General features: G+C 55.3%; 1 protein-coding gene across 4 annotated transcripts; it reads right to left on the reverse strand.

Moving 5' to 3' along the window:
• Window positions 1–1,734: 1,734 nt before the first annotated feature.
• LIMD2 (LIM domain containing 2) lies at window positions 1,735–57,641 on the reverse strand. 4 transcript variants are annotated; one of them, XM_075580404.1, is made up of 6 exons: window positions 57,351–57,641; window positions 50,157–50,246; window positions 15,506–15,593; window positions 9,715–9,759; window positions 9,477–9,616; window positions 1,735–2,702 (listed from the first exon to the last, which is right to left on the reverse strand). In XM_075580404.1, the coding sequence occupies exons 3-6, from the start codon at window positions 15,545–15,547 to the stop codon at window positions 2,540–2,542; spliced, it is 390 nt and encodes a 129-aa protein (XP_075436519.1). In that variant the 5' UTR covers window positions 15,548–15,593; window positions 50,157–50,246; window positions 57,351–57,641; the 3' UTR covers window positions 1,735–2,539. The 4 variants fall into 4 exon arrangements, with proteins under 4 accessions (XP_075436519.1, XP_075436518.1, XP_075436521.1 ...); XM_075580403.1 differs by lacking the exon at window positions 50,157–50,246 and having other exon boundaries at window positions 57,351–57,638; XM_075580406.1 differs by lacking the exons at window positions 50,157–50,246; window positions 57,351–57,641 and adding an exon at window positions 49,915–49,933.
• Between the last annotated feature and the right edge of the window lie 13,915 nt (window positions 57,642–71,556).

Here is a 71,556-nt window from a genome sequence, read left to right on the forward strand (position 1 = left end):
GGGACCCCCAAAATGAGCAAGTGAAACGTGTGTGTATGAGATACTGATATGAGGCTGATGGGTCTACTGCCCCGCCCCGCCCCCCCCCTCTACATTGCAGATATTGGGGAGCCCCACTGTGTAACCTGTCTCTAACGAGCGCCTATGGCCCTTTGTGCAGAGCCTTCTGTGGATGCACTTAGTCCAGGTGACCACTAGAGGGCAGCGCTGCTCTGCGACGTTCTGGTTCCGCGGAACGCGTCGGGGGCCGGGTCTGCATGCTGGCCCCAATGCATTCTGGGTGTCGTTTCATTTATTTTGTTTTAGCCCCTATGAGGGAGACCCCCCTCACCCCTGATTATTTATTTTAGCAGTTAAGCTTTGCCCTTTTCTGCTCCCCCCCCCCCCCCGGTCCCTAATAATACTCCCCTTTGCGCCACCCGCTGCCGGGTTTTTGGATGGGCGGGCGAGAAGTCTACGAGTACCAGAATGCATTGCGTCAGCGACGGGCACCACCTGGTAACAAGGATGGAATAGAAACGAGGGGGGCTTCCACTCCCACCCGGCACGAAACGACGGGTCCCCAGAGAGGCGCGTCTCCAATGAGATCGGATTGAAAAGGTGAGTATGTGGGGGGCACGACGCCCTCCTCCCTCAGTGCAGAGTAAGTTTGTTAGGAATGTAATAACCCCCCCCCCCCTGTCTCCCCGGCAGAGAGAGGGTGAGGTTTTTGTTTGGGGGGAGGGGGATGGGCTGGACAGAAGGTAACGCGTAGGGTCATCGGGCGAAGAGTACTTGGGATCCTGATCGATCCGGGGCTGGGGCGTCCCAAGACCAAAGGGTATAATTCAGGGGTGGTATTCCAGATTTTATTGCCGCTGACCGTCTCCGTGTAAAACCCCGACGAGCGTTTCCTCCGGGGCGATCGGGCGCCAGGGAGAAGGTTGGGTCCTACGGGGAAGGCCTGAGCCAGTTCTTCTTTCATTGCACCCGTAAGATGCTCCGGGGAGGAGAGAAGCCTGGACCAGCTCGTCCCCTGTAATCAAAGGGTCACACTGCCCCTGTCTGTTAGGGGTGACAAGGTCACACTGCCAGCGTCCGTCAGGGGTGACAAGGTGCCACCGTCCGTCAGGGGTGATAAGGTCACGGTGCCACCGTCCGTCAGGGGTAATAAGGTCACACTGCTAGCGTACGTTAGGGGTGAGGGGGTCACACTGCCACCGTCTGTTAGGGGTGACAAGGTCGCACTGCCATTGTCCGTTAGGGGTGACAAGGTCGCACTGCCACCGTCCATTAGGGGTGACAAGGTCGCACTGCCACCGTCCATTAGGGGGGACAAGGTCACACTGCCCCTGTCTGTTAGGGGGGACAAGGTCACACTGCCACCGTCCGTTAGGGGGGACAAGGTCACACTGCCCCTGTCTGTTAGGGGGGACAAGGTCACACTGCCACCGTCCGTTACGGGTGAGAAGGTCACACTGTCCCCGTCTGTCAGGGGTGACAGGGTCACACTGCCAGTGTACGTTAGGAGTAATAAGGTCACACTGTCCCTGTCCGTCAGGGGTGACACGGTCACAATGCCACTGTCCGTTAGGGGTGATAAGGTCACACTGCCACTGACTTTGAAAGATCACATTGTCCTCGTCACTGCCCTTTATGGAGGGCCCGGTGACCCTTCCACTGTCCTATCAGCATCTCACGCCGGAGCCCCCTCCCCCCCGCCCAACCCCTGTCCCCCTCCGCCCCCAACCCCTGTCCCCCTCCCTGTAACTCCCGTATGAAACTCCCATCAGCCGCCCTGAGATTTGTAAAAAGGCCGCAGGAGGTGAGTGACCGTCAAAACTGCCCATCAGCCTCCCTCCCTGATAACCCAACCCCTGCAGCAACAGCCAGTGCCATTACAGTCACATAGGACACCCCAACATCCCTATTACACAGGATCGCCACCCCTCCCCTGCCTGGAGCGGGCGAGTCCCATATATATCTATATAGTATTCAGGGGATTCTCATATAAATATAGGATCGTCTGGATCCCATCTAAATATAGTAATCGGCTAAATCCCATATAGATATAGTATTCGGCTGGATCCCATATAGAGGATGGGGCTGGATCCCATATAAAGGAGCGTCTGGATCCCATATAAATATAGTAATCGGCTAAATCCCATATAGATATAGTATTCGGCTGGATCCCATATAAATATAGTATTTGGCTGGATCCCTTATAAAGGATCTGCTGGATCCCATCTAAATCTCGTAATCGGCTGGATCCCAGATAAAGGATCAGCTGGATCCCATATAAAGGATGGTCTTCGATACCATATATAGTACAATCGGTTGGATCCCATATATAGTAATCGGCTGGATCCCAGATAAAGGATCGGCTGGATCCCAGATAAAAGATCAGCTGGACCTATTGGGGTATTCTGGGCCCAGGTGGCTCCTGTCCCTGAACCCTATATCCCTGCCGACGCCCCCCCCTAAAAGTGCCTCCACCTGCATCACACCCTGCGCATGACGGCACATCCCACCCCAGATGCATGATGGGTGAGGGCCCCCCTCAGTGCGCTGTGCTCCCGGGGGCCTCGTCCTCCTTGTGGGCCCACAGTTCCTTGTGCGGCCGGCGGCCGAAGCCCTCGTCGTAGTTCCCTTTGCTCTTGAACAGCTGCTGGAAGTGAGGCTTGCAGTAAAACTCTCCGTGCAGCGCGGCGTAGGAGCCCAGGCTGGGGGGGGAGGGGGAGAGGGGGGGGGGAGAAGGGAGGGGAGTGGGGAGAGAGGGGGAGGGGAGTTGGGAGAGGAGGAAAGGGGTGAGAAGGGAGGATGAGGGAAGGGAGGAGGGGGAGGGAAGGGAGAAGGGGGAGGGAAGGGGGAGGGAAGGGAGAAGGGGGAGGGGGTGAAGGGAGGAGAAGGGAGGGGAGTGGGGAGAGGAGGAAAGGGTGAGAAGGGAGGGAGGAGATGAGGGAAGGAGGGAGCAGAGAAGGAAGGGTGAGGAGGGGGGATGAGAGGTGTTAGAGGGGGGAGAAGGCAAGTGAAGGGGAGAAGGGGGAGAAGTGAGTTAGGTGGAGGGGGAGAAGGGGAGAGGAAAAAGAGAATGGGGGAAAAGGGAGGAAGTGGTGGAAGAAGTTAGAGTTGGGGGGGGAGAGAGAATGGGGGGGAGAGGGAATGTGGAGGGGGGAGAGAGAATGGGGGGGGGGGAGAATTACAGTACAATAAATCTGAATATTAGAAAACGTCGGGATTAGATGTCGGCTCTGGGGTCACTTTCTATGTTTCTGCTGTAAAGGACAAAGCCTTCTACCCTCCTCCTGACCCCGGTGCTGACCCCCTTCTACCCTCCTGACCCCGGCACTGACCCCTTCTACCCCCTCCTGACCCCGGCACTGACCCCTACCCCCCTCCTGACCCCGGCGCTGACCTCTACCCTCCTCCTGACCCCGGCACTGACCCCTTCTACCCTCCTCCTGACCCCGGCGCTGACCCCTTCTACTCTCCTCCTGACCCCGGCGCTGACCCCTTCTACCCTCCTCCTGACCCCGGCGCTGACCCCTTCTACCCTCCTCCTGACCCCGGCGCTGACTCCTTCTACCCTCCTCCTGACCCCGGCACTGACCCCTTCTACCCTCCTCCTGACCACGGCACTGACCCCTTCTACCCTCCTGACCCCGGCACTGATCCCTTCTACCATCCTCCTCACCCCGGCACTGACCCCATCTACCCTCCTCCTGAACCTGGCTCTGACCCATTCTACCCTCCTCCTGACCCCGGCACTGACCCCTTCTACCCTCCTCCTGAGCCTGGCGCTGACCCCTTCTACCCTCCTCCTGACCCCGGCGCTGACCCATTCTACCCTCCTCCTGACCCCGGCACTGACACCTTCTACCCTCCTCCTGACCCCGGCACTGACCCCTTCTACCCTCCTCCTGACCCCGGCACTGACCCCTTCTACCCTCCTCCTGAACCCGGCACTGACCCCGGCACTGACCCCTTCTACCCTCCTCCTGACCCTGGCACTGACCCCTTCTACCCTCCTCCTGACCCCGGCACTGACCCCTTCTACCCTCCTCCTGACCCCGGCACTGACCCCTTCTACCCTCCTCCTGAACCTGGCTCTGACCCCTTCTACCCTTCTCCTGAACCTGGCTCTGACCCCTTCTACCCACCTGGGCCTGGCATTGACGACTGGTACTCTGCTCATCCTGGCACTACAGAGACCCACCCTCGTCTGGCACTGGTACCCACCCTCGCCTGGCACTGGTACCCACCCTCGCCTGGCACTGATACCCACCCTCGCCTGGCACTGCACAGCTGGTACCCACCCTCGCCTGGCACTGGTACCCACTCTCGCCTGGCACTGCACAGCTGGTACCCACCCTCGCCTGGCACTGGTACCCACCCTCGCCTGGCACTGGTACCCACCCTCGCCTGGCACTGCACAGCTGGTACCCACCCTCGCCTGGCACTGGTACCCACCCTCGCCTGGCACTGCACAGCTGGTACCCACCCTCGCCTGGCACTGGTACCCACTCTCGCCTGGCACTGCACAGCTGGTACCCACCCTCGCCTGGCACTGGTACCCACCCTCGCCTGGCACTGGTACCCACCCTCGCCTGGCACTGCACAGCTGGTACCCACCCTCGCCTGGCACTGGTACCCACTCTCGCCTGGCACTGCACAGCTGGTACCCACCCTCGCCTGGCACTAGTACCCACCCTCGCCTGGCACTGCACAGCTGGTACCCACCCTCGCCTGGCACTGGTACCCACCCTCGCCTGGCACTGCACAGCTGGTACCCACCCTCGCCTGGCACTGGTACCCACCTGAGCTTGGCACTGCACAGCTGGTACCCACCCTCGTCTGGCACTGGTACCCACCCTCGCCTGGCACTGGTACCCACCCTCGCCTGGCACTGCACAGCTGGTACCCACCCTCGCCTGGCACTGGTACCCACCCTCGCCTGGCCCTGGTACCCACCCTCGCCTGGCACTGGTACCCACCTGAGCTTGGCACTGCACAGCTGGTACCCACCCTCGCCTGGCCCTGGTACCCACCTGAGCTTGGCGCTGCACAGCTGGTACCCACCCTCGCCTGGCACTGGTACCCACCCTCGCCTGGCACTGGTACCCACCTGAGCTTGGCACTGCACAGCTGGTACCCACCCTCGCCTGGCCCCGGTACCCACCTGAGCTTGGCACTGGTACCCACCCTCGCCTGGCCCTGGTACCCACCCTCGCCTGGCACTGGTACCCACCTGAGCTTGGCACTGGTACCCACCCTCGCCTGGCCCTGGTACCCACCCTCGCCTGGCCCCGGTACCCACCCTCGCCTGGCACTGGTACCCACCCTCGCCTGGCGCTGGCACCCACCCTCGCCTGGCACTGGCACCCACCCTCGCCTGGCACTGGTACCCACCCTCGCCTGGCACTGGTACCCACCCTCGCCTGGCACTGGTACCCACCCTCGCCTGGCACTGGTACCCACCCTCGCCTGGCCCCGGTACCCACCCTCGCCTGGCGCTGGCACCCACCCTCGCCTGGCGCTGGCACCCACCCTCGCCTGGCCCTGGTACCCACCCTCGCCTGGCCCTGGTACCCACCCTCGCCTGGCCCTGGTACCCACCCTCGCCTGGCCCTGGTACCCACCCTCGCCTGGCCCTGGTACCCACCCTCGCCTGGCCCCGGTACCCACCTGAGCTTGGCACTGCACAGCTGGTACCCACCCTCGCCTGGCACTGGTACCCACCCTCGCCTGGCCCTGGTACCCACCCTCGCCTGGCCCCGGTACCCACCTGAGCTTGGCACTGCACAGCTGGTACCCACCCTCGCCTGGCACTGGTACCCACCCTCGCCTGGCGCTGGCACCCACCCTCGCCTGGCACTGGTACCCACCCTCGCCTGGCACTGGTACCCACCCTCGCCTGGCACTGGTACCCACCCTCGCCTGGCGCTGGCACCCACCCTCGCCTGGCACTGGTACCCACCCTCGCCTGGCACTGGTACCCACCCTCGCCTGGCGCTGGCACCCACCCTCGCCTGGCACTGGTACCCACCCTCGCCTGGCACTGGTACCCACCCTCGCCTGGCACTGGTACCCACCCTCGCCTGGCACTGGTACCCACCCTCGCCTGGCACTGGTACCCACCCTCGCCTGGCACTGGTACCCACCCTCGCCTGGCACTGGTACCCACCCTCGCCTGGCACTGGTACCCACCCTCGCCTGGCCCCGGTACCCACCCTCGCCTGGCGCCGGTACCCACCCTCGCCTGGCGCCGGCACCCACCCTCGCCTGGCGCCGGTACCCACCCTCGCCTGGCGCTGGCACCCACCCTCGCCTGGCACTGGTACCCACCCTCGCCTGGCACTGGTACCCACCCTCGCCTGGCACTGGTACCCACCCTCGCCTGGCACTGGTACCCACCCTCGCCTGGCCCCGGTACCCACCCTCGCCTGGCGCCGGCACCCACCCTCGCCTGGCCCTGGTACCCACCCTCGCCTGGCCCTGGTACCCACCCTCGCCTGGCCCTGGTACCCACCCTCGCCCTGGTACCCACCCTCGCCTGGCCCCGGTACCCACCCTCGCCTGGCCCTGGTACCCACCCTCGCCTGGCCCTGGTACCCACCCTCGCCTGGCCCTGGTACCCACCTGAGCTTGGCGCTGCACAGCTGGTACCCACCCTCGCCTGGCCCTGGTACCCACCCTCGCCTGGCCCCGGTACCCACCTGAGCTTGGCACTGCACAGCTGGTACCCACCCTCGCCTGGCACTGGTACCCACCCTCGCCTGGCGCTGGTACCCACCCTCGCCTGGCCCTGGTACCCACCCTCGCCTGGCCCCGGTACCCACCTGAGCTTGGCACTGCACAGCTGGTACCCACCCTCGCCTGGCACTGGTACCCACCCTCGCCTGGCGCTGGTACCCACCCTCGCCTGGCGCTGGCACCCACCCTCGCCTGGCACTGGCACCCACCCTCGCCTGGCACTGGTACCCACCCTCGCCTGGCGCTGGTACCCACCCTCGCCTGGCGCTGGCACCCACCCTCGCCTGGCACTGGTACCCACCCTCGCCTGGCACTGGTACCCACCCTCGCCTGGCACTGGTACCCACCCTCGCCTGGCACTGGTACCCACCCTCGCCTGGCACTGGTACCCACCCTCGCCTGGCACTGGCACCCACCCTCGCCTGGCACTGGCACCCACCCTCGCCTGGCACTGGTACCCACCCTCGCCTGGCACTGGTACCCACCCTCGCCTGGCCCTGGTACCCACCCTCGCCTGGCCCTGGTACCCACCCTCGCCTGGCCCCGGTACCCACCCTCGCCTGGCCCCGGTACCCACCCTCGCCTGGCACTGGTACCCACCTGAGCTTGGCACTGCACAGCTGGTACCCACCCTCGCCTGGCACTGGTACCCACCCTCGCCTGGCACTGGTACCCACCCTCGCCTGGCGCTGGCACCCACCCTCGCCTGGCGCTGGCACCCACCCTCGCCTGGCCCTGGTACCCACCCTCGCCTGGCGCTGGCACCCACCCTCGCCTGGCCCTGGTACCCACCCTCGCCTGGCCCTGGTACCCACCCTCGCCTGGCCCTGGTACCCACCCTCGCCTGGCCCTGGTACCCACCTGAGCTTGGCACTGGTACCCACCCTCGCCTGGCCCCGGTACCCACCTGAGCTTGGCACTGCACAGCTGGTACCCACCCTCGCCTGGCACTGGTACCCACCCTCGCCTGGCGCTGGCACCCACCCTCGCCTGGCACTGGTACCCACCCTCGCCTGGCACTGGTACCCACCCTCGCCTGGCGCTGGTACCCACCCTCGCCTGGCGCTGGTACCCACCCTCGCCTGGCACTGGTACCCACCCTCGCCTGGCGCTGGTACCCACCCTCGCCTGGCGCTGGTACCCACCCTCGCCTGGCCCTGGTACCCACCCTCGCCTGGCGCTGGTACCCACCCTCGCCTGGCGCTGGTACCCACCCTCGCCTGGCGCTGGCACCCACCCTCGCCTGGCGCTGGTACCCACCCTCGCCTGGCACTGGCACCCACCCTCGCCTGGCGCTGGTACCCACCCTCGCCTGGCCCTGGTACCCACCCTCGCCTGGCGCTGGCACCCACCCTCGCCTGGCCCTGGTACCCACCCTCGCCTGGCCCTGGTACCCACCCTCGCCTGGCCCTGGTACCCACCTGAGCTTGGCACTGGTACCCACCCTCGCCTGGCCCCGGTACCCACCTGAGCTTGGCACTGCACAGCTGGTACCCACCCTCGCCTGGCACTGGTACCCACCCTCGCCTGGCGCTGGCACCCACCCTCGCCTGGCACTGGTACCCACCCTCGCCTGGCACTGGTACCCACCCTCGCCTGGCGCTGGTACCCACCCTCGCCTGGCACTGGTACCCACCCTCGCCTGGCGCTGGTACCCACCCTCGCCTGGCGCTGGTACCCACCCTCGCCTGGCCCTGGTACCCACCCTCGCCTGGCGCTGGTACCCACCCTCGCCTGGCGCTGGTACCCACCCTCGCCTGGCGCTGGCACCCACCCTCGCCTGGCGCTGGTACCCACCCTCGCCTGGCACTGGTACCCACCCTCGCCTGGCACTGGTACCCACCCTCGCCTGGCCCTGGTACCCACCCTCGCCTGGCGCTGGCACCCACCCTCGCCTGGCGCTGGTACCCACCCTCGCCTGGCGCTGGTACCCACCCTCGCCTGGCGCTGGCACCCACCCTCGCCTGGCACTGGTACCCACCCTCGCCTGGCACTGGTACCCACCCTCGCCTGGCACTGGTACCCACCCTCGCCTGGCGCTGGCACCCACCCTCGCCTGGCGCTGGCACCCACCCTCGCCTGGCGCTGGCACCCACCCTCGCCTGGCACTGGCACCCACCCTCGCCTGGCACTGGCACCCACCCTCGCCTGGCCCTGGTACCCACCCTCGCCTGGCCCCGGTACCCACCCTCGCCTGGCCCCGGTACCCACCCTCGCCTGGCCCTGGTACCCACCCTCGCCTGGCACTGGTACCCACCTGAGCTTGGCGCTGCACAGCTGGTACCCACCCTCGCCTGGCCCTGGTACCCACCCTCGCCTGGCGCTGGCACCCACCCTCGCCTGGCACTGGTACCCACCCTCGCCTGGCACTGGTACCCACCCTCGCCTGGCGCTGGCACCCACCCTCGCCTGGCACTGGTACCCACCCTCGCCTGGCCCCGGTACCCACCCTCGCCTGGCGCTGGCACCCACCCTCGCCTGGCACTGGTACCCACCCTCGCCTGGCACTGGTACCCACCCTCGCCTGGCCCCGGTACCCACCCTCGCCTGGCGCCGGTACCCACCCTCGCCTGGCACTGGTACCCACCCTCGCCTGGCACTGGTACCCACCCTCGCCTGGCACTGGTACCCACCCTCGCCTGGCACTGGTACCCACCCTCGCCTGGCCCTGGTACCCACCCTCGCCTGGCCCTGGTACCCACCCTCGCCTGGCACTGGTACCCTCGCCTGGCCCCGGTACCCACCTGAGCTTGGCGCTGCAGTGCTTGCAGCAGAAGCAGCTGTTATGGAAGATGTGCTTGTCTGCGACCAGCCTCTCCATGGGGTACACGGTCTTCTGACACGAGGCGCACAGCTCCTTCACCGGCGGCTTCACGCTGAAAGACTGCGGCAAGGGGCAAAGCAAAACCCCGTTACCGCCCGCGCCCCAACCCTAACCGAAGACCCCACCCCCCCCCCCCCCCGGCTCGGGAGGACTCTTACCTTGGACCTCTGCACCACGTTCCCCGCAGGGCTGCACCCCGAATCCTACAAGAACAAACGGGACATCTGAGAAACCCCGTTACCAGCTGCGGGGTTCCCCCTGGCACGCACCCTATACCCGAAGGCCGATTAACGGGTGTTTGTTTTGGCTTTTACACGACAGCGTGATCGTGCTACAGAGTTACATAATAGTTACATATAGTTACATAGTTACATAGTAGTTACATAGTTACATAGTTACATATAGTTACATAGTTACATATAGTTACATAGTTACATATAGTTACATAGTTACATAGTAGATGAGGTTGAAAAAAGACATGCGTCCATCAAGTGCAACCTATGCTAAATGTAGACGACACATACTTTCTCCTATATCTATACTTACTTATTGATCCAGAGGAAGGCAAACACAAAACCCCCAGAGTCAGATCATCCAATGATATCTCATAAGGGGAAAAATAAATTCCTTCCTGACTCCAAGAATTGGCAAACAGATTTCTCCCTGGGTCACCGTCCTTCCCATGTTACTTATTAGGTATATCCCTGTATACCTTTCCTGTCTAACAAGGTGTCCAACCTTTCCTTACACATATCTCCTGTATCTGCCCTCACAGTCTCCATGGGGAATGAGTCCCACACTGTAACTGCCCTTACTGTAAAGATCCCTTTCCTTACACATATCTCCTGTATCTGCCCTCACAGTCTCCATGGGGAATGAATCCCGCACTGTAACTGCCCTTACTGTAAAGATCCCTTTCCTTACACATATCTCCTGTATCTGCCCTCATAGTCTCCATGGGGAATGAATCCCGCGCTGTAACTGCCCTTACTGTAAAGATCCCTTTCCTTACACATATCCCCTGTATCTGCCCTCAGTCTCCATGGGGAATGAATCCCGCATTGTAACTGCCCTTACTGTAAAGATCCCTTTCCTTACACATATCTCCTGTATCTGCCCTCACAGTCTCCATGAGGAATGAATCCCACACTGTAACTGCCCTTACTGTAAAGATCCCTTTCCTTACACATATCTCCTGTATCTGCCCTCACAGTCTCCATGGGGAGTGAATCCCGCACTGTAACTGTCCTTACTGTAAAGATCCATTTCCTTACACATATCCCTTGTATCTGCCCTCACAGTCTCCATGGGGAATGAATCCCGCACTGTAACTGCCCTTACTGTAAAGATCCCTTTCCTTACACATATCCCCTGTATCTGCCCTCAGTCTCCATGGGGAATGAATCCCGCATTGTAACTGCCCTTACTGTAAAGATCCCTTTCCTTACACATATCTCCTGTATCTGCCCTCACAGTCTCCATGAGGAATGAATCCCACACTGTAACTGCCCTTACTGTAAAGATCCCTTTCCTTACACATATCTCCTGGATCTGCCCTCACAGTCTCCATGGGGAGTGAATCCCGCACTGTAACTGTCCTTACTGTAAAGATCCATTTCCTTACACATATCCCTTGTATCTGCCCTCACAGTCTCCATGGGTAATGAATCCCACACTGTAACTGCCCTTACTGTAAAGAACCCTTTCCTTTGTTACTGGAGAAATCTCCTTTCCTCCAACCTTCAGGGGGACACGTTATTGGAAGTTATAGGGACTGGATGGGAGTAACACTAACACACACTTACCGTCACGTTATTGGGAGTTATAGGGACTGGATGGGAGTAACACTAAGACATACTTACCGTCACGTTATTGGGAGTTATAGGGCCTGGATGGGAGTAACACTAAGACATACTTACCATCACGTTATTGGGAGTTATAGGGACTGGATGGGAGTAACACTAAGACATACTTACCGTCACGTTATTGGGAGTTATAGGGACTGGATGGGAGTAACACTAAGACATACTTACCGTCACGTTATTGGGAGTTATAGGGCCTGGATGGGAGTAACACTAAGACATACTTACCATCACGTTATTGGGAGTTATAGGGACTGGATGGGAGTAACACTAAGACACACTTACCGTTACGTTATTGGGAGTTATAGGGCCTGGATGGGAGTAACACTAAGACACACTTACCGTCACGTTATTGGGAGTTATAGGGACTGGATGGTAGTAACACTAAGACATACTTACCGTCACGTTATTGGGAGTTATAGGGACTGGATGGGAGTAACACTAAGACACACTTACCGTCACGTTATTGGGAGTTATTGGGACTGGATGGGAGTAACACTAAGACACACTTACCGTCACGTTATTGGGAGTTATAGGGACTGGATGGGAGTAACACTAAAACATACTTACCGTCACGTTATTGGGAGTTATAGGGACTGGATGGGAGTAACACTAAGACATACTTACCGTCACGTTATTGGGAGTTATTGGGCCTGCATGGGAGTAACACTAAGACATACTTACCGTCACGTTATTGGGAGTTATAGGGCCTGCATGGAAGTAACACTAAGACATACTTACCGTCACGTTATTGGGAGTTATAGGGCCTGGATGGAAGTAACACTAAGACACACTTACCGTCACGTTATTGGGAGTTATTGGGTCTGGATGGGAGTAACACTAAGATATTCTTACCGTAACGTTATTGGGAGTTATAGGGACTGGATGGGAGTAACACTAAGACATACTTACCGTCACGTTATTGGGAGTTATAGGTACTGGATGGGAGTAACACTAAGACAGACTTACCGTCACGTTATTGGGAGTTATAGGGCCTGGATGGGAGTAACACTAAGACATACTTACCATCACGTTATTGGGAGTTATAGGGCCTGGATGGGAGTAACACTAAGACATACTTACCGTAACGTTATTGGGAGTTATAGGGACTGGATGGGAGTAACACTAAGACATACTTACCGTCACGTTATTGGGAGTTATAGGGACTGGATGGGAGTAACACTAAGACATACTTACCGTCACGTTATTGGGAGTTATAGGGCCTGGATGGGAGTAACACTAAGACACACTTACCGTCACGTTATTGGGAGTTATAGGGCCAGGATGGGAGTAACACTAAGACACACTTACCGTCACGTTATTGGGAGTTATAGGGACTGGATGGGAGTAACACTAAGACACACTTACCGTCACGTTATTGGGAGTTATAGGGCCTGGATGGGAGTAACACTAAGACACACTTACCGTCACGTTATTGGGAGTTATAGGGCCAGGATGGGAGTAACACTAAGACACACTTACCGTCACGTTATTGGGAGTTATAGGGACTGGATGGGAGTAACACTAAGACACACTTACCGTCACGGTATTGGGAGTTATAGGGTCTGGATGGGAGTAACACTAAGACATACTTACCGTCACGTTATTGGGAGTTATAGGGTCTGGATGGGAGTAACACTAAGACATACTTACCGTCACGTTATTGGGAGTTATAGGGACTGGGTGGGAGTAACACTGAGACATACTTACCGTCACGTTATTGGGAGTTATAGGGACTGGATGGGAGTAACACTAAGACATACTTACCGTCACGTTATTGGGAGTTATAGGGTCTGGATGGGAGTAACACTAAGACATACTTACCGTCACGTTATTGGGAGTTATAGGGCCTGGATGGGAGTAACACTAAGACATACTTACCGTCACGTTATTGGGAGTTATAGGGACTGGATGGGAGTAACACTAAGACATACTTACCGTCACGTTATTGGGAGTTATAGGGACTGGATGGGAGTAACACTAAGACATACTTACCGTCACGTTATTGGGAGTTATAGGGCCTGGATGGGAGTAACACTAAGACATACTTACCGTCACGTTATTGGGAGTTATAGGGTCTGGATGGGAGTAACACTAAGACATACTTACCGTCACGTTATTGGGAGTTATAGGGACTGGATGGGAGTAACAGTAAGACACACTTACCATCACGTTATTGGGAGTTATAGGGACTGGATGGGAGTAACACTAAGACACACTTACCGTCACGTTATTGGGAGTTATAGGGACTGGATGGGAGTAACACTAAGACACACTTACCGTCACGTTATTGGGAGTTATAGGGCCTGGATGGGAGTAACACTAAGACATACTTACCGTCACGTTATTGGGAGTTATAGGGTCTGGATGGGAGTAACACTAAGACACACTTACCGTCACGTTATTGGGAGTTATAGGGTCTGGATGGGAGTAACAGTAAGACACACTTACCGTCACGTTATTGGGAGTTATAGGGACTGGATGGGAGTAACACTAAGACACACTTACCGTCATGTTATTGGGAGTTATAGGGACTGGATGGGAGTAACACTAAGACACACTTACCGTCACGTTATTGGGAGTTATAGGGACTGGATGGGAGTAACACTAAGACACACTTACCGTCACGTTATTGGGAGTTATAGGGACTGGATGGGAGTAACACTAAGACACACTTACCGTCACGTTATTGGGAGTTATAGGGCCTGGATGGGAGTAACACTAAGACATACTTACCGTCACGTTATTGGGAGTTATAGGGTCTGGATGGGAGTAACACTAAGACACACTTACCGTCACGTTATTGGGAGTTATAGGGCCTGGATGGGAGTAACACTAAGACATACTTACCGTCACGTTATTGGGAGTTATAGGGCCTGGATGGGAGTAACACTAAGACTCACTTACCGTCACGTTATTGGGAGTTATAGGGACTGGATGGGAGTAACACTAAGACACACTTACCGTCACGTTATTGGGAGTTATAGGGACTGGATGGGAGTAACACTAAGACACACTTACCGTCACGTTATTGGGAGTTATAGGGACTGGATGGGAGTAACACTAAGACACACTTACCGTCACGTTATTGGGAGTTATAGGGACTGGATGGGAGTAACACTAAGACACACTTACCGTCACGTTATTGGGAGTTATAGGGCCCTGATGGGAGTAACACTAAGACATACTTACCGTCACGTTATTGGGAGTTATAGGGTCTGGATGGGAGTAACACTAAGACACACTTACCCTCACGTTATTGGGAGTTATAGGGACTGGATGGGAGTAACACTAAGACATACTTACCGTCACGTTATTGGGAGTTATAGGGCCTGGATGGGAGTAACACTAAGACTCACTTACCGTCACGTTATTGGGAGTTATAGGGACTGGATGGGAGTAACACTAAGACACACTTACCGTCACGTTATTGGGAGTTATAGGGACTGGATGGGAGTAACACTAAGACATACTTACCGTCACGTTATTGGGAGTTATAGGGTCTGGATGGGAGTAACACTAAGACACACTTACCCTCACGTTATTGGGAGTTATAGGGTCTGGATGGGAGTAACACTAAGACACACTTACCGTCACATTATTGGAAGGTGACACCACACGATGCTACAATAACGTGCCGGTGACCCTCTGCTAACGAGGACACGCGCTATTCTCAGGGCGCACAGCGCCTGCTCCTCTTGTAGTTGACGTCCCCTTATGAGCCTGAACGTAACGGAGCGTAGCTTATCTAGACATGGGGCGGCCAACTCCAGTGCTCAAGGGCCACCGACAAGTCCGGTTTCCAGGCTACCCCCTGCTTCAGCACAGGTGGCTCAATCAGTGGCTCAGTCAACGACTGAGCCACTGATTGATCCACCTGCGCTGAAGCAGGGATATCCCCAATACCGTGCCTCTCGGTGGCCCTTGAGGAGACCCATGATCTAGGTCTTGGTCGGCCCACACTCCCCCCATTGAAGACCCCTTTCTGTCGCCCTCTGCTGGGTGGTAGAAGGTCAAGAGCAGGAGTGGGCCCATGGTAAAGTCCAACACCCCCCCCTAGTGGCCCGGTGTATGGGAGGATACTCACGTGGCCTGTGGCTGGCGTGGAGGACATTTTAGCCTGGAACATTTTTCTCGGGGGTCTCCGGAACGCTTCAGGCCGGGCTCCTTCTCATCTGCGGGGGGACAGAGGCAAGGTGGGGGGTTATACAGAGGCGATGTGATACGCCCGTGGGGGCGGCCATATTATACAGGGAATGATATATATAATCAGTGTGGGGACACCTGATACAGTGTGGGACTCTCTGCCTCTGTATAACACGCACAGCTATCTCTCTGCCTCTGTATAACACGCACAGCTATCTCTCTGCCTCTGTATAACACGCACAGCTATCTCTCTGCCTCTGTATAACACGCACAGCTATCTCTCTGCCTCTGTATAACACGCACAGCTATCTCTCTGCCTCTGTATAACACGCACAGCTATCTCTCTGCCTCTGTATAACACGCACAGCTATCTCTCTGCCTCTGTATAACACGCACAGCTATCTCTCTGCCTCTGTATAACACGCACAGCTATCTCTCTGCCTCTGTATAACACGCACAGCTATCTCTCTGCCTCTGTATAACACGCACAGCTATCTCTCTGTCTCTGTATAACACGCACAGCCATCTCTCTGCCTCTGTATAGCACGCAAAGCTATATCTCTGCCTCTGTATAACACGTACAGCTATCTCTCTGCCTCTGTATAGCACGCACAGCTATATCTCTGCGTCTGTATAACACGTACAGCCATTTCTGCCTCTGTATAACACGCACAGCCATCTCTCTGCCTCTGAATAACACGCACAGCTATCTCTCTGCCTCTGTATAACATGCTCTCTGCCTCTGTATAACACGTACAGCTATCTCTCTGCCTCTGTATAACACATACAGCTATCTCTGCCTCTGTATAACACGTACAGCTATCTCTGCCTCTGTATAACACACAGCTATCTCTCTGCCTCTGTATAACACGTACAGTTATCTCTCTGCCTCTGTATAACACACAGCTATCTCTATTCCTCTGAATAACACGCAAAGCTATCTCTCTGCCTCTGTATAACACGCACAGCTATCTCTCTGTTTTGGTATAACACTCACCGCTGTCTCTCTGCCTCTGTATAACGCACACAGTTATCTCTGTGTCGCTGCAGGGTGGGGTGTGACAGGAAGGGTATGAAGGGGTTATTACGGTGAGCTTGTGTAAGTCGGTCCCTGTGTCACCCCTGTCACTTCCTGTCACCCTGCGGCTTCCGCTATTTCCTTTGAACATCTCTCTGTCACCCCCCCCCATCCCCACCTCTCCTCACCCCTCTCCCTCCCCTCACTCCCTATCCCAACCTCTCCTCACCCCACTCCCCACTCTCCCCTCACCCCTCGCCCCCCTATCCCCAACTCCTCTCACCCCTCTCCCCCCTATCCCCACCTCTCCTCACCTGTTTCCCCCCCTCACCCCTTGCCCCCCTAAGCCCACCTCCTCTCAACTCTCCCCCCTCACCCCCTTATCCCCACCTCCTCTCACCCCTCTCACCCCTCTCACCCTCACCCCCTATCCCCACCTCTCCTCACCCCACTCTCCCCTCGCCCCCCTATCCCCACCTCCCCTCCCCCCTCTCCCTCCCCTCACCCCCCTATCCCCAACCTCTCCTCACCCCACTCTCCCCTCACCCCTCGCCCCCTATCCCCACCTCTCACCCCTCTCCCCCCCTCACCCCTCGCCCCCCTATCCCCCTCCTCTCAACTCTCCCCCCTCACCCCTCGCCCCCCTATCCCCACCTCCCCTCACCCCTCTCCCCCCTCGCCCCACTATCCCCACCTCTCCTCACCCCACTCTCCCCTCGCCCCCCTATCCCCACCTCTCCTCACCCCACTCTCCCCTCACCCCCCTATCCCCACCTCCCCTCCCCCCTCTCCCCCCTCTCCCCACCTCTCCTCACCCGTCTCCCCCCTCGCCCCCCTATCCCCACCTCTCCTCACCCCTCTCCGCCCCCTTCCACCGCATCCTCTCACCCCTTCCCTCACTCCTCTACCCACCCCCCTCCTTCCCCTCACCCCTATCAACCCACCGTCTCGTCCCTCTCCCCCCCCCCCCCACCTACCCTCACCAACTTGGCCTCTTCTCTCCTCATAAGTTAGATTGTCCATCCCCTTTATTAATTTGGTGGCTCTTCTCTGCACTCTCTCTAAATCCATAATGTCTTTTCTTAGGATTGGTGTCCAAAATTGTACTCCATATTCAAGGTGTGGTCTTACTAGTGCTTTGTAAAGGGGCATAATTATGTTTACTTCCCTTCCATCCATTGCCCGTTTGATGCAAGATAAGATCTTGTTTGCCTTTGCAGCTACTGCATGACATTGGGCACTATTGCTAAGCCTGCTGTCTACAAGCACTCCTAAATCCTTCTCCATCAAGGATTCCCCCAATGTATCCCCATTTAATGTGTAAGTCGCCTGTTTATTCTTGCATCCCAAATGCATAACCTTACATTTATCTGTATTAAACCTCATCTGCCATTTACCTGCCCACGTTTCCAGTCTCTCCAAGTCCTTCTGAAGAGAAATTACATCCTGCTCTGATTCTATTACCTCACACAATTTAGTATCGTCAGCAAAGATGGAGACTTTGCTCTCGATCCCAACCTCAAGGTCATTAATAATACAAGTTAAAAAGCAGGGGTCTTATTATTCCTGAGTGCTATCGGGGCGGGTGCTGTATGTACCTCTGTGTATCTGCCCCTGGGCACCCTTGGGTGCGTGCCATCGGGTGCTGTATGTACCTCTGTGTATCTGTCCCTGGGCACCCTTGGGTGTGTGCCATCGGGTGCTGTATGTACCTCTGTGTATCTGTCCCTGGGCACCCTTGGGTGTGTGCCATCGGGTGCTGTATGTACCTCTGTGTATCTGTCCCTGGGCACCCTTAGGTGCGTGCCATCGGGTGCTGTATGTACCTCTGTGTATCTGTCCCTGGGCACCCTTGGGTGCATGCCATCGGGTGCTGTATGTAACTCTGTGTATCTGCCCTGGGCACCCTTGGGTGTGTGCCATCGGGTGCTGTATGTACCTCTGTGTATCTGTCCCTGGGCACCCTTGGGTGCGTGCCATCGGGTGCTGTATGTACCTCTGTGTATCTGTCCCTGGGCACCCTTGGGTGCGTGCCACCGGGTGCTGTATGTACCTCTGTGTATCTGTCCCTGGGCACCCTTGGGTGTGGGCCATCGGGTGCTGTATGTACCTGTGTATCTGTCCCTGGGCACCCTTGGGTGCGTGCCATCGGGTGCAGTATGTACCTCTGTGTATCTGTCCCTGGGCACCCTTGGGTGCGTGCCATCGGGTGCTGTATGTACCTCTGTGTATCTGTCCCTGGGCACCCTTGGGTGCGTGCCATCGGGTGCTGTATGTACCTCTGTGTATCTGTCCCTGGGCACCCTTGGGTGTGTGCCATCGGGTGCTGTATGTACCTCTGTGTATCTGTCCCTGGGCACCCTTGGGTGTGTGCCATCGGGTGCTGTATGTACCTCTGTGTATCTGTCCCTGGGCACCCTTGGGTGTGTGCCATCGGGTGCTGTATGTACCTCTGTGTATCTGTCCCTGGGCACCCTTGGGTGCGTGCCATCGGGTGCTGTATGTACCTCTGTGTATCTGTCCCTGGGCACCCTTGGGTGCGTGCCATCGGGTGCTGTATGTACCTCTGTGTATGTGTCCCTGGGCACCCTTGGGTGCGTGTCATTGGGTGCTGTATGTACCTCTGTGTATCTGTTTCTGGGCACCCTTGGGTGTGTGCCATCGGGAGCTGTATGTACCTCTGTGTATCTGTCCCTGGGCACCCTTGGGTGTGTGCCACCGGGTGCAGTATGTACCTCTGTGTATCTGTCCCTGGGCACCCTTGGGTGCGTGCCATCGGGTGCTGTATGTACCTCTGTGTATCTGTCCCTGGGCACCCTTGGGTGCGTGTCATTGGGTGCTGTATGTACCTCTGTGTATCTGTTTCTGGGCACCCTTGGGTGTGTGCCATCGGGAGCTGTATGTACCTCTGTGTATCTGTCCCTGGGCACCCTTGGGTGTGTGCCACCGGGTGCTGTATGTACCTCTGTGTATCTGCCCTGGGCACCCTTGGGTGCATGCCATCGGGTGCTGTATGTACCTCTGTGTATCTGTCCCTGGCCACCCTTGGGTGCGTGTCATTGGGTGCTGTATGTACCTCTGTGTATCTGTTTCTGGGCACCCTTGGGTGTGTGCCATCAGGAGCTGTATGTACCTCTGTGTATCTGTCCCTGGGCACCCTTGCGTGCGTGCCATCGGGTGCTGTATGTACCTCTGTGTATCTGTCCCTGGGCACCCTTGGGTGCGTGCCATCGGGTGCTGTATGTACCTCTGTGTATCTGTCCCTGGGCACCCTTGGGTGCGTACCATCGGGTGCTGTATGTACCTCTGTGTATCTGTCCCTGGGCACCCTTGGGTGTGTGCCACCGGGTGCTGTATGTACCTCTGTGTATCTGTCCCTGGGCACCCTTGGGTGCGTGCCATCGGGTGCTGTATGTACCTCTGTGTATCTGTCCCTGGGCACCCTTAGGTGCGTGCCATCGGGTGCTGTATGTACCCCTGTGTATCTGTCCCTGGGCACCCTTGGGTGCGTGCCATCGGGTGCTGTATGTACCTCTGTGTATCTGTCCCTGGGCACCCTTGGGTGCGTGCCATCGGGTGCTGTATGTACCTCTGTGTATCTGCCCTGGGCACCCTTGGGTGTGTGCCATCGGGTGCTGTATGTACCTCTGTGTATCTGTCCCTGGGCACCCTTGGGTGTGTGCCATCGGGTGCTGTATGTACCTCTGTGTATCTGTCCCTGGGCACCCTTGGGCGTGTGCCATCGGGTGCTGTATGTACCTCTGTGTATCTGTCCCAGGGCACCCTTGGGTGCGTGCCATCGGGTGCTGTATGTACCTCTGTGTATCTGTCCCTGGGCACCCTTGGGTGTGTGCCATCGGGTGCTGTATGTACCTCTGTGTATCTGCCCTGGGCACCCTTGGGTGTGTGCCATCGGGTGCTGTATGTACCTCTGTGTATCTGTCTCTGGGCACCCTTGGGTGCGTGCCATCGGGTGCTGTATGTACCTCTGTGTATCTGTCCCTGGGCACCCTTGGGTGCATGCCATCGGGTGCTGTATGTACCTCTGTGTATCTGCCCCTGGGCACCCTTGGGTGTGTGCCATCGGGTGCTGTATGTACCTCTGTGTATCTGTCCCTGGGCACCCTTGGGTGCGTGTCATCGGGTGCTGTATGTACCTCTGTGTATCTGTCCCTGGGCACCCTTGGGTGCGTGCCAACGGGTGCTGTATGTACCTCTGTGTATCTGTCCCTGGGCACCCTTGGGTGTGGGCCATCGGGTGCTGTATGTACCTCTGTGTATCTGTCCCTGGGCACCCTTGGGTGCGTGCCATCGGGTGCTGTAAGTACCTCTGTGTATCTGTCCCTGGGCACCCTTGGGTGTGTGCCATCGGGTGCTGTATGTACCTCTTTGTATCTGTCCCTGGGCACCCTTGGGTGTGTGCCATCGGGTGCTGTATGTACCTCTGTGTATCTGTCCCTGGGCACCCTTGGGTGTGGGCCATCGGGTGCTGTATGTACCTCTGTGTATCTGTCCCTGGGCACCCTTGGGTGTGTGCCATCGGGTGCTGTATGTACCTCTGTGTATCTGTCCCTGGGCACCCTTGGGTGTGTGCCATCGGGTGCTGTATGTACCTCTGTGTATCTGTCCCTGGGCACCCTTGGGTGTGTGCCATCGGGTGCTGTATGTACCTCTGTGTATCTGTCCCTGGGCACCCTTGGGTGTGTGCCATCGGGTGCTGTATGTACCTCTGTGTATCTGCCCCTGGACACCCTTGGGTGCGTGCCATCGGGTGCTGTATGTACCTCTGTGTATCTGCCCTGGGCACCCTTGGGTGTGTGCCATCGGGTGCTGTATGTACCTCTGTGTATCTGCCCCTGGGCACCCTTGGGTGTGTGCCATCGGGTGCTGTATGTACCTCTGTGTATCTGTCCCTGGGCACCCTTGGGTGTGTGCCATCGGGTGCTGTATGTACCTCTGTGTATCTGTCCCTGGGCACCCTTGGGTGCGTGCCATCGGGTGCTGTATGTACCTCTGTGTATCTGCCCTGGGCACCCTTGGGTGCGTGCCATCGGGTGCTGTATGTACCTCTGTGTATCTGTCCCTGGGCACCCTTGGGTGCGTGCCATCGGGTGCTGTATGTACCTCTGTGTATCTGCCCCTGGACACCCTTGGGTGCGTGCCATCGGGTGCTGTATGTACCTCTGTGTATCTGTCCCTGGGCACCCTTGGGTGCGTGCCATCGGGTGCTGTATGTACCTCTGTGTATCTGTCCCTGGGCACCCTTGGGTGTGTGCCATCGGGTGCTGTATGTACCTCTGTGTATCTGTCCCTGGGCACCCTTGGGTGCGTGCCATCGGGTGCTGTATGTACCTCTGTGTATCTGTCCCAGGGCACCCTTGGGTGCGTGCCATCGGGTGCTGTATGTACCTCTGTGTATCTGTCCCTGGGCACCCTTGAGTGTGGGCCATCGGGTTCTGTATGTACCTCTGTGTATCTGCCCTGGGCACCCTTGGGTGCGTGCCATCGGGTGCTGTATGTACCTCTGTGTATCTGTCCCTGGGCACCCTTGGGTGTGTGCCATCGGGTGCAGTATGTACCTCTGTGTATCTGTCCCTGGGCACCCTTGGGTGTGTGCCATCGGGTGCTGTATGTACCTGTGTATCTGTCCCTGGGAACCCTTGGGTGTGTGCCATCGGGTGCTGTATGTACCTCTGTGTATCTGTCCCTGGGCACCCTTGGGTGTGTGCCATCGGGTGCTGTATGTACCTCTGTGTATCTGTCCCTGGGCACCCTTGGGTGTGTGCCATTGGGTGCTGTTTGTACCCCTGTGTATCTGTCCTGGGCACCCTTGGGTGTGTGCCATCGGGTGCTGTATGTACCTCTGTGTATCTGTCCCTGGGCACCCTTGGGTGCCTGTCCCTGGGCACCCTTGGGTGTGTGCCATCGGGTGCTGTATGTACCTCTGTGTATCTGTCCCTGGGCACCCTTGGGTGTGTGCCATCGGGTGCTGTATGTACCTCTGTGTATCTGTCCCTGGGCACCCTTGGGTGCGTACCATCGGGTGCTGTATGTACCTCTGTGTATCTGCCCTGGGCACCCTTGGGTGCGTGCCATCGGGTGCTGTATGTACCTCTGTTTATCTGTCCCTGGGCACCCTTGGGTGCGTGCCATCGGGTGCTGTATGTACCTCTGTGTATCTGCCCCTGGACACCCTTGGGTGCGTGCCATCGGGTGCTGTATGTACCTCTGTGTATCTGTCCCTGGGCACCCTTGGGTGCGTGCCATCGGGTGCTGTATGTACCTCTGTGTATCTGTCCCTGGGCACCCTTGGGTGTGTGCCATCGGGTGCTGTATGTACCTCTGTGTATCTGTCCCTGGGCACCCTTGGGTGCGTGCCATCGGGTGCTGTATGTACCTCTGTGTATCTGTCCTTGGGCACCCTTGGGTGCGTGCCATCGGGTGCTGTATGTACCTCTGTGTATCTGTCCCTGGGCACCCTTGGGTGTGGGCCATCGGGTTCTGTATGTACCTCTGTGTATCTGCCCTGGGCACCCTTGGGTGCGTGCCATCGGGTGCTGTATGTACCTCTGTGTATCTGTCCCTGGGCACCCTTGGGTGCGTGCCATCGGGTGCAGTATGTACCTCTGTGTATCTGTCCCTGGGCACCCTTGGGTGTGTGCCATCGGGTGCAGTATGTACCTCTGTGTATCTGTCCCTGGGCACCCTTGGGTGTGTGCCATCGGGTGCTGTATGTACCTGTGTATCTGTCCCTGGGAACCCTTGGGTGTGTGCCATCGGGTGCTGTATGTACCTCTGTGTATCTGTCCCTGGGCACCCTTGGGTGTGTGCCATCGGGTGCTGTATGTACCTCTGTGTATCTGTCCCTGGGCACCCTTGGGTGTGTGCCATTGGGTGCTGTATGTACCCCTGTGTATCTGTCCTGGGCACCCTTGGGTGTGTGCCATCGGGTGCTGTATGTACCTCTGTGTATCTGTCCCTGTGCACCCTTGGGTGCCTGTCCCTGGGCTCCCTTGGGTGTGTGCCATCGGGTGCTGTATGTACCTCTGTGTATCTGTCCCTGGGCACCCTTGGGTGTGTGCCATCGGGTGCTGTATGTACCTCTGTGTATCTGTCCCTGGGCACCCTTGGGTGTGTGCCATCGGGTGCTGTATGTACCTCTGTGTATCTGTCCCTGGGCACCCTTGGGTGCCTGTCCCTGGGCACCCTTGGGTGCGTGCCATCGGGTGCTGTATGTACCTCTGTGTATCTGTCCCTGGGCACCCTTGGGTGCCTGTCCCTGGGCACCCTTGGGTGCGTGCCATCGGGTGCTGTATGTACCTCTGTGTATCTGCCCCTGGGCACCCTTGGGTGTGTGCCATCGGGTGCTGTATGTACCTCTGTGTATCTGTCCCTGGGCACCCTTGGGTGTGTGCCATCGGGTGCTGTATGTACCTCTGTGTATCTGCCCCTGGGCACCCTTGGGTGCGTGCCATCGGTGCTGTATGTACCTCTGTGTATCTGTCCCTGGGCACCCTTGGGTGCGTGCCATCGGGTGCTGTATGTACCTCTGTGTATCTGTCCCTGGGCACCCTTGGGTGCGTGCCATCGGGTGCTGTATGTACCTCTGTGTATCTGTCCCTGGGCACCCTTGGGTGTGTGCCATCGGGTGCTGTATGTACCTCTGTGTATCTGTCCCTGGGCACCCTTGGGTGTGTGCCATCGGGTGCTGTATGTACCTCTGTGTATCTGTGCCCGGGCACCCTTGGGTGCGTGCCATCGGGTGCTGTATGTACCTCTGTGTATCTGTCCCTGGGCACCCTTGGGTGCGTGCCATCGGGTGCTGTATGTACCTCTGTGTATCTGTCCCTGGGCACCCTTGGGTGTGTGCCATCGGGTGCTGTATGTACCTCTGTGTATCTGTCCCTGGGCACCCTTGGGTACGTACCATCGGGTGCTGTATGTACCTCTGTGTATCTGTCCCTGGGCACCCTTGGGTGCGTGCCATCGGGTGCTGTATGTACCTCTGTGTATCTGTCCCTGGACACCCTTGGGTGTGTGCCATCGGGTGCTGTATGTACCTCTGTGTATCTGTCCCTGGGCACCCTTGGGTGTGTGCCATCGGGTGCTGTATGTACCTCTGTGTATCTGTCCCTGGGCACCCTTGGGTGCGTGCCATCGGGTGCTGTATGTACCTCTGTGTATCTGTCCCTGGGCACCCTTGGGTGCGTGCCATCGGGTGCTGTATGTACCTCTGTGTATCTGTCCCTGGGCACCCTTGGGTGTGTGCCATCGGGTGCTGTATGTACCTCTGTGTATCTGTCCCTGGGCACCCTTGGGTACGTACCATCGGGTGCTGTATGTACCTCTGTGTATCTGTCCCTGGGCACCCTTGGGTGCGTGCCATCGGGTGCTGTATGTACCTCTGTGTATCTGTCCCTGGACACCCTTGGGTGTGGGCCATCGGGTGCTGTATGTACCTCTGTGTATCTGTCCCTGGGCACCCTTGGGTGTGTGCCATCGGGTGCTGTATGTACCTCTGTGTATCTGTCCCTGGGCACCCTTGGGTGCGTGCCATCGGGTGCTGTATGTACCTCTGTGTATCTGTCCCTGGGCACCCTTGGGTGTGTGCCATCGGGTGCTGTATGTACCTCTGTGTATCTGTCCCTGGGCACCCTTGGGTACGTACCATCGGGTGCTGTATGTACCTCTGTGTATCTGTCCCTGGGCACCCTTGGGTGTGTGCCATCGGGTGCTGTATGTACCTCTGTGTATCTGTCCCTGGGCACCCTTGGGTGCGTGCCATCGGGTGCTGTATGTACCTCTGTGAATCTGTCCCTGGGCACCCTTGGGTGCGTACCATCGGGTGCTATATGTACCTCTGTGTATCTGTCCCTGGGCACCCTTGGGTGCGTACCATCGGGTGCTATATGTACCTCTGTGTATCTGTCCCTGGGCACCCTTGGGTACGTACCATCGGGTGCTGTATGTACCTCTGTGTATCTGTCCCTGGGCACCCTTGGGTGCGTGCCATCGGGTGCTGTATGTACCTCTGTGTATCTGTCCCTGGGCACCCTTGGGTGTGTGCCATCGGGTGCTGTATGTACCTCTGTGTATCTGTCCCTGGGCACCCTTGGGTGCATGCCATCGGGTGCTGTATGTACCTCTGTGAATCTGTCCCTGGGCACCCTTGGGTGCGTACCATCGGGTGCTATATGTACCTCTGTGTATCTGTCCCTGGGCACCCTTGGGTGCGTGCCATCGGGTGCTATATGTACCTCTGTGTATCTGTCCCTGGGCACCCTTGGGTGCGTGCCATCGGGTGCTGTATGTACCTCTGTGTATCTGTCCCTGGGCACCCTTGGGTGCGTGCCATCGGGTGCTGTATGTACCTCTGTATATCTGTCCCTGGGCACCCTTGGGTGCATGCCATCGGGTGCTGTATGTACCTCTGTGTATCTGTCCCTGGGCACCCTTGGGTGCGTGCCATCGGGTGCTGTATGTACCTCTGTGTATCTGTGCCTGGGCACCCTTGGGTGCGTGCCATCGGGTGCTGTATGTACCTCTGTGTATCTGTCCCTGGGCACCCTTGGGTGCGTGCCATCGGGTGCTGTATGTACCTCTGTGTATCTGTCCCTGGGCACCCTTGGGTACGTACCATCGGGTGCTGTATGTACCTCTGTGTATCTGTCACTGGGCACCCTTGGGTGTGTGCCATCGGGTGCTGTATGTACCTCTGTGTATCTGTCCCTGGGCACCCTTGGGTGTGGGCCATCGGGTGCTGTATGTACCTCTGTGTATCTGTCCCTGGGCACCCTTGGGTGTGTGCCATCGGGTGCTGTATGTACCTCTGTGTATCTGTCCCTGGGCACCCTTGGGTGCGTGCCATCGGGTGCTGTATGTACCTCTGTGTATCTGTCCCTGGGCACCCTTGGGTGCGGGCCATCGGGTGCTGTATGTACCTCTGTGTATCTGTCCCTGGGCACCCTTGGGTGTGTGCCATCGGGTGCTGTATGTACCTCTGTGTATCTGTCCCTGGGCACCCTTGGGTGTGTGCCATCGGGTGCTGTATGTACCTCTGTGTATCTGTCCCTGGGCACCCTTGGGTGAGGGCCATCGGGTGCTGTATGTACCTCTGTGTATCTGTGCCCGGGCACCCTTGGGTGCGTGCCATCGGGTGCTGTATGTACCTCTGTGTATCTGTCCCTGGGCACCCTTGGGTGCGTGCCATCGGGTGCTGTATGTACCTCTGTGTATCTGTCCCTGGGCACCCTTGGGTGTGTGCCATCGGGTGCTGTATGTACCTCTGTGTATCTGTCCCTGGGCACCCTTGGGTACGTACCATCGGGTGCTGTATGTACCTCTGTGTATCTGTCCCTGGGCACCCTTGGGTGCGTGCCATCGGGTGCTGTATGTACCTCTGTGTATCTGTCCCTGGACACCCTTGGGTGTGTGCCATCGGGTGCTGTATGTACCTCTGTGTATCTGTCCCTGGGCACCCTTGGGTGTGTGCCATCGGGTGCTGTATGTACCTCTGTGTATCTGTCCCTGGGCACCCTTGGGTGCGTGCCATCGGGTGCTGTATGTACCTCTGTGTATCTGTCCCTGGGCACCCTTGGGTGCGTGCCATCGGGTGCTGTATGTACCTCTGTGTATCTGTCCCTGGGCACCCTTGGGTGTGTGCCATCGGGTGCTGTATGTACCTCTGTGTATCTGTCCCTGGGCACCCTTGGGTACGTACCATCGGGTGCTGTATGTACCTCTGTGTATCTGTCCCTGGGCACCCTTGGGTGCGTGCCATCGGGTGCTGTATGTACCTCTGTGTATCTGTCCCTGGACACCCTTGGGTGTGGGCCATCGGGTGCTGTATGTACCTCTGTGTATCTGTCCCTGGGCACCCTTGGGTGTGTGCCATCGGGTGCTGTATGTACCTCTGTGTATCTGTCCCTGGGCACCCTTGGGTGCGTGCCATCGGGTGCTGTATGTACCTCTGTGTATCTGTCCCTGGGCACCCTTGGGTGTGTGCCATCGGGTGCTGTATGTACCTCTGTGTATCTGTCCCTGGGCACCCTTGGGTACGTACCATCGGGTGCTGTATGTACCTCTGTGTATCTGTCCCTGGGCACCCTTGGGTGTGTGCCATCGGGTGCTGTATGTACCTCTGTGTATCTGTCCCTGGGCACCCTTGGGTGCGTGCCATCGGGTGCTGTATGTACCTCTGTGAATCTGTCCCTGGGCACCCTTGGGTGCGTACCATCGGGTGCTATATGTACCTCTGTGTATCTGTCCCTGGGCACCCTTGGGTGCGTACCATCGGGTGCTATATGTACCTCTGTGTATCTGTCCCTGGGCACCCTTGGGTACGTACCATCGGGTGCTGTATGTACCTCTGTGTATCTGTCCCTGGGCACCCTTGGGTGCGTGCCATCGGGTGCTGTATGTACCTCTGTGTATCTGTCCCTGGGCACCCTTGGGTGTGTGCCATCGGGTGCTGTATGTACCTCTGTGTATCTGTCCCTGGGCACCCTTGGGTGCATGCCATCGGGTGCTGTATGTACCTCTGTGAATCTGTCCCTGGGCACCCTTGGGTGCGTACCATCGGGTGCTATATGTACCTCTGTGTATCTGTCCCTGGGCACCCTTGGGTGCGTGCCATCGGGTGCTATATGTACCTCTGTGTATCTGTCCCTGGGCACCCTTGGGTGCGTGCCATCGGGTGCTGTATGTACCTCTGTGTATCTGTCCCTGGGCACCCTTGGGTGCGTGCCATCGGGTGCTGTATGTACCTCTGTATATCTGTCCCTGGGCACCCTTGGGTGCATGCCATCGGGTGCTGTATGTACCTCTGTGTATCTGTCCCTGGGCACCCTTGGGTGCGTGCCATCGGGTGCTGTATGTACCTCTGTGTATCTGTGCCTGGGCACCCTTGGGTGCGTGCCATCGGGTGCTGTATGTACCTCTGTGTATCTGTCCCTGGGCACCCTTGGGTGCGTGCCATCGGGTGCTGTATGTACCTCTGTGTATCTGTCCCTTGGCACCCTTGGGTGCGTGCCATCGGGTGCTGTATGTACCTCTGTGTATCTGTCCCTGGGCACCTGGGGTGCGTACCATCGGGTGCTGTATGTACCTCTGTGTATCTGTCCCTGGGCACCCTTGGGTGCGTGCCATCGGGTGCTGTATGTACCTCTGTGTATCTGTCCCTGGGCACCCTTGGGTGCCTGTCCCTGGGCACCCTTGGGTGCGTGCCATCGGGTGCTGTATGTACCTCTGTGTATCTGTCCCTGGGCACCCTTGGGTGCATGCCATCGGGTGCTGTATGTACCTCTGTGTATCTGTCACTGGGCACCCTTGGGTGTGTGCCATCGGGTGCTGTATGTACCTCTGTGTATCTGTCCCTGGGCACCCTTGGGTGTGGGCCATCGGGTGCTGTATGTACCTCTGTGTATCTGTCCCTGGGCACCCTTGGTTGTGTGCCATCGGGTGCTGTATGTACCTCTGTGTATCTGTGCCTGGGCACCCTTGGGTGCATGCCATCGGGTGCTGTATGTACCTCTGTGTATCTGTCCCTGGGCACCCTTGGGTGTGTGCCATCGGGTGCTGTATGTACCTCTGTGTATCTGTCCCTGGGCACCCTTGGGTGTTTGCCATCGGGTGCTGTATGTACCTCTGTGTATCTGTGCCCGGGCACCCTTGGGTGTGTGCCATCGGGTGCTGTATGTACCTCTGTGAATCTGTCCCTGGGCACCCTTGGGTGCGTACCATCGGGTGCTGTATGTACCTCTGTGTATCTGTCCCTGGGCACCCTTGGGTGTGTGCCATCGGGTGCTGTATGTACCTCTGTGTATCTGTCCCTGGGCACCCTTGGGTGTGTGCCATCGGGTGCTGTATGTACCTCTGTGTATCTGTCCCTGGGCACCCTTGGGTGCGTGCCATCGGGTGCTGTATGTACCTCTGTGTATCTGTCCCTGGGCACCCTTGGGTGTGTGCCATCGGGTGCTATATGTACCTCTGTGTATCTGTCCCTGGGCACCCTTGGGTGCGTGCCATCGGGTGCTGTATGTACCTCTGTGTATCTGTCCCTGGGCACCCTTGGGTGTGTGCCATCGGGTGCTGTATGTACCTCTGTGTATCTGTCCCTGGGCACCCTTGGGTGTGGGCCATCGGGTGCTGTATGTACCTCTGTGAATCTGTCCCTGGGCACCCTTGGGTGCGTACCATCGGGTGCTGTATGTACCTCTGTGTATCTGTCCCTGGGCACCCTTGGGTGCGTGCCATCGGGTGCTGTATGTACCTCTGTGTATCTGTCCCTGGGCACCCTTGGGTGTGTGCCATCGGGTGCTGTATGTACCTCTGTGTATCTGCCCCTGGGCACCCTTGGGTGCGTGCCATCGGGTGCTGTATGTACCTCTGTGTATCTGTGCCCGGGCACCCTTGGGTGCGTGCCATCGGGTGCTGTATGTACCTCTGTGTATCTGTCCCTGGGCACCCTTGGGTGCGTGCCATCGGGTGCTGTATGTACCTCTGTGTATCTGTCCCTGGGCACCCTTGGGTGTGTGCCATCGGGTGCTGTATGTACCTCTGTGTATCTGTGCCTGGGCACCCTTGGGTGCATGCCATCGGGTGCTGTATGTACCTCTGTGTATCTGCCCCTGGACACCCTTGGGTGCGTGCCATCGGGTGCTGTATGTACCTCTGTGTATCTGTGCCTGGGCACCCTTGGGTGCTTGCCATCGGGTGCTGTATGTACCTCTGTGTATCTGCCCCTGGGCACCCTTGGGTGCGTGCCATCGGGTGCTGTATGTACCTCTGTGTATCTGTGCCCGGGCACCCTTGGGTGCATGCCATCGGGTGCTGTATGTACCTCTGTGTATCTGCCCCTGGGCACCCGTGGGTGCGTGCCATCGGGTGCTGTATGTACCTCTGTGTATCTGCCCCTGGGCACCCTTGGGTGCGTGCCATCGGGTGCTGTATGTACCTCTGTGTATCTGTCCCTGGGCACCCTTGGGTGCGTGCCATCGGGTGCTGTATGTACCTCTGTGTATCTGTCCCTGGGCACCCTTGGGTGCGTGCCATCGGGTGCTGTATGTACCTCTGTGTATCTGTCCCTGGGCACCCTTGGGTGCGTGCCATCGGGTGCTGTATGTACCTCTGTGTATCTGCCCCTGGGCACCCTTGGGTGCGTTCCATCGGGTGCTGTATGTACCTCTGTGTATCTGTCCCTGGGCACCCTTGGGTGCGTGCCATCGGGTGCTGTATGTACCTCTGTGTATCTGTCCCTGGGCACCCTTGGGTGTGTGCCATCGGGTGCTGTATGTACCTCTGTGTATCTGTGCCTGGGCACCCTTGGGTGCGTGCCATCGGGTGCTGTATGTACCTCTGTGTATCTGCCCCTGGGCACCCTTGGGTGCGTGCCATCGGGTGCTGTATGTACCTCTGTGTATCTGTCCCTGGGCACCCTTGGGTGCGTGCCATCGGGTGCTGTATGTACCTCTGTGTATCTGTCCCTGGGCACCCTTGGGTGCTTGCCATCGGGTGCTGTAAGTACCTCTGTGTATCTGTCCCTGGGCACCCTTGGGTGCTTGCCATCGGGTGCTGTATGTACCTCTGTGTATCTGTCCCTGGGCACCCTTGGGTGCGTGCCATCGGGTGCTGTATGTACCTCTTTGTATCTGTCCCTGGGCACCCTTGGGTGCTTGCCATCGGGTGCTGTAAGTACCTCTGTGTATCTGTCCCTGGGCACCCTTGGGTGCGTGCCATCGGGTGCTGTATGTACCTCTGTGTATCTGCCCCTGGGCACCCTTGGGTGCGTGCCATCGGGTGCTGTATGTACCTCTGTGTATCTGTCCCTGGGCACCCTTGGGTGCGTGCCATCGGGTGCTGTATGTACCTCTGTGTATCTGTCCCTGGGCACCCTTGGGTGCGTGCCATCGGGTGCTGTATGTACCTCTGTGTATCTGTCCCTGGGCACCCTTGGGTGTGTGCCATCGGGTGCTGTATGTACCTCTGTGTATCTGTCCCTGGGCACCCTTGGGTGCTTGCCATCGGGTGCTGTAAGTACCTCTGTATCTCTGTCCCTGGGCACCCTTGGGTGCTTGCCATCGGGTGCTGTAAGTACCTCTGTGTATCTGTCCCTGGGCACCCTTGGGTGTGTGCCATCGGGTGCTGTATGTACCTCTTTGTATCTGTCCCTGGGCACCCTTGGGTGCGTGCCATCGGGTGCTGTATGTACCTCTGTGTATCTGTCCCTGGGCACCCTTGGGTGCGTGCCATCGGGTGCTGTATGTACCTCTGTGTATCTGTCCCTGGGCACCCTTGGGTGTGTGCCATCGGGTGCTGTATGTACCTCTGTGTATCTGTCCCTGGGCACCCTTGGGTGAGGGCCATCGGGTGCTGTATGTACCTCTGTGTATCTGTGCCCGGGCACCCTTGGGTGCGTGCCATCGGGTGCTGTATGTACCTCTGTGTATCTGTCCCTGGGCACCCTTGGGTGTGGGCCATCGGGTGCTGTATGTACCTCTGTGTATCTGTCCCTGGCCACCCTTGGGTGCGTGCCATCGGGTGCTGTATGTACCTCTGTGTATCTGTCCCTGGGCACCCTTGGGTGTGTGCCATCGGGTGCTGTATGTACCTCTGTGTATCTGTCCCTGGGCACCCTTGGGTGTGTGCCATCGGGTGCTGTATGTACCTCTGTGTATCTGTCCCTGGGCACCCTTGGGTGTGTGCCATCGGGTGCTGTATGTACCTCTGTGTATCTGTCCCTGGGCACCCTTGGGTGTGTGCCATCGGGTGCTGTATGTACCTCTGTGTATCTGTCCCTGGGCACCCTTGGGTGTGTGCCATCGGATGCTGTATGTACCTCTGTGTATCTGTGCCCGGGCACCCTTGGGTGTGTGCCATCGGGTGCTGTATGTACCTCTGTGTATATGTCCCTGGGCACCCTTGGGTGCGTGCCATCGGGTGCTGTATGTACCTCTGTGTATCTGTACCCGGGCACCCTTGGGTGTGTGCCATCGGGTGCTGTATGTACCTCTGTGTTTCTGTCCCTGGGCACCCTTGGGTGTGTGCCATCGGATGCTGTATGTACCTCTGTGTATCTGTGCCCGGGCACCCTTGGGTGTGTGCCATCGGGTGCTGTATGTACCTCTGTGTATATGTCCCTGGGCACCCTTGGGTGTGTGCCATCGGGTGCTGTATGTACCTCTGTGTATCTGTCCCTGGGCACCCTTGGGTGCGTGCCATCGGGTGCTGTATGTACCTCTGTGTATCTGTCCCTGGGCACCCTTGGGTGCGTGCCATCGGGTGCTGTATGTACCTCTGTGTATCTGCCCCTGGGCACCCTTGGGTGCGTGCCATCGGGTGCTGTATGTACCTCTGTGTATCTGTCCCTGGGCACCCTTGGGTGTGTGCCATCGGGTGCTGTATGTACCTCTGTGTATCTGTCCCTGGGCACCCTTGGGTGTGTGCCATCGGGTGCTGTATGTACCTCTGTGTATCTGTCCCTGGGCACCCTTGGGTGCTTGCCATCGGGTGCTGTATGTACCTCTGTGTATCTGTGCCCGGGCACCCTTGGGTGCGTGCCATCGGGTGCTGTATGTACCTCTGTGTATCTGTGCCCGGGCACCCTTGGGTGCGTGCCATCGGGTGCTGTATGTACCTCTGTGTATCTGTCCCTGGGCACCCTTGGGTGTGGGCCATCGGGTGCTGTATGTACCTCTGTGTATCTGTGCCTGGGCACCCTTGGGTGTGTGCCATCGGGTGCTGTATGTACCTCTGTGTATCTGTCCCTGGGCACCCTTGGGTGTGTGCCATCGGGTGCTGTATGTACCTCTGTGTATCTGTCCCTGGGCACCCTTGGGTGTGTGCCATCGGGTGCTGTATGTACCTCTGTGTATCTGTGCCCGGGCACCCTTGGGTGTGTGCCATCGGGTGCTGTATGTACCTCTGTGTATCTGTGCCCGGGCACCCTTGGGTGTGTGCCATCGGGTGCTGTATGTACCTCTGTGTATCTGCCCCTGGGCACCCTTGGGTGTGTGCCATCGGGTGCTGTATGTACCTCTGTATATCTGCCCTGGGCACCCTTGGGTGCTTGCCATCGGGTGCTGTATGTACCTCTGTGTATCTGTCCCTGGGCACCCTTAGGTGCGTGCCATCGGGTGCTGTATGTACCTCTGTGTATCTGTCCCTGGGCACCCTTGGGTGTGTGCCATCGGGTGCTGTATGTACCTCTGTGTATCTGCCCTTTGGCACCCTTGGGTGTGTGCCATCGGGTGCTGTATGTACCTGTGTATCTGCCCCGTGGCACCCTTGGGTGTGTGCCATCGGGTGCTGTATGTACCTCTGTGTATCTGTCCCTGGGCACCCTTGGGTGTGTGCCATCGGGTGCTGTATGTACCTCTGTGTATCTGTCCCTGGGCACCCTTGGGTGCGTGCCATCGGGTGCTGTATGTACCTCTGTGTATCTGTCCCTGGGCACCCTTGGGTGTGTGCCATCGGGTGCTGTATGTACCTCTGTGTATCTGTCCCTGGGCACCCTTGGGTGTGTGCCATCGGGTGCTGTATGTACCTCTGTGTATCTGTCCCTGGGCACCCTTGGGTGCGTGCCATCGGGTGCTGTATGTACCTCTGTGTATCTGTCCCTGGGCACCCTTGGGTGCGTGCCATCGGGTGCTGTATGTACCTCTGTGTATCTGTCCCTGGGCACCCTTGGGTGCGTGCCATCGGGTGCTGTATGTACCTCTGTGTATCTGTCCCTGGGCACCCTTGGGTGTGTGCCATCGGGTGCTGTATGTACCTCTGTGTATCTGTGCCCGGGCACCCTTGGATGCGTGCCATCGGGTGCTGTATGTACCTCTGTGTATCTGCCCCTGGGCACCCTTGCGTGTGTGCCATCGGGTGCTGTATGTACCTCTGTGTATCTGCCCCTGGGCACCCTTGGGTGTGTGCCATCGGGTGCTGTATGTACCTCTGTTTATCTGCCCCTGTGCACCCTTGGGTGTGTGCCATCGGGTGCTGTATGTACCTCTGTGTATCTGTCCCTGGGCACCCTTGGGTGCGTGCCATCGGGTGCTGTATGTACCTCTGTGTATCTGTCCCTGGGCACCCTTGGGTGCGTGCCATCGGGTGCTGTATGTACCTCTGTGTATCTGTGCCCGGGCACCCTTGGGTGTGTGCCATCGGGTGCTGTATGTACCTCTGTGTATCTGTGCCTGGGCACCCTTGGGTGCGTGCCATCGGGTGCTGTATGTACCTCTGTGTATCTGTCCCTGGGCACCCTTGGGTGTGTGCCATCGGGTGCTGTATGTACCTCTGTGTATCTGTCCCTGGGTACCCTTGGGTGCGTGCCATCGGGTGCTGTATGTACCTCTGTGTATCTGTCCCTGGGCACCCTTGGGTGCGTGCCATCGGGTGCTGTATGTACCTCTGTGTATCTGTGCCCGGGCACCCTTGGGTGTGTGCCATCGGGTGCTGTATGTACCTCTGTGTATCTGTGCCTGGGCACCCTTGGGTGCGTGCCATCGGGTGCTGTATGTACCTCTGTGTATCTGTCCCTGGGCACCCTTGGGTGCGTGCCATCGGGTGCTGTATGTACCTCTGTGTATCTGTCCCTGGGCACCCTTGGGTGCGTGCCATCGGGTGCTGTATGTACCTCTGTGTATCTGTCCCTGGGCACCCTTGGGTGTGTGCCATCGGGTGCTGTATGTACCTCTGTGTATCTGTCCCTGGGCACCCTTGGGTGCGTGCCATCGGGTGCTGTATGTACCTCTGTGTATCTGTGCCTGGGCACCCTTGGGTGCGTGCCATCGGGTGCTGTATGTACCTCTGTGTATCTGTCCCTGGGCACCCTTGGGTGCGTGCCATAGGGTGCTGTATGTACCTCTGTGTATCTGTGCCCGGGCACCCTTGGTTGTGTGCCATCGGGTGCTGTATGTACCTCTGTGTATCTGTCCCTGGGCACCCTTGGGTGCTTGCCATCGGGTGCTGTATGTACCTCTGTGTATCTGCCCTGGGCACCCTTGGGTGCGTGCCATCGGGTGCTGTATGTACCTCTGTGTATCTGTGCCTGGGCACCCTTGGGTGCTTGCCATCGGGTGCTGTATGTACCTCTGTGTATCTGCCCTGGGCACCCTTGGGTGCATGCCATCGGGTGCTGTATGTACCTCTGTGTATCTGTGCCCGGGCACCCTTGGGTGCGTGCCATCGGGTGCTGTATGTACCTCTGTGTATCTGCCCCTGGGCACCCTTGGGTGCATGCCATCGGGTGCTGTATGTACCTCTGTGTATCTGTGCCCGGGCACCCTTGGGTGCGTGCCATCGGGTGCTGTATGTACCTCTGTGTATCTGCCCCTGGGCACCCTTGGGTGTGTGCCATCGGGTGCTGTATGTACCTATGTACCTCTGTGTATCTGTGCCCGGGCACCCTTGGGTGCGTGCCATCGGGTGCTGTATGTACCTCTGTGTATCTGTCCCTGGGCACCCTTGGGTGTGTGCCATCGGGTGCTGTATGTACCTCTGTGTATCTGTCCCTGGGCACCCTTGGGTGTGTGCCATCGGGTGCTGTATGTACCTCTGTGTATCTGTCCCTGGGCACCCTTGGGTGCTTGCCATCGGGTGCTGTATGTACCTCTGTGTATCTGTGCCCGGGCACCCTTGGGTGCGTGCCATCGGGTGCTGTATGTACCTCTGTGTATCTGTGCCCGGGCACCCTTGGGTGCGTGCCATCGGGTGCTGTATGTACCTCTGTGTATCTGTCCCTGGGCACCCTTGGGTGTGGGCCATCGGGTGCTGTATGTACCTCTGTGTATCTGTGCCTGGGCACCCTTGGGTGTGTGCCATCGGGTGCTGTATGTACCTCTGTGTATCTGTCCCTGGGCACCCTTGGGTGTGTGCCATCGGGTGCTGTATGTACCTCTGTGTATCTGTCCCTGGGCACCCTTGGGTGTGTGCCATCGGGTGCTGTATGTACCTCTGTGTATCTGTGCCCGGGCACCCTTGGGTGTGTGCCATCGGGTGCTGTATGTACCTCTGTGTATCTGTGCCCGGGCACCCTTGGGTGTGTGCCATCGGGTGCTGTATGTACCTCTGTGTATCTGCCCCTGGGCACCCTTGGGTGTGTGCCATCGGGTTCTGTATGTACCTCTGTATATCTGCCCTGGGCACCCTTGGGTGCTTGCCATCGGGTGCTGTATGTACCTCTGTGTATCTGTCCCTGGGCACCCTTAGGTGCGTGCCATCGGGTGCTGTATGTACCTCTGTGTATCTGTCCCTGGGCACCCTTGGGTGTGTGCCATCGGGTGCTGTATGTACCTCTGTGTATCTGCCCTTTGGCACCCTTGGGTGTGTGCCATCGGGTGCTGTATGTACCTGTGTATCTGCCCCGTGGCACCCTTGGGTGTGTGCCATCGGGTGCTGTATGTACCTCTGTGTATCTGTCCCTGGGCACCCTTGGGTGTGTGCCATCGGGTGCTGTATGTACCTCTGTGTATCTGTCCCTGGGCACCCTTGGGTGCGTGCCATCGGGTGCTGTATGTACCTCTGTGTATCTGTCCCTGGGCACCCTTGGGTGTGTGCCATCGGGTGCTGTATGTACCTCTGTGTATCTGTCCCTGGGCACCCTTGGGTGTGTGCCATCGGGTGCTGTATGTACCTCTGTGTATCTGTCCCTGGGCACCCTTGGGTGCGTGCCATCGGGTGCTGTATGTACCTCTGTGTATCTGTCCCTGGGCACCCTTGGGTGCGTGCCATCGGGTGCTGTATGTACCTCTGTGTATCTGTCCCTGGGCACCCTTGGGTGCGTGCCATCGGGTGCTGTATGTACCTCTGTGTATCTGTCCCTGGGCACCCTTGGGTGTGTGCCATCGGGTGCTGTATGTACCTCTGTGTATCTGTGCCCGGGCACCCTTGGATGCGTGCCATCGGGTGCTGTATGTACCTCTGTGTATCTGCCCCTGGGCACCCTTGCGTGTGTGCCATCGGGTGCTGTATGTACCTCTGTGTATCTGCCCCTGGGCACCCTTGGGTGTGTGCCATCGGGTGCTGTATGTACCTCTGTTTATCTGCCCCTGTGCACCCTTGGGTGTGTGCCATCGGGTGCTGTATGTACCTCTGTGTATCTGTCCCTGGGCACCCTTGGGTGCGTGCCATCGGGTGCTGTATGTACCTCTGTGTATCTGTCCCTGGGCACCCTTGGGTGCGTGCCATCGGGTGCTGTATGTACCTCTGTGTATCTGTGCCCGGGCACCCTTGGGTGTGTGCCATCGGGTGCTGTATGTACCTCTGTGTATCTGTGCCTGGGCACCCTTGGGTGCGTGCCATCGGGTGCTGTATGTACCTCTGTGTATCTGTCCCTGGGCACCCTTGGGTGTGTGCCATCGGGTGCTGTATGTACCTCTGTGTATCTGTCCCTGGGTACCCTTGGGTGCGTGCCATCGGGTGCTGTATGTACCTCTGTGTATCTGTCCCTGGGCACCCTTGGGTGCGTGCCATCGGGTGCTGTATGTACCTCTGTGTATCTGTGCCCGGGCACCCTTGGGTGTGTGCCATCGGGTGCTGTATGTACCTCTGTGTATCTGTGCCTGGGCACCCTTGGGTGCGTGCCATCGGGTGCTGTATGTACCTCTGTGTATCTGTCCCTGGGCACCCTTGGGTGCGTGCCATCGGGTGCTGTATGTACCTCTGTGTATCTGTCCCTGGGCACCCTTGGGTGCGTGCCATCGGGTGCTGTATGTACCTCTGTGTATCTGTCCCTGGGCACCCTTGGGTGTGTGCCATCGGGTGCTGTATGTACCTCTGTGTATCTGTCCCTGGGCACCCTTGGGTGCGTGCCATCGGGTGCTGTATGTACCTCTGTGTATCTGTGCCTGGGCACCCTTGGGTGCGTGCCATCGGGTGCTGTATGTACCTCTGTGTATCTGTCCCTGGGCACCCTTGGGTGCGTGCCATAGGGTGCTGTATGTACCTCTGTGTATCTGTGCCCGGGCACCCTTGGTTGTGTGCCATCGGGTGCTGTATGTACCTCTGTGTATCTGTCCCTGGGCACCCTTGGGTGCTTGCCATCGGGTGCTGTATGTACCTCTGTGTATCTGCCCTGGGCACCCTTGGGTGCGTGCCATCGGGTGCTGTATGTACCTCTGTGTATCTGTGCCTGGGCACCCTTGGGTGCTTGCCATCGGGTGCTGTATGTACCTCTGTGTATCTGCCCTGGGCACCCTTGGGTGCATGCCATCGGGTGCTGTATGTACCTCTGTGTATCTGTGCCCGGGCACCCTTGGGTGCGTGCCATCGGGTGCTGTATGTACCTCTGTGTATCTGCCCCTGGGCACCCTTGGGTGCATGCCATCGGGTGCTGTATGTACCTCTGTGTATCTGTGCCCGGGCACCCTTGGGTGCGTGCCATCGGGTGCTGTATGTACCTCTGTGTATCTGCCCCTGGGCACCCTTGGGTGTGTGCCATCGGGTGCTGTATGTACCTATGTACCTCTGTGTATCTGTGCCTGGGCACCCTTGGGTGCGTGCCATCGGGTGCTGTATGTACCTCTGTGTATCTGCCCCATGGCACCCTTGGGTGTGTGCCATCGGGTGCTGTATGTACCTCTGTGTATCTGTCCCTGGGCACCCTTGGGTGCGTGCCATCGGGTGCTGTATGTACCTCTGTGTATCTGTCCCTGGGCACCCTTGGGTGTGTGCCATCGGGTGCTGTATGTACCTCTGTGTATCTGTCCCTGGGCACCCTTGGGTGTGTGCCATCGGATGCTGTATGTACCTCTGTGTATCTGTGCCCGGGCACCCTTGGGTGTGTGCCATCGGGTGCTGTATGTACCTCTGTGTATATGTCCCTGGGCACCCTTGGGTGTGTGCCATCGGGTGCTGTATGTACCTCTGTGTATCTGTCCCTGGGCACCCTTGGGTGCGTGCCATCGGGTGCTGTATGTACCTCTGTGTATCTGTCCCTGGGCACCCTTGGGTGCGTGCCATCGGGTGCTGTATGTACCTCTGTGTATCTGCCCCTGGGCACCCTTGGGTGCGTGCCATCGGGTGCTGTATGTACCTCTGTGTATCTGTCCCTGGGCACCCTTGGGTGTGTGCCATCGGGTGCTGTATGTACCTCTTTGTATCTGTCCCTGGGCACCCTTGGGTGTGTGCCATCGGGTGCTGTATGTACCTCTGTGTATCTGTCCCTGGGCACCCTTGGGTGCTTGCCATCGAGTGCTGTATGTACCTCTGTGTATCTGTGCCCGGGCACCCTTGGGTGCGTGCCATCGGGTGCTGTATGTACCTCTGTGTATCTGTGCCCGGGCACCCTTGGGTGCGTGCCATCGGGTGCTGTATGTACCTCTGTGTATCTGTCCCTGGGCACCCTTGGGTGTGGGCCATCGGGTGCTGTATGTACCTCTGTGTATCTGTGCCCGGGCACCCTTGGGTGTGTGCCATCGGGTGCTGTATGTACCTCTGTGTATCTGTCCCTGGGCACCCTTGGGTGTGTGCCATCGGGTGCTGTATGTACCTCTGTGTATCTGTCCCTGGGCACCCTTGGGTGTGTGCCATCGGGTGCTGTATGTACCTCTGTGTATCTGTGCCCGGGCACCCTTGGGTGTGTGCCATCGGGTGCTGTATGTACCTCTGTGTATCTGTGCCCGGGCACCCTTGGGTGTGTGCCATCGGGTGCTGTATGTACCTCTGTGTATCTGCCCCTGGGCACCCTTGGGTGTGTGCCATCGGGTGCTGTATGTACCTCTGTATATCTGCCCTGGGCACCCTTGGGTGCTTGCCATCGGGTGCTGTATGTACCTCTGTGTATCTGTCCCTGGGCACCCTTGGGTGTGTGCCATCGGGTGCTGTATGTACCTCTGTGTATCTGTCCCTGGGCACCCTTAGGTGCGTGCCATCGGGTGCTGTATGTACCTCTGTGTATCTGTCCCTGGGCACCCTTGGGTGCGTGCCATCGGGTGCTGTATGTACCTCTGTGTATCTGTCCCTGGGCACCCTTGGTTGTGTGCCATCGGGTGCTGTATGTACCTCTGTGTATCTGTGCCCGGGCACCCTTGGGTGCGTGCCATCGGGTGCTGTATGTACCTCTGTGTATCTGCCCCTGGGCACCCTTGGGTGTGTGCCATCGGGTGCTGTATGTACCTCTGTGTATCTGCCCCTGGGCACCCTTGGGTGTGTGCCATCGGGTGCTGTATGTACCTCTGTTTATCTGCCCCTGTGCACCCTTGGGTGTGTGCCATCGGGTGCTGTATGTACCTCTGTGTATCTGTCCCTGGGCACCCTTGGGTGCGTGCCATCGGGTGCTGTATGTACCTCTGTGTATCTGTCCCTGGGCACCCTTGGGTGCGTGCCATCGGGTGCTGTATGTACCTCTGTGTATCTGTGCCCGGGCACCCTTGGGTGTGTGCCATCGGGTGCTGTATGTACCTCTGTGTATCTGTGCCTGGGCACCCTTGGGTGCGTGCCATCGGGTGCTGTATGTACCTCTGTGTATCTGTCCCTGGGCACCCTTGGGTGTGTGCCATCGGGTGCTGTATGTACCTCTGTGTATCTGTCCCTGGGCACCCTTGGGTGCGTGCCATCGGGTGCTGTATGTACCTCTGTGTATCTGTCCCTGGGCACCCTTGGGTGCGTGCCATCGGGTGCTGTATGTACCTCTGTGTATCTGTACCCGGGCACCCTTGGGTGTGTGCCATCGGGTGCTGTATGTACCTCTGTGTATCTGTCCCTGGGCACCCTTGGGTGCGTGCCATCGGGTGCTGTATGTACCTCTGTGTATCTGTGCCTGGGCACCCTTGGGTGCGTGCCATCGGGTGCTGTATGTACCTCTGTGTATCTGTCCCTGGGCACCCTTGGGTGCATGCCATAGGGTGCTGTATGTACCTCTGTGTATCTGTGCCCGGGCACCCTTGGGTGTGTGCCATCGGGTGCTGTATGTACCTCTGTGTATCTGTCCCTGGGCACCCTTGGGTGCGTGCCATCGGGTGCTGTATGTACCTCTGTGTATCTGTCCCTGGGCACCCTTGGGTGCTTGCCATCGGGTGCTGTATGTACCTCTGTGTATCTGCCCTGGGCACCCTTGGGTGCGTGCCATCGGGTGCTGTATGTACCTCTGTGTATCTGTGCCTGGGCACCCTTGGGTGCTTGCCATTGGGTGCTGTATGTACCTCTGTGTATCTGCCCTGGGCACCCTTGGGTGCATGCCATCGGGTGCTGTATGTACCTCTGTGTATCTGTGCCCGGGCACCCTTGGGTGCGTGCCATCGGGTGCTGTATGTACCTCTGTGTATCTGCCCCTGGGCACCCTTGGGTGCATGCCATCAGGTGCTGTATGTACCTCTGTGTATCTGTGCCCGGGCACCCTTGGGTGCGTGCCATCGGGTGCTGTATGTACCTCTGTGTATCTGCCCCTGGGCACCCTTGGGTGTGTGCCATCGGGTGCTGTATGTACCTATGTACCTCTGTGTATCTGTGCCCGGGCACCCTTGGGTGCGTGCCATCGGGTGCTGTATGTACCTCTGTGTATCTGCCCCTGGGCACCCTTGGGTGTGTGCCATCGGGTGCTGTATGTACCTCTGTGTATCTGTCCCTGGGCACCCTTGGGTGCGTGCCATCGGGTGCTGTATGTACCTCTGTGTATCTGTCCCTGGGCACCCTTGGGTGTGTGCCATCGGGTGCTGTATGTACCTCTGTGTATCTGTCCCTGGGCACCCTTGGGTGTGTGCCATCGGATGCTGTATGTACTTCTGTGTATCTGTGCCCGGGCACCCTTGGGTGTGTGCCATCGGGTGCTGTATGTACCTCTGTGTATATGTCCCTGGGCACCCTTGGGTGTGTGCCATCGGGTGCTGTATGTACCTCTGTGTATCTGTCCCTGGGCACCCTTGGGTGCGTGCCATCGGGTGCTGTATGTACCTCTGTGTATCTGTCCCTGGGCACCCTTGGGTGCGTGCCATCGGGTGCTGTATGTACCTCTGTGTATCTGCCCCTGGGCACCCTTGGGTGCGTGCCATCGGGTGCTGTATGTACCTCTGTGTATCTGTCCCTGGGCACCCTTGGGTGTGTGCCATCGGGTGCTGTATGTACCTCTTTGTATCTGTCCCTGGGCACCCTTGGGTGTGTGCCATCGGGTGCTGTATGTACCTCTGTGTATCTGTCCCTGGGCACCCTTGGGTGCTTGCCATCGGGTGCTGTATGTACCTCTGTGTATCTGTGCCCGGGCACCCTTGGGTGCGTGCCATCGGGTGCTGTATGTACCTCTGTGTATCTGTGCCCGGGCACCCTTGGGTGCGTGCCATCGGGTGCTGTATGTACCTCTGTGTATCTGTCCCTGGGCACCCTTGGGTGTGGGCCATCGGGTGCTGTATGTACCTCTGTGTATCTGTGCCCGGGCACCCTTGGGTGTGTGCCATCGGGTGCTGTATGTACCTCTGTGTATCTGTCCCTGGGCACCCTTGGGTGTGTGCCATCGGGTGCTGTATGTACCTCTGTGTATCTGTCCCTGGGCACCCTTGGGTGTGTGCCATCGGGTGCTGTATGTACCTCTGTGTATCTGTGTCCGGGCACCCTTGGGTGTGTGCCATCGGGTGCTGTATGTACCTCTGTGTATCTGTGCCCGGGCACCCTTGGGTGTGTGCCATCGGGTGCTGTATGTACCTCTGTGTATCTGCCCCTGGGCACCCTTGGGTGTGTGCCATCGGGTGCTGTATGTACCTCTGTATATCTGCCCTGGGCACCCTTGGGTGCTTGCCATCGGGTGCTGTATGTACCTCTGTGTATCTGTCCCTGGGCACCCTTGGGTGTGTGCCATCGGGTGCTGTATGTACCTCTGTGTATCTGTCCCTGGGCACCCTTAGGTGCGTGCCATCGGGTGCTGTATGTACCTCTGTGTATCTGTCCCTGGGCACCCTTGGGTGTGTGCCATCGGGTGCTGTATGTACCTCTGTGTATCTGCCCCTTGGCACCCTTGGGTGTGTGCCATCGGGTGCTGTATGTACCTGTGTATCTGCCCCTTGGCACCCTTGGGTGTGTGCCATCGGGTGCTGTATGTACCTCTGTGTATCTGTCCCTGGGCACCCTTGGGTGTGTGCCATCGGGTGCTGTATGTACCTCTGTGTATCTGTCCCTGGGCACCCTTGGGTGCGTGCCATCGGGTGCTGTATGTACCTCTGTGTATCTGTCCCTGGGCACCCTTGGGTGTGTGCCATCGGGTGCTGTATGTACCTCTGTGTATCTGTCCCTGGGCACCCTTGGGTGTGTGCCATCGGGTGCTGTATGTACCTCTGTGTATCTGTCCCTGGGCACCCTTGGGTGCGTGCCATCGGGTGCTGTATGTACCTCTGTGTATCTGTCCCTGGGCACCCTTGGGTGTGTGCCATCGGGTGCTGTATGTACCTCTGTGTATCTGTCCCTGGGCACCCTTGGGTGCGTGCCATCGGGTGCTGTATGTACCTCTGTGTATCTGTCCCTGGGCACCCTTGGGTGCGTGCCATCGGGTGCTGTATGTACCTCTGTGTATCTGTGCCCGGGCACCCTTGGGTGTGTGCCATCGGGTGCTGTATGTACCTCTGTGTATCTGTGCCTGGGCACCCTTGGGTGCGTGCCATCGGGTGCTGTATGTACCTCTGTGTATCTGTCCCTGGGCACCCTTGGGTGCGTGCCATCGGGTGCTGTATGTACCTCTGTGTATCTGTCCCTGGGCACCCTTGGGTGCGTGCCATCGGGTGCTGTATGTACCTCTGTGTATCTGTCCCTGGGCACCCTTGGGTGTGTGCCATCGGGTGCTGTATGTACCTCTGTGTATCTGTCCCTGGGCACCCTTGGGTGCGTGCCATCGGGTGCTGTATGTACCTCTGTGTATCTGTGCCTGGGCACCCTTGGGTGCGTGCCATCGGGTGCTGTATGTACCTCTGTGTATCTGTCCCTGGGCACCCTTGGGTGCATGCCATAGGGTGCTGTATGTACCTCTGTGTATCTGTCCCTGGGCACCCTTGGGTGTGTGCCATCGGGTGCTGTATGTACCTCTGTGTATCTGTCCCTGGGCACCCTTGGGTGTGTGCCATCGGGTGCTGTATGTACCTCTGTGTATCTGCCCCTGGGCACCCTTGGGTGTGTGCCATCGGGTGCTGTATGTACCTCTGTGTATCTGCCCCTGTGCACCCTTGGGTGTGTGCCATCGGGTGCTGTATGTACCTCTGTGTATCTGTGCCCGGGCACCCTTGGGTGCGTGCCATCGGGTGCTGTATGTACCTCTGTGTATCTGTGCCTGGGCACCCTTGGGTGCGTGCCATCGGGTGCTGTATGTACCTCTGTGTATCTGTCCCTGGGCACCCTTAGGTGCGTGCCATCGGGTGCTGTATGTACCTCTGTGTATCTGTCCCTGGGCACCCTTGGGTGTGTGCCATCGGGTGCTGTATGTACCTCTGTGTATCTGCCCCTTGGCACCCTTGGGTGTGTGCCATCGGGTGCTGTATGTACCTGTGTATCTGCCCCTTGGCACCCTTGGGTGTGTGCCATCGGGTGCTGTATGTACCTCTGTGTATCTGTCCCTGGGCACCCTTGGGTGTGTGCCATCGGGTGCTGTATGTACCTCTGTGTATCTGTCCCTGGGCACCCTTGGGTGCGTGCCATCGGGTGCTGTATGTACCTCTGTGTATCTGTCCCTGGGCACCCTTGGGTGTGTGCCATCGGGTGCTGTATGTACCTCTGTGTATCTGTCCCTGGGCACCCTTGGGTGTGTGCCATCGGGTGCTGTATGTACCTCTGTGTATCTGTCCCTGGGCACCCTTGGGTGCGTGCCATCGGGTGCTGTATGTACCTCTGTGTATCTGTCCCTGGGCACCCTTGGGTGCGTGCCATCGGGTGCTGTATGTACCTCTGTGTATCTGTCCCTGGGCACCCTTGGGTGTGTGCCATCGGGTGCTGTATGTACCTCTGTGTATCTGTCCCTGGGCACCCTTGGGTGCGTGCCATCGGGTGCTGTATGTACCTCTGTGTATCTGTCCCTGGGCACCCTTGGGTGCGTGCCATCGGGTGCTGTATGTACCTCTGTGTATCTGTGCCCGGGCACCCTTGGGTGTGTGCCATCGGGTGCTGTATGTACCTCTGTGTATCTGTGCCTGGGCACCCTTGGGTGCGTGCCATCGGGTGCTGTATGTACCTCTGTGTATCTGTCCCTGGGCACCCTTGGGTGCGTGCCATCGGGTGCTGTATGTACCTCTGTGTATCTGTCCCTGGGCACCCTTGGGTGCGTGCCATCGGGTGCTGTATGTACCTCTGTGTATCTGTCCCTGGGCACCCTTGGGTGTGTGCCATCGGGTGCTGTATGTACCTCTGTGTATCTGTCCCTGGGCACCCTTGGGTGCGTGCCATCGGGTGCTGTATGTACCTCTGTGTATCTGTGCCTGGGCACCCTTGGGTGCGTGCCATCGGGTGCTGTATGTACCTCTGTGTATCTGTCCCTGGGCACCCTTGGGTGCATGCCATAGGGTGCTGTATGTACCTCTGTGTATCTGTCCCTGGGCACCCTTGGGTGTGTGCCATCGGGTGCTGTATGTACCTCTGTGTATCTGTCCCTGGGCACCCTTGGGTGTGTGCCATCGGGTGCTGTATGTACCTCTGTGTATCTGTCCCTGGGCACCCTTGGGTGCGTGCCATCGGGTGCTGTATGTACCTCTGTGTATCTGTCCCTGGGCACCCTTGGGTGCGTGCCATCGGGTGCTGTATGTACCTCTGTGTATCTGTCCCTGGGCACCCTTGGGTGCGTGCCATCGGGTGCTGTATGTACCTCTGTGTATCTGTCCCTGGGCACCCTTGGGTGTGTGCCATCGGGTGCTGTATGTACCTCTGTGTATCTGTGCCCGGGCACCCTTGGGTGCGTGCCATCGGGTGCTGTATGTACCTCTGTGTATCTGCCCCTGGGCACCCTTGGGTGTGTGCCATCGGGTGCTGTATGTACCTCTGTGTATCTGCCCCTGGGCACCCTTGGGTGTGTGCCATCGGGTGCTGTATGTACCTCTGTGTATCTGCCCCTGTGCACCCTTGGGTGTGTGCCATCGGGTGCTGTATGTACCTCTGTGTATCTGTCCCTGGGCACCCTTGGGTGCGTGCCATCGGGTGCTGTATGTACCTCTGTGTATCTGTGCCCGGGCACCCTTGGGTGTGTGCCATCGGGTGCTGTATGTACCTCTGTGTATCTGTGCCTGGGCACCCTTGGGTGCGTGCCATCGGGTGCTGTATGTACCTCTGTGTATCTGTCCCTGGGCACCCTTGGGTGTGTGCCATCGGGTGCTGTATGTACCTCTGTGTATCTGTCCCTGGGCACCCTTGGGTGCGTGCCATCGGGTGCTGTATGTACCTCTGTGTATCTGTCCCTGGGCACCCTTGGGTGCGTGCCATCGGGTGCTGTATGTACCTCTGTGTATCTGTGCCCGGGCACCCTTGGGTGTGTGCCATCGGGTGCTGTATGTACCTCTGTGTATCTGTGCCTGGGCACCCTTGGGTGCGTGCCATCGGGTGCTGTATGTACCTCTGTGTATCTGTCCCTGGGCACCCTTGGGTGCGTGCCATCGGGTGCTGTATGTACCTCTGTGTATCTGTGCCTGGGCACCCTTGGGTGCGTGCCATCGGGTGCTGTATGTACCTCTGTGTATCTGTCCCTGGGCACCCTTGGGTGCATGCCATAGGGTGCTGTATGTACCTCTGTGTATCTGTGCCCGGGCACCCTTGGGTGTGTGCCATCGGGTGCTGTATGTACCTCTGTGTATCTGTCCCTGGGCACCCTTGGGTGCGTGCCATCGGGTGCTGTATGTACCTCTGTGTATCTGTCCCTGGGCACCCTTGGGTGCTTGCCATCGGGTGCTGTATGTACCTCTGTGTATCTGCCCTGGGCACCCTTGGGTGCGTGCCATCGGGTGCTGTATGTACCTCTGTGTATCTGTGCCTGGGCACCCTTGGGTGCTTGCCATCGGGTGCTGTATGTACCTCTGTGTATCTGCCCTGGGCACCCTTGGGTGCATGCCATCGGGTGCTGTATGTACCTCTGTGTATCTGTGCCCGGGCACCCTTGGGTGCGTGCCATCGGGTGCTGTATGTACCTCTGTGTATCTGCCCCTGGGCACCCTTGGGTGCATGCCATCGGGTGCTGTATGTACCTCTGTGTATCTGTGCCCGGGCACCCTTGGGTGCGTGCCATCGGGTGCTGTATGTACCTCTGTGTATCTGCCCCTGGGCACCCTTGGGTGTGTGCCATCGGGTGCTGTATGTACCTCTGTGTATCTGTCCCTGGGCACCCTTGGGTGCGTGCCATCGGGTGCTGTATGTACCTCTGTGTATCTGTCCCTGGGCACCCTTGGGTGTGTGCCATCGGGTGCTGTATGTACCTCTGTGTATCTGTCCCTGGGCACCCTTGGGTGCGTACCATCGGGTGCTGTATGTACCTCTGTGTATCTGCCCCTGGACACCCTTGGGTGCGTGCCATCGGGTGCTGTATGTACCTCTGTGTATCTGCCCCTGGACACCCTTGGGTGTGTGCCATCGGGTGCTGTATGTACCTCTGTGTATCTGTCCCTGGGCACCCTTGGGTGCGTGCCATCGGGTGCTGTATGTACCTCTGTGTATCTGTCCCTGGGCACCCTTGGGTGCGTGCCATCGGGTGCTGTATGTACCTCTGTGTATCTGTCCCTGGGCACCCTTGGGTGTGGGCCATCGGGTGCTGTATGTACCTGTGTATCTGTCCCTGGGCACCCTTGGGTGTGTGCCATCGGGTGCTGTATGTATCTCTGTGTATCTGTCCCTGGGCACCCTTGGGTGTGTGCCATCGGGTGCTGTATGTACCTCTGTGTATCTGTCCCTGGGCACCCTTGGGTGCTTGCCATCGGGTGCTGTATGTACCTCTGTGTATCTGTCCCTGGGCACCCTTGGGTGCATGCCATCGGGTGCTGTATGTACCTCTGTGTATCTGTCCCTGGGCACCCTTGGGTGCTTGCCATCGGGTGCTGTATTCCGCTTGTACTTCTTCCTGTGCTAATCCAGTGTTAGTTAATATTGAGGTTGTGACTTCCTCCTGTTGCAATACTTGGCATATTGGTATATACAGATGCTATCTCTCACACTGCTCCTCTCTCTGTATAAGATGTATAGCTGTCTCACACCCTGCTCCTCTCTCTGTATAAGACGCATAGCTGTCTCACACCCTGCTCCTCTCTCTGTATAAGATGTATAGCTGTCTCACACCCTGCTCCTCTCTCTGTATAAGATGTATAGCTGTCTCACACCCTGCTCCTCTCTCTGTATAAGATACACAGCTATCTCTCACCCTGCTCCTCTCTCTCTATAAGATGTACAGCTGTCTCACACCCTGCTCCTCTCTCTGTATAAGATGCACAGCTATCTCTCACCCTGCTCCTCTCTCTCTATATGATGTATAGCTGTCTCACACCCTGCTCCTCTCTCTGTATAAGATACACAGCTATCTCTCACCCTGCCCCTCTCTCTGTATAAGACGCACAGCTATCTCTCACCCTGCTCCTCTCTCTCTATAAGATGTATAGCTGTCTCACACCCTGCTCCTCTCTCTGTATAAGATACACAGTTATCTCTCACTGTTCCTCTCTCTGTATAAGGCGCACAGTTATCTCTCACTGCTCCTCTCTCTGTATAAGATCCACAGCTATCTCTCACCCTGCTCCTCTCTCTCTATAAGATGCACAGCTATCTCTCACCCTGCTCCTCTCTCTCTATAAGATGTACAGCTGTCTCACACCCTGCTCCTCTCTCTCTGTATAAGATACACAGTTATCTCTCACTGCTCCTCTCTCTGTATAAGGCGCACAGCTATCTCTCACCCTGCTCCTCTCTATGTATAAGATACACAGCTATCTCTCACCCTGCTCCTGTCTCTGTATAAGGCGCACATCTATCTCTCACTGCTCCTCTGTCTGTATAAGGCGCACAGCTATCTCTCACTGCTCCTCTCTCTCTATAAGATGTACAGCTGTCTCACACCCTGCTCCTCTCTCTCTGTATAAGATACACAGTTATCTCTCACTGCTCCTCTCTCTGTATAAGGCGCACAGCTATCTCTCACCCTGCTCCTCTCTATGTATAAGATACACAGCTATCTCTCACCCTGCTCCTCTCTCTGTATAAGGCGCACATCTATCTCTCACTGCTCCTCTGTCTGTATAAGGCGCACAGCTATCTCTCACTGCTCCTCTCTCTGTATAAGGCGCACAGCTATCTCTCACCCTGCACCTCTCTCTGTATAAGGCGCACAGCTATCTCTCACCCCTCGCCTCTCTCTGTATAAGACGCACAGCTATCTCTCACCCCACGACTCTCTCTGTATAAGGCGCACAGCTATCTCTCACCCTGCGCCTCTCTCTGTATAAGGCGCACAGCTATCTCTCACCCCTCGCCTCTCTCTGTATAAGACGCACAGCTATCTCTCACTGCTCCTCTCTCTGTATAAGACGCACAGCTATCTCTCACTGCTCCTCTCTCTGTATAAGGCGCACAGCTATCTCTCACCCTGCTCCTCTCTCTCTATAAGATGCACAGCTATCTCTCACCCCTCGCCTCTCTCTGTATAAGACGCACAGCTATCTCTCACCCTGCGCCTCTCTCTGTATAAGGCGCACCGCTCGCAGTATACAGGACAGATGGTATCTTGTTCTCTCGCTGACGCTCCGATTAAAATAACCTAATAACAAACAGAACATGAGAACCCGCGCCTGTGACCGACAACTGTCCCTGAGACCCCGACACCCACGTGTTACAATACAGAGAGCGGGGGGGTGGGGGAGAGGGGGAGAGATGGAGAGAAAGAGGGGAGGGATAGAGGGAGAGAGTGAGAAAGAGAGAGTGGGGGAGAGAGGGAGAGAACGAGAGGGGATTGAGAGAGGGGGAGGGAGAGAGCGGGGGAGACGGAGAGCGGGGGAGAGGGAGGGGGAGAGAGTGGGGGAGAGGGAGAGAGAGTGGGGGAGAGTGGGGGAGAGGGGGGGAGAGGGAGGGAGAGTGGGGCAGAGGAAGGGAGAGTGGGGGAGAGGGAGGGAGAGAGAGAGAAAGAGAGGGGAGAGGGAGAGAAAAAGAGGGGGGAGAGGGAGAGAGAGGGGGAGAGGGAGGGACAGAAAGAAAGGGGAGGGGGGAGGGAGGGCGAAGGGAGAGGTAGGGGGATGGAGAGGAGGTGAGAGAGGGAGGGAGAGACAGGGAGGACTGGGGAGAGAGAGAGAAGGGGGGAGAAAAAGAGAGTGGAGGGAGGGATAGATTAGGGGAGTGAGTGGGGTAGGAGGGGAGTGAGAGCGGGAGGAGGGAGGAGGGGAGGGGGGGTAGGAAGGGGAGGGAGAGAGGGGGTAGGAAGGGGAGGGAGAGAGGGGGTAGGAAGGGGAGGGAGAGAGGGGGTAGGAAGGGGAGGGAGAGAGGGGGTAGGAAGGGGAGGGAGAGGGGGTAAGAAGGGGAGGGAGGGGATGGGAAGGGGAGAGAGAAGGATGGGAAGGGGAGAGAGAAGGATGGGGAGGGAGAAATACAGAGATCAGCTTCTAATGAGTGACACTCACTGCTAGTGACACAGCCTTCCTGCTAATGAGTGACACTCACTGCTAGTGACACAGCCTTCCTGCTAATGAGTGACACTCACTGCTAGTGACACAGGCTGTTTGCTGAGTGACACTCATTGCTAGTGACACAGGCTGCCTGCTAATGAGTGTCATTCACTGCTAGTGACACAGGCTGCCTGCTGATTGACACTCACTGCTAGTGACACAGGCTGCCTGCTAGTGAGTGACATTCACTGCTAGTGACACAGGCTGCCTGCTGATTGACACTCACTGCTAGTGACACAGACTGCCTGCTAGTGAGTGACACTCACTGCTAGTGACACAGGCTGCCTGCTTATGAGTGTCACTCACTGCTAGTGACACAGACTGCCTGCTAATGAGTTACACTCACTGCTAGTGACACAGGCTGCCTGCTAATGAGTGACACTCACTGCTAGTGACACAGACTGCCTGCTAATGAGTGACACTCACTACTAGTGACACAGACTACCTGCTAATGAGTGACACTCACTGCTAGTGACAGGCTGCCTGCTAATGAGTGACACTCACTGCTAGTGACACAGACTGCCTGCTAATGAGTGACACTCACTACTAGTGACACAGACTACCTGCTAATGAGTGACACTCACTGCTAGTGACAGGCTGCCTGCTAATGAGTGACACTCACTGCTAGTGACAGGCTGCCTGCTAATGAGTGACACTCACTGCTAGTGACACAGACTGCCTGCTAATGAGTGACACTCACTGCTAGTGACACAGGCTGCATGCTAATGAGTGACACTCACTACTAGTGACACAGACTGCCTGCTAATGAGTGACACTCACTGCTAGTGACACAGACTACCTGCTAATGAGTGACACTCACTGCTAGTGACAGGCTGCCTGCTAATGAGTGACACTCACTGCTAGTGACACAGACTGCCTGCTAATGAGTGACACTCACTACTAGTGACACAGACTACCTGCTAATGAGTGACACTCACTGCTAGTGACAGGCTGCCTGCTAATGAGTGACACTCACTGCTAGTGACACAGACTGCCTGCTAATGAGTGACACTCACTGCTAGTGACAGGCTGCCTGCTAATGAGTGACACTCACTGCTAGTGACACAGACTGCCTGCTAATGAGTGACACTCACTGCTAGTGACACAGGCTGCATGCTAATGAGTGACACTCACTACTAGTGACACAGACTGCCTGCTAATGAGTGACACTCACTGCTAGTGACACAGGCTGCCTGCTAATCTCTGTATAATACCTTTCCCCCTGTATAGCTGAGGTCTGGGGACCGTGTCCCCTCTTCCCCTCCGCGCTGACATCATTTACCAGCCCCGCTGGCTCCCCAGGGAACATCTGAAGCCTGAAACAGGATGTGCGGCCAGCGCAGAGTTTCAGAGCAACACGGCCCCATCTTCCAGCCGAGAGCTGCTCCGAGCAGAGCCATGCCCAGAGAGGCGGCTACGCAGAAATCAATCATTATTCATAGTTATATTCTTATATAGGACGGTATATAATGTGAAGCCACGTCACGGTGTGTGTAACTGAGCTGCGTATATATATATATATATATATATATATATATATATATATATATATATATATCATGTATATAGCATGTATATATATCACACAGAGAGGCCAATGTATATATATGTATATATCCCACATAGAGACCAATGTATATAGCATGTATATATCCCACAGAGAGGCCAATGTATATAGTATGTATATATCACACAGAGAGGCCAATGTATATATATGTATATATCCCACAGAGAGGCCAATGTATATAGTATGTATATATCACACAGAGAGGCCAACTTATATAGCATGTATATACTGTATATCACACAGAGTGGCCAATGTATATATATATATGTATATATCCCACATAGAGACCAATGTATATAGCATGTATATATCACACAGAGAGGTCAATGTGTATATATATATGTATATATCCCACATAGAGACCAATGTATATAGCATGTATATATCACACAGAGCGGCGCATGTATATATCACACAGAGAGGCCAATGTATATATATGTATATATCCCACATAGAGACCAGTGTATATAGCATGTATATATCCCACAGAGAGGCCAATGTATATAGTATGTATATATCCCACAGAGAGGCCAATGTATATAGTATGTATATATCACACAGAGAGGCCAATGTATATAGTATGTATATATCACACAGACAGTGCTAGGTGCATGTGTCTGTCTGTCTGTGCATGTGTCTGTCCATGTGTCTGTCTGTCTGCAAATGCATGTGTCTGTCTGTCTGCCTGCAAGTGCATGTGTCTGTCTGTCTGCCTGCAAATGCATGTGTCTGTCTGTCTGCAAGTGAATGTGTCTGTCTGTCTGTCTGTCTTCAAGTGCATGTGTCTGTCTGTCTGTCTGCAAGTGCATGTGTCTGTCTGTCTGTCTGCAAGTGCATGTGTCTGTCTGTCTGCAAGAGCATGTGTCTGTCTGTCTGTCTGTCTGTCTGTCTTCAAGTGCATGTGTCTGTCTGTCTGCAAGTGCATGTGTCTGTCTGTCTGTCTGTCTGACTGCCTGCAAGTGCATGTGTCTGTCTATCTGCCTGCAAGTGCATGTGTCTGTCTGTCTGTCTGTCTGCAAGTGCATGTGTCTGTCTGTCTGCAAGTGCATGTGTCTGTCTGTCTGCCTGCAAGTGCATGTGTCTGTCTGTCTGCCTGCAAGTGCATGTGTCTGTCTGTCTGTCTGTCTGTCTGTCTGTCTGCAAGTGCATGTGTCTGTCTGTCTGCCTGCAAGTGCATGTGTCTGTCTGTCTGCAAGTGCATGTGTCTGTCTGTCTGTCTGCAAATGCATGTGTCTGTCTGTCTGCAAGTGCATGTGTCTGTCTGTCTGCCTGCAAGTGCATGTGTCTGTCTGTCTGCAAGTGCATGTGTCTGTCTGTCTGTCTGCAAATGCATGTGTCTGTCTGTCTGCAAGTGCATGTGTCTGTCTGTCTGCCTGCAAGTGCATGTGTCTGTCTGTCTGCAAGTGCATGTGTCTGTCTGTCTGTCTGCAAATGCATGTGTCTGTCTGTCTGCAAGTGCATGTGTCTGTCTGTCTGTCTGCAAGTGCATGTGTCTGTGTGTCTGTATGTATCAGTGTATATCTCTCTGTCTGTATGTATGTGTATATCTGTGTCTGTGTGTATCAGTGTGTATCAGTGTATATCAGTGTCAGTGTGTATCATTGTATATCTATGTCTGTATGTATCAGTGTATATCGCTGTGTCTGTATGTATCAGTGTATATCTGTGTGTCTGTGTGTATCAATGTATATCTCTGTGTCTGTGTGTATCAGTGTATATCTCTGTGTCTGTGTGCATCAGTGTATATCTCTGTGTCTGTGTGTATCAGTGTATATATCTCTGTCTGTGTGTATCGGTGTATATCTGTGTGTCTGTGTGTATCAGTGTATATCGCTGTGTCTGTGTGTATCAGTGTATATCTCTGTGTGTCTGTGTGTATCAGTGTATATATCTCTGTCTGTGTGTATCGGTGTATATCTGTGTGTCTGTATGTATCAGTGTATATCGCTGTGTCTGTATGTATCAGTGTATATCTCTGTCTGTGTGTATCAGTGTATATCTCTGTCTGTATGTATCAGTGTATATCTCTGTCTGTGTGTATCAGTGTATATCTCTGTCTGTGGGTATCAGTATATATCTGTGTCTGTGTGTATCAGTGTATATATCTCTGTGTCTGTGTGTATCAGTGTATATCTCTGTGTCTGTATGTATCAGTGTATATCTGTGTGTCTGTGTGTATCAGTGTATATATCTCTGTGTCTGTGTGTATCAGTGTATATCTCTGTGTCTGTATGTATCAGTGTATATCTCTGTGTCTGTGTGTATCAGTGTATATCTGTGTCTGTGTGTATCAGTGTATATATCTGTGTGTCTGTGTGTATCAGTGTATATCTGTGTGTATCAGTGTATATCTCTGTGTCTGTGTGTATCAGTGTATATCTGTGTGTCTGTGTGTATCAGTGTATATCTGTGTGTCTGTGTGTATCAGTGTATATCTCTGTGTCTGTATGTATCAGGGTATATCTCTGTGTCTGTATGTATCAGTGTATATCTCTGTGTCTGTATGTATCAGTGTATATCTCTGTGTCTGTGGGTATCAGTGTATATCTGTGTCTGTATGTATCAGTGTATATCTGTGTCTGTATGTATCAGTGTATATCTCTGTGTCTGTGTGTATCAGTGTATATCTCTGTGTCTGTGTGCATCAGTGTATATCTCTGTGTCTGTGTGTATCAATGTATATCTCTGTGTCTGTGTGTATCAGTGTATATATCTGTGTGTCTGTGTGTATCAGTGTATATATCTGTGTTTGTGTGCATCAGTGTATATCTCTGGGTCTGTGTGCATCAGTGTATATCTCTGTGTCTGTATGTATCAGTGTATATATCTGTGTCTGTGTGTATCAGTGTATATCTCTGTATGTATCAGTGTGTATCTCTGTCTGTGTGTATCAGTGTATATATCTCTGTCTGTGTGTATCAGTATATATCTATGTCTGTATGTATCAGTGTATATCTGTGTCTGTGTGTATCAGTGTATATCTCTGTCTGTGTGTATCAGTGTATATATCTCTGTGTGTATCAGTGTATATATATGTGTGTATCAGTGTATATATCTCTGTGTCTGTGTGTATCAGTGTATATCTGTGTGTCTGTGTGTATCAGTGTATATCTGTGTGTCTGTGTGTATCAGTGTATATCTGTGTGTATCAGTGTATATATCTCTGTGTCTGTGTGTATCAGTGTATATCTGTGTGTCTGTGTGTATCAGTGTATATCTCAGTGTGTATCAGTGTATATCTGTGTGTCTGTGTGTATCAGTGTATATCTGTGTGTCTGTGTGTATCAGTGTATATCTCAGTGTGTATCAGTGTATATCTGTGTGTCTGTGTGTATCAGTGTATATCTCTGTCTGTGTGTATCAGTGGATGTCTGTGTGTATCAGTGTATATCTCTGTCTGTGTGTATCAGTGTATATCTCTGTGTCTGTGTATCAGTGTATATCTCTGTCTGTGTGTATCAGTGTATATCTCTGTCTGTGTGTATCAGTGTATATCTCTGTGTCTGTGTATCAGTGTATATCTCTGTCTGTGTGTATCAGTGTATATCTGTGTCTGTGTGTATCAGTGTATATCTCTGTGTCTGTGTGTATCAGTGTATATCTCTGTCTGTGTGTATCAGTGTATATCTCTGTGTCTGTGTGCATCAGTGTATATCTCTGTGTCTTTGTGTATCAGTGTATATCTCTGTGTCTGTGTGTATCAGTGTATATCTCTGTGTCTGTGTGCATCAGTGTATATCTCTGTGTCTGTGTGTATCAGTGTATATATCTCTGTCTGTGTGTATCAGTGTATATATCTCTGTCTGTGGGTATCAGTGTATATATCTCTGTGTCTGTGTGTATCAGTGTATATCTCTGTGTCTGTGGGTATCAGTGTATATATCTCTGTGTCTGTGTGTATCAGTGTATATATCTCTGTCTGTGGGTATCAGTGTATATATCTCTGTGTCTGTGTGTATCAGTGTATATCTCTGTGTCTGTGTGCATCAGTGTATATCTCTGTGTCTGTGTGTATCAGTGTATATCTCTGTGTCTGTGTGTATCAGTGTATATATCTCTGTCTGTGTGTATCAGTGTATATCTGTGTCTGTATGTATCAGTGTATATCTGTGTCTGTGTGCATCAGTGTATATCTCTGTGTCTGTGTGTATCAGTGTATATCTCTGTGTGTATCAGTGTATATATCTCTGTCTGTGGGTATCAGTGTATATATCTCTGTCTGTGGGTATCAGTGTATATATCTCTGTCTGTGGGTATCAGTGTATATATCTGGGTGTATCAGTGTATATCTGTGTCTGTCCGTATACTCGCTGTGTACACGCGTGTGCCCTATGCCTGCACATGTGAACACACCCTGCACCCTTCCTTTGTACCCATCATATACAAGGTGCCCCAGCTTCCCCTTGTCGCCCCCTTCCCCCCTTCCCCAGCACCCCCACCCCGCCCCGCACCCCCACCATCTCTCATCACTGGCGACGCTTTGTTCAAACAAAACTTAACCCTTTCACCGCCAGCGCCCCCACCCTCCGGAATACCCTCTGCCCCTGCGTGCCGGACCCCTGGGGGTTAATGCCTGCACCGCCAGCGAAGCATTGCTCCCCCATTTTTTTGGGGGGGGGGGTTGGGGAGGGGTACTCACCTCGGTCCCCCGCTCACTGAGGGCGGTGGGCTTCCTCTCTGCGCCTCTCTGGCTAGCCTTGGGTCCTTTGTGTGTTCCTGCTTCTTGCAATCTCTTCCCCTCCCCCTCCTCTTCCTCCCCTCGCTCTCTCTCCCTCTCTCTCCCTCCATCTCTTTCTCCCTCCCTGTTTCTTTCTCAAAACCTCCTTCTCTCTTTTCCCATTGGACTCCCTGCCTCTCCTCCTGCATGCTGTATCTCTCTCCCTCCTCCTGCCTCTTTCTCTCTCCTCCCTAGTCATCTGTTCTTCTGCTTATCTGTTTCTCTCTTCTGTCTGTCTGCCCTCCCCTCTCCCCCCCTCTCCCTCTGTTCTGTGGCTTTTCTCTCCCTCCCTTCTGCTTGTGCCTCTCTCTATCTGTGCTGCTCTCTTCCTTCATCCATTTTTTCTCATCTTCCTCTCTCCCTCCCTCCCTCACTTTCTTTCCCCCCTTCCCTTTCTGCTCCCCACCCTTTCTATCCACCTCTTTCTATCACCCCTTCTCTCCGCCCTCTCATCCATTTTCTCCCCCATTTACCCCCTTTCTCCCCCTCTCATCCCTTCTCTCCCCCTCTCATCCCTTCTCTCCCCCTCTCATCCCTTCTCTCCCCTCTCATTCCTTATCTCCTCCTCTCATCCCTTCCCTCCCCCTCTCATCTCTTCATCCCTTCTCTCCCCCTCTCATCCCTTCTCTCCCCCTCTCATTGTATGTATGTATGTATGTCTTTATTTATATAGTGCCAAAAGTGTACTGAGCACTTCACAAAGAATACAGTACAGGGAATTATAATAATACAATAAGCGCAGCAAAATCAGACAATAGGAATGGAAATCCCTGTCCCGAAGAGCTTACACTCTAAGAGGTTTAATGGGAAACTTACAGAGACAGCAGGTGAGGGAGAGTGTACTGTAGATGGCAGGGCTTGGTCACAATGGGGGGTAGGAGTGACTGTGGGACAATAGCCAGGAGACCAGGATACAGTGTTCGGATGCTTGATTTGTGGGGTGAGTTTTAAGGTTAGTCGGTATTAAATCAGAAGGTTAACACCATTTACAGGGGAAGAGATGGCAGGGAGGCGTGGGTGTGAGCAGGTGTGTATGTCTGGGTTCAGGCTTAGGGGAGATCCCCAGCAGTGGGAATGAGTAGATAGAGGGTGTGAATAGAGGATTTGTGGGGGTGTTTTTTTTTATTGAGGGGTAAAGAAGTAGTTGGGAGAGAGGTGTATAAATAATGGTGCAGTGGGGAGTGGGGAAGTTGGAGAGAACAGAGACGTTCACAAAGGAGTGAGGAAACAGTAAACAGAAAATGGAATAAGGAGGGCAGAGTGAGATACAGGAGGGAGGGCATAGTGAGATGCAGGAGGAGAGGGCATAGTGAGATGCAGGATGGAGGGCAAAGTGAGATGCAGGAGGAGAGGGCATAGTGAGATGCAGGAGGAGAGGGCATAGTGAGATGCAGGAGGGGAGACTTCCCAGGTACTGGGGGATAGTAAGAGTACAAATAATCACAGCATTTAGAAAGTAAAGTTCTCACAGCTGCAGAGTTGTTGTGCAGAGTCCAGATCTTCCTCCAATCTTCACCTCTAATTTCAACTCCAAAATTAACTCTACAGACACTTTAAATGTGACACTTTGATGTTACACAGCCATATGGCTCACAGCCAAGGGTCTTAAATACTCTGATCACATGCATTTGACTAACAATTAAGGGGGGGGGGGGTGACTAATCAACTCACAGAAACATACCAAATAGTTAATTAGATTTTAAATTCTGTTGCAATTGATAGAATTTCCTTCTCCCCCCTCTCAACTCCTCCCTCCTCCTCTCATCCCTTCTTTCCCCTCTCATCCCTCCTATCCCCTCTCATCCCTCCTATCCCCCTCATCCCTTCTCTCCCCCTCTAATCTCTTCTCTCCCCTTCTGTCTCCCTGCTCCCTCTATCTCTTTCCCTCAACTCCAGATCTCTCTTCTGCCTGTCTTCCTCTTTCTCTATCTCTTCCCCCTACTTTTCTCTCCCCCCCCCTTTTATCTCTCACTCCACCCCCTCTCTCCCCCTTCCCTTTTCGATCCCCTCTCTCCCCCCCATCCACTCACTCCCCCTCCGTCTCCCTCCCCCTCACTCTTCCTCCCCTACTTTCTCCCCTCACCCTCTTTTCCATCCCCCCCTTTCTACCCTCTCACCCCCCCCATCTCCCTCTCAATGGGGCCAATTCATTACAGTCCTTTATTGCCAAACCAAAGCCAGACCCTGCCAGTGATGCCGATGTTACCTCTTGGACGGTACATACTGTGATGTGCTGTGTTCACAGTTGATACTATATAAATAAAAGCTTACAGACATACATGCCATAGAGGCTATGAAAACCCTGCCATGTCCTAACCCCGGTGGCTGGATGAAGTCTCCCCAGTGATCTCCCAGGTCCTGTGGTTACAGACTCTCTTCTCCACTTCGCTCCCACACATTCCCTCATCCCATCCTCTCCAGCCCGTGTCTCCCCACTGCTGGATGAAGCCTCCCCAGTGATCCCTCAGGTCCTGCGGTTACAGGCTCTTTTCTCCACGTCGCTCCCACACATTCCCTCATCCAATCCTATCCAGCCCATGTCTCCCCACTGCTGGATGAAGCCTCCCCAGTGATCTCCCAGGTCCTGCAGTTACAGCCTCTCTTCTCCACGTCGCTCCCACACATTCCCTCATCCCATCCTCTCCAGCCCGTGTCTCCCCACTGCTGGATGAAGCCTCCCCAGTGATCCCCCAGGTCCTGCGGTTACAGCCTCTCTTCTCCACGTCGCTCCCACACATTTCCTCATCCCATCCTCTCCAGCCCGTGTCTCCCCACTGCTGGATGAAGCCTCCCCAGTGATCCCCCAGGTCCTGCGGTTACAGCCTCTCTTCTCCACGTCGCTCCCACACATTCCCTCATCCCATCCTGTTCAGCCCGTGTCTCCCCACTGCTGGATGATGCCTCCCCAGTGATCCCCCAGGTCCTGCGGTTACAGCCTCTCCTCTTCCCTGTCGCTCCCACACATTCCCTCATCCCATCCTCTCCAGCCCGTATCTCCCCACTGCTGGATGAAGCCTCCCAAGTGATCTCCCAGGTCCTGCGGTTACAGCCTCTCTTCTCCACGTCGCTCCCACACATTACTTTATTCCATCCTCTCCAGCCTGTGTCTCCCCACTGCTGGATGAAGCCTCTCCCCAGTGATCTCCCATGTCCTGCGGTTACAGCCTCTCTTCTCCACGTCGCTCCCACACATTCCCTCATCCCATCCTCCCCAGCCCGTGTCTCCCCACTGCTGGATGAAGTCTCCCCAGTGATCTCCCAGGTCCTGCGGTTACAGCCTCTCTTCCCCATGTCGCTCCTACACATTCCCTCATCCCATCCTCTCCAGTCCGTGTCTCCCCACTGCTGGATGAAGCCTCTCCTGTGATCTCCCAGGTCCTGCGGTTACAGCCTCTCTTCTCCACGTCGCTCCCACACATTCACTCATCCCATCCTCTCCAGCCAGTGTCTCTCCACTGCTGGATGAAGCCTCCCCAGTGATCTCCCAGGTCCTGCGGTTACAGCCTCTCTTCTCCATGTCGCTCCCACACATTCCCTCATCCCATCCTCCCCAGCCCGTGTCTCCCCACTGCTGGATGAAGTCTCCCCAGTGATCTCCCAGGTCCTGCGGTTACAGCCTCTCTTCTCCATGTCGCTCCCACACATTCCCTCATCCCATCCTCCCCAGGCCGTGTCTCCCCACTGCTGGATGCAGCCTCCCCAGTGATCTCCCAGGTCCTGCGGTTACAGCCTCTCTTCTCCACGTCGCTCCCACACATTCCCTCATCCCATCCTCCCCAACCCGTGTCTCCCCACTGCTGGGTGAAGCCTCCCCAGTGATCTCCCAGGTCCTGCGGTTACAGCCTCTCTTCTCCACGTCGCTCCCACACATTCCCTCATCCCATCCTCTAGAGCCCGTGTCTCCCCACTGCTGGATGAAGCCTCCCCAGTGATCCCCCAGGTCCTGCGGTTACAGCCGCTCTTCTCCACGTCGCTCCTACCCATCCCCTGCTCCCATCTTACTTCTGGTTGGCTTGTTGGTCTTTTAATCTCTCTTGGAATCCACCCGAATGCCCATCTTTGTCCAACGATGGTCATCTCTTCTTGCGATCTGTCTGGCCCGCCGCCATTTTTATTTCTTCTCTCGTGTGATGATGTCACAGGCTTGTGTTTGGTTTCAAACGCATTCGTTCTTTTTCCTGCTTCTCTATGGGGTAATACCCAGCGTGCATCTCGCCATACTTCTTCAGGTAATACCCAGCATGCATCTTTCGATATATCTTTGGGTAATACCCAGCATATATACCTTCACTTCTATGGGTAATACACAGCATGCATCTCTCCATACTTCTTTGGGTAATACCCAGCATGCATCTCTCCATACTTTTTCGGATAATAGCCAGCATGCCTCTCTGCATACTTCTTTGGGTAATACCCAGCATGCATCTCTCCATACTTTTTCGGATAATACCCAGCATGCATCTCTGCATACTTCTTTGGGTAATACCCAGCATGCCTCTCGTCATACTTCTATGGGTAATACCCTGCATGCATCTCTGCATACTTCTTCGGGTAATACCCAGCATGCATCTCTCCATACGTTTTGGATAATACCCAGCATGCATCTCTCCATAATTCTTCGAGTAACACCCAGCATGCATCTCTCAATACTTTTTCGGATAATACCCAGCATGCATCTCTCCATACTACTTCAGGTAATCCCCAGCATGCATCTCTCCATACTTTTTTGGGTAAAACCCAGCATGCATCTCTCCATAATTCTTCGAGTAACACCCAGCATGCATCTCTCCATACGTCTTCGGGTAACACCCAGGATGCGTCTCTCCATACGTCTTCGGGTAACACCCAGCATGCATCCCTCCATATGTCTTTGAGTAATACCCAGCATGCATCTCTCCATACTTCTTTGTGTTTGAAGATTCTGAATTATACATGTAACAGTGTTTCTCCTCCTAATCGCAGATAGGGGCCATTACAGGGTGTATGGTGCATGATACCTGCTGGTAACAGGAGGGCTGAGTCATCCACCGGTGGTAGTGGGGACACAGGAACAGGCTTCTGGGGTTCATACCCCACATATCTCTTTAGCAGTGCAGCGCCTCCATCTGCCGTAGGCTCCAGGAACTGAAGGTGATCTCCCACAGTAGAACTATTACCTCTCCCCCCAGTAAGGTCACGCACCAGGCAGGAGGTATATTGCAAACAGGAACGGGTTTATTACTACACTCTGCAGTAACAGTTACTCAGCAGTCTTCTGCCGGATACAGTCTGTCAGGTCAGCTATCACTGAAGATGGTCCCTGGACCGCCACTACAGGCCAAGGGCACCGCAGCCGTCCTAGCTCTTCCCCACCTCCCTAGAGGAGGCAGAGGTATGGTCCACACTCACTCTCCCCCGGAGGGAAGAGCACTTGGGGAGGCCCCAATCTCAGGCTCCCAGTCGTGTGACCTGCCTTCCTCAGCGGGGAAGGAACAACTAACTTTAGGGCGGTCCTGCCCTTAAGTACAGCCAGAAGGCGGGCACCCCGTTGTCCCAGCTACAACATGATGTGCCACCCCCTGCCGTCACTCAAGTGCAGTGCCAAAGATGAGGGGGAAAACCCCATAGCAACTACTGGCAAGGCCTGCTTATAACAGGACTTACTTCAAGGAGGGAAGCAAACTAGTAGCCACAGATGACATGGCTACACTCTCCCCCGGGTGGATTCCCAATGATCCCGCTTGGGTCCTACATTTCCGGGTACCATCTTTAAAGATAACCTGAAAATAAAACAAGATAACATTTCACACGATCACCACATTAATATGCTTGATATACAGTTATCTCTGAAAAACAGCACACGTCAGGTATTTGAATATACACATACAACATATATGTCATATTAACATAGGTTCCTCCAACATGGAGAACCTTCTCATCAGTAATAGTGCTCAGGATCAGGCTTTCGCACTAAGGCCGCGGGCATGGTCAGCGCTTAGGCGCTGACCCGCGCTCACACTCGGCAGTGAGCCCCTGCAGCCACAATGAGAGCGGCTTTAGCAGGGGCTCGCGCACATGTCCGCAGGCGTGCGGAAGCGTAGCCGACAAGAACATTTTAGTTTCGGCGCTTACGGGAGCGCAGGGCCGGTCACGTGAGCGGTTCGCCCAATGAGGGCGAATCAGCTCCGTAACATCACTGGCCCGCCCCCCCCCCCGACACGCCCCCGTACGGCGCGCGGACTAAGGCCAGGGAAAACACCCGCTTTCCTTCAGCCTCCGCACGGCTAAATTCACTATGGACTTAGCCTTCGGCTCCTGACTCTTCAGTGACTGTGATGGAGAACACCCTCTTAGGATTTCGTTCTGAGATGTCCTCCACCCTATCAATATACACCGATCGCTCTACCTTCCAAAACTTGCACTAGATACGCTATCCTCTCATGGTATGTTATGAAAGGTACTTCTACTGTGCTCTAGAACGTACAGTAAGCCTTTACAGCTTCCACTAACCATTGTTCTCGATTGGCGTCAATTTCCCGCATTATTGGCTCCGGAATATATGGGAACTCGAACCCATGAGATCTCCGGTTCTTTTGTACTACATGCCGCTCCGCGCGGCTAATCTTAGTGAGCCGGACACCTTCCGCCTTACCTGGCTGAACCCAGTGCATCGGTTCTTGAATCGGGGGGGGGAGGGGGGCACATAATTCTCAGAAATATTACCCGTAGGCTGTACGTGACCTGCTACAATCTCTGCTTCTATATCTCTCGGGCAGCCTCGTCGGGGCTAAACGCTCCTTCCGCCCACCAATCGCGCACTACGGTCTCGGTTTTCGAGCGAGAACCTCGTGATGTCCATAAAGGGTCCATATCCCTGAAACCTGGGGTGCCACCATAGTAGGGAACTCACAGGCCCTGCTACAGCAGACACCGTGTGTGAGGTAGTGTTGGTGGACGTAGAAATATCAGATGTAACAGACAATGACTGAACCCCCTATTTACACTGCATACATCATCGGCAACATCATTATCATCGGTCAACATGGTGTTCCCGTAAGACCAGTCCTTCAACATGGTATTCCCGTAAGACCAGTCATTCAACATGGTATTCCCGTAAGACCAGTCCTTCAACATGGTGTTCCCGTAAGACCAGTCATTCAACATGGTGTTCCCGTAAGACCAGTCCTTCAACATGGTGTTCCCGTAAGACCAGTCATTCAACAGGGTATTCCCGTAAGACCAGTCCTTCAACATGGTGTTCCCGTAAGACCAGTCCTTCAACATGGTGTTCCCGTAAGACCAGTCCTTCAACATGGTGTTCCCGTAAGACCAGTCCTTCAACATGGTGTTCCCGTAAGACCAGTCATTCAACATGGTACTCCCATAAGACCTGTCATTCAACATGGTGTTCCCGTAAGACCAGTCATTCAACATGGTGTTCCCGTAAGACCAGTCCTTCAACATGGTGTTCCCGTAAGACCAGTCATTCAACATGGTGTTCCCGTAAGACCAGTCCTTCAACATGGTATTCCCGTAAGACCAGTCATTCAACATGGTGTTCCCGTAAGACCAGTCCTTCAACATGGTGTTCCCGTAAGACCAGTCATTCAACATGGTATTCCCGTAAGACCAGTCATTCAACATGGTGTTCCCGTAAGACCAGTCATTAAACATGGTATTCCCGTAAGACCAGTCATTCAGCAGGGTATTCCCGTAAGCCCAGTCCTTCAACAGGGTATTCCCGTAAGACCAGTCATTCAACATGGTATTCCCGTAAGACCAGTCATTCAACAGGGTATTCCCGTAAGACCAGTCCTTCAACATGGTGTTCCCGTAAGACCAGTCATTCAACATGGTGTTCCCGTAAGACCAGTCATTCAACATGGTGTTCCCGTAAGACCAGTCCTTCAACATGGTGTTCCCGTAAGACCAGTCATTCAACATGGTGTTCCCGTAAGACCAGTCATTCATCATGGTGTTCCCGTAAGACCAGTCATTCAACATGGTGTTCCCGTAAGACCAGTCATTCAACATGGTGTTCCCGTAAGACCAGTCATTCAACATGGTACTCCCATAAGACCAGTCATTCAACATGGTGTTCCCGTAAGACCAGTCATTCAACAGGGTATTCCCGTAAGACCAGTCCTTCAACAGGGTATTCCCGTAAGACCAGTCATTCAACATGGTGTTCCCGTAAGACCAGTCATTCAACAGGGTATTCCCGTAAGACCAGTCATTCAACATGGTGTTCCCGTAAGACCAGTCCTTCAACATGGTGTTCCCGTAAGACCAGTCATTCAACATGGTGTTCCTGTAAGACCAGTCATTCATCATGGTGTTCCCGTAAGACCAGTCATTCAACATGGTGTTCCCGTAAGACCAGTCCTTCAACATGGTGTTCCCGTAAGACCAGTCATTCAACATGGTGTTCCCGTAAGACCAGTCATTCATCATGGTGTTCCCGTAAGACCAGTCATTCAACATGGTGTTCCCGTAAGACCAGTCATTCAACATGGTGTTCCCGTAAGACCAGTCATTCAACATGGTGTTCCCGTAAGACCAGTCATTCAACATGGTACTCCCATAAGACCAGTCATTCAACATGGTACTCCCATAAGACCAGTCATTCAACAGGGTATTCCCGTAAGACCAGTCCTTCAACAGGGTATTCCCGTAAGACCAGTCATTCAACATGGTGTTCCCGTAAGACCAGTCATTCAACATGGTGTTCCCGTAAGACCAGTCCTTCAACATGGTGTTCCCGTAAGACCAGTCATTCAACATGGTGTTCCCGTAAGACCAGTCATTCAACATGGTGTTCCCGTAAGACCAGTCATTCAACATGGTGTTCCCGTAAGACCAGTCTTTCAACATGGTTTTCCCGTAAGACCAGTCATTCAACATGGTGTTCCCGTAAGACCAGTCCTTCAACATGGTATTCCCGTAAGACCAGTCCTTCAACATGGTATTCCCGTAAGACCAGTCATTCAACATGGTACTCCCGTAAGACCAGTCATTCAACATGGTGTTCCCGTAAGACCAGTCATTCAACATGGTGTTCCCGTAAGACCAGTCCTTCAACATGGTTTTCCCGTAAGACCAGTCATTCAACATGGTGTTCCTGTAAGACCAGTCCTTCAACATGGTATTCCCGTAAGACCAGTCATTCAACATGGTATTCCCGTAAGACCAGTCCTTCAACATGGTGTTCCCGTAAGACCAGTCATTCAACATGGTGTTCCCGTAAGACCAGTCATTCAACATGGTGTTCCCGTAAGACCAGTCATTCAACATGGTGTTCCCGTAAGACCAGTCATTCAACATGGTATTCCCATAAGACCAGTCATTCCAGTCTGAAGAGGGAACGTGAGTCTTGGAGGCCCGCAGGCTCCTCTTTGTAGAGTAACGTTCTCTCGCGGCTCGATCAGCTTCGCCGGGCAGTAACCCATCCTGAGACAATCGGGTGGAAAGGGTTCCCTGGTCAGAAGTCCCGGCAGCAAGCAAGGCACCTGGAGGACAGTCGTACTGGTCAAGGGCAAAGGGGCCTGGAACGTATCCAAGTCCTGGACAGTTAGGTCCCTGGGACCCGACACTAACGTTATGCTCAATATCGGTGGAGCAGCAATAGGTTTTGGCCTTGGAGTCTAACCTTGCAAATAGTCCCGGTGGGGAGTGTGAGAGGGGGGGGGAGTGAGGGAGGAGGGAGAGGGGGGGTGAGTAAGGGGGAGGGAGAGTGGGGAGAATGAGGGGGGGTGCTGTGGGGGAGGGAGTGGGTGGGGGAGAAAAAGAGGGGGAGGGAGCAGAAAGAAAGGGGAGAAGGAGGGGGAGAGGGTGGGGAGAGAGAGACAGGAGGGGGGGGAGAGAGATTGGAGGGAGAGACCAAAAAGTGGGAGGGAGCGAAGCAGAGAGATAATGAGAGAAAGAGGGGGAGAGAGATATAGGGGGGTGGGGGGCGGGGGGGGGTAAATACCAAGAAAGGAAAAGAGAGTGAAAGGAGAGGAAGGGGAGGGAGAGAAATAGAGGGGAGAGGGGGTAGAGAGAAGACAGAAGGAGAGGAGCAGAAAGAGGGAGAGAGGAGGAAAGGGAGCGAGAGACAGAGGGGAAGAGACCACGACAGATTGAGGGAGAGAAGAAGAGACTGAAGGAGGGAGAGAGATGGATCTTAAGGAAGAGAGAGGAGGGGGGATCAGGGGGGGGAGAGAGGAGGGGGGAAGAGGGGGGAGAAAGAGAGACAAAAAGAGAGGGGGAGGGAAGCAGAGAAAGAAGAACAGAGAGGGGGAGAGAAGAGAGATGGGGGGAATAAAAGGGGAGAAAGGGAGTGGGGGAGAAAGGGAGTGGGGGAGAGAAGGGAGGAGCAGTCAAAAGAAATAAGTGATCAAGAGAAGGATAGAGATGAAAGAAGTTTAAAAGAGGGTGAGGGGTAAAGGGGGATAGAGGTGGAGAATGAGAGCAGAGAGGAGGAGTGAGGGGGGAGAGGGTGAGGGGTAAAGGGAGATAGAGATGGAGAATGAGAGCAGAGAGGAGGAGTGAGGGAGGGGAGAGGGTGAGGGGTAAAGGGAGAGAGAGATGGAGAATGGGAGCAGAGAGGAGGAGTGAGGGAGGGGAGAGGGTGAGGGGTAAAGGGAGAGAGAGATGGAGAATGAGAGCAGAGAGGAGGCGTGAGGGGGGGAGAGGGTGAGGGGTAATGGGAGATAGAGATGGAGAAAGAGAGCAGAGAGGAGGAGTGTGGGGGGAGAGAGGGTGAGGGGTAAAGGGAGAGAGAGATGGAGAATGAGAGCAGAGAGGAGGAGTGAGGGGGGGGAGAGGGTGAGGGGTAAAGGGAGAGAGAGATGGAGAATGAGAGCAGAGAGGAGGAGTGAGGGGGGGAGAGGGTGAGGGGTAAAGGGAGAGAGAGATGGAGAATGAGAGCAGAGAGGAGGAGTGAGGGGGGAGAGAGGGTGAGGGGTAAAGGGAGAGAGAGATGGAGAATGAGAGCAGAGAGGAGGCGTGAGGGGGGGGAGAGGGTGAGGGGTAATGGGAGATAGAGATGGAGAATGAGAGCAGAGAGGAGGCGTGAGGGGGGAGAGAGGGTGAGGGGTAAAGGGGGATAGAGATGGAGAATGGGAGCAGAGAGGAGGAGTGAGGGGGGAGAGAGGGTGAGGGGTAAAGGGAGATAGAGATGGAGAATGAGAGCAGAGAGGAGGAGTGAGGGGGGAGAGAGGGTGAGAGGTAAAGGGGGATAGAGATGGAGAATGAGAGCAGGGAGGAGGTGTGAGGGGGGGAGAGGGTGAGGGGTAAAGGGAGATAGAGATGGAGAATGAGAGCAGAGAGGAGGAGTGAGGGGGGAGAGAGGGTGAGGGGTAAAGGGGGATAGAGATGGAGAATGAGAGCAGAGAGGAGGAGTGAGGGGGGAGAGAGGGTGAGGGGTAAAGGGGGATAGAGATGGAGAAAGAGAGCAGAGAAGAGGAGTGAGGGGGGAGAGAGGGTGAGGGGTAAAGGGGGATAGAGATGGAGAATGAGAGCAGAGAGGAGGCGTGAGGGGGGGGAGAGGGTGAGGGGTAAAGGGAGATAGAGATGGAGAATGAGAGCAGAGAGGAGGAGTGAGGGGGGAGAGAGGGTGAGAGGTAAAGGGGGATAGAGATGGAGAATGAGAGCAGGGAGGAGGTGTGAGGGGGGGAGAGGGTGAGGGGTAAAGGGAGATAGAGATGGAGAATGAGAGCAGAGAGGAGGAGTGAGGGGGGAGAGAGGGTGAGGGGTAAAGGGGGATAGAGATGGAGAATGAGAGCAGAGAGGAGGAGTGAGGGGGGAGAGAGGGTGAGGGGTAAAGGGGGATAGAGATGGAGAAAGAGAGCAGAGAAGAGGAGTGAGGGGGGAGAGAGGGTGAGGGGTAAAGGGGGATAGAGATGGAGAATGAGAGCAGAGAGGAGGCATGAGGGGGGAGAGGGTGAGGGGTAAAGGGAGATAGAGATGTAGAATGGGAGCAGAGAGGAGGAGTGAGGGGGGGGAGAGGGTGAGGGGTAAAGGGGGATAGAGATGGAGAATGAGAGCAGAGAGGAGGCGTGAGGGGGGGGGGGGGTGTTATCTCTGCCGCAGGCTCCAGCCTTGAGTATATCTGGATCTCCCTGCTGCAGCTCACTGGGTGTTGTTCTGTAGGCTGTGAGAGAGGAGAATGGGTGAGGTCAGCGGTGAAATCATCTCTCAGGAGGCTGATCCCCTGGTGAGGGATCCGATGTAATGTAACACAGATGTATAAATAACCCGCAGAGATATAATAACACGCAGAGATATATAATAACGCGCAGAGATATCATAACACGCAGAGATATAATAACACGCAGAGATATATAATAACACGCAGACATATATAATAACACGCAGAGATATATAATAACACGCAGAGAGATATAATAACACGCAGAGATATATAATAACACGCAGAGAGATATAATAACACGCAGAGAGATATAATAATGCGCAGAGAGATATAATAACACGCAGAGAGATATAATAACACGCAGAGATATAATAACACGCAGAGAGATATAATAACGCGCAGAGAGATATAATAACACGCAGAGATATAATAACACGCAGAGATATATAATAACACGCAGAGAGATATAATAACGCGCAGAGAGATATAATAACACGCAGAGATATATAATAACACGCAGAGAGATATAATAACGCGCAGAGAGATATAATAACGCGCAGAGATATAACGCGCAGAGATATAATAACACGCAGAGAGATATAATAACGCGCAGAGATATATAATAACACGCAGAGATATAATAACACGCAGAGATATAATAACATGCAGAGATATATAATAACACGCAGAGAGATATAATAACACGCAGAGATATAATAACACGCAGAGAGATATAATAACGTGCCGAGAGATATAATAACGTGCAGAGAGATATAATAACGCGCAGAGAGGTATAATAACACGCAGAGAGATATAATAACGCGCAGAGATATAATAACACGCATAGATATATAATAACACGCAGAGATATAATAACACGCAGAGATATAATAACACGCAGAGAGATATAATAACACGCAGAGATATAATAACACGCAGAGAGATATAATAACGCGCAGAGATATAATAACACGCAGAGATATAATAACGCGCAGAGATATAATAACACGCAGAGAGATATAATAACGCGCAGAGAGGTATAATAACGCGCAGAGAGATATGATAACACGCAGAGAGATATAATAACACGCAGAGAGATGTAATAACACGCAGAGAGATGTAATAACGCGCAGAGAGATATAATAACACGCAGAGATATAATAACACGCAGAGAGATATAATAACACGCAGAGATATAATAACGCGCAGAGAGATGTAATAACGCGCAGAGATATAATAACATGCAGAGGGATATAATAACGCGCAGAGATATATAATAACACGCAGAGATATAATAACGCGCAGAGAGATATAATAACACGCAGAGAGATGTAATAACACGCAGAGTGATATAATAACACGCAGAGCGATGTAATAACACGCAGAGATATAATAACACGCAGAGAGATATAATAACGCGCAGAGAGATATAATAACGCGCAGAGAGATATAATAACGCGCAGAGAGATATAATAACGCGCAGATAGATATAATAACGCGCAGAGATATAATAACGTGCAGAGATATAATAACACGCAGAGATATATAATAACACGCAGAGCGATATAATAACGCGCAGAGAGATATAATAACACGCAGAGAGATATAATAACACGCAGAGAGATATAATAACACGCAGAGAGATATAATAACACGCAGAGAGATATAATAACACGCAGAGAGATATAATAACATGCAGAGAGATGTAATAACGCGCAGAGAGATATAATAACACGCAGAGATATAATAACACGCAGAGATATAATAACACGCAGAGAGATATAATAACACGCAGAGAGATATAATAACGTGCAGAGAGATATAATAACATGCAGAGATATAATAACACGCAGAGAGATATAATAACATGCAGAGAGATGTAATAACGCGCAGAGAGATATAATAACACGCAGAGATATAATAACACGCAGAGATATAATAACACGCAGAGAGATATAATAACACGCAGAGAGATATAATAACACGCAGAGAAATGTAATAACACGCAGAGAGATA

The sequence above is a fragment of the Ascaphus truei genome, chromosome 23 (genome assembly GCF_040206685.1).
Source record: "Ascaphus truei isolate aAscTru1 chromosome 23, aAscTru1.hap1, whole genome shotgun sequence".
NCBI classification, from domain to species: Eukaryota; Metazoa; Chordata; class Amphibia; order Anura; family Ascaphidae; genus Ascaphus; species Ascaphus truei.

Excerpts from the sequence above, each read along its gene's own strand:
- LIMD2 (XM_075580404.1), bottom strand. The coding sequence starts at position 15,547 with ATGTTCCAGGCTAAAATGTCCTCCACGCCAGCCACAGGCCAC. Across the intron at positions 9,760-15,505 it reads CCACGCCAGCCACAGGCCAC|GATTCGGGGTGCAGCCCTGC; the intron begins GTGAGTATCCTC and ends TTGTTCTTGTAG. Across the intron at positions 9,617-9,714 it reads ACGTGGTGCAGAGGTCCAAG|TCTTTCAGCGTGAAGCCGCC; the intron begins GTAAGAGTCCTC and ends CCCTTGCCGCAG.